The sequence below is a fragment of the Prosopis cineraria genome, unplaced genomic scaffold, assembly GCF_029017545.1.
Source record: "Prosopis cineraria cultivar Desert tree isolate PC_DT_omini unplaced genomic scaffold, ASM2901754v1 PC11, whole genome shotgun sequence".
Classification (NCBI taxonomy): domain Eukaryota; kingdom Viridiplantae; phylum Streptophyta; class Magnoliopsida; order Fabales; family Fabaceae; genus Prosopis; species Prosopis cineraria.
The window spans coordinates 4,307,767-4,374,919 of record NW_026555342.1 but is presented as its reverse complement, the minus strand read 5'-3'; the positions used below and the strand labels follow the sequence as shown (position 1 = coordinate 4,374,919).

The 67,153-nt window shown below is 31.8% G+C and overlaps 6 protein-coding genes and 2 pseudogenes across 9 annotated transcripts; 6 read left to right on the top strand and 2 right to left on the bottom strand.

Annotated features, from left to right (window-relative positions):
* Window positions 1-7,921: 7,921 nt before the first annotated feature.
* LOC129285891 (regulator of nonsense transcripts UPF3-like) lies at window positions 7,922-15,208 on the top strand. 4 transcript variants are annotated; one of them, XM_054921850.1, is made up of 13 exons: window positions 7,926-8,335; window positions 9,133-9,239; window positions 9,662-9,757; window positions 9,873-9,971; window positions 10,060-10,139; window positions 10,264-10,377; window positions 10,868-11,015; window positions 11,612-11,685; window positions 12,669-13,098; window positions 13,308-13,403; window positions 13,532-13,656; window positions 13,760-13,811; window positions 14,393-15,208. In XM_054921850.1, exons 1-12 carry the CDS (start codon window positions 8,190-8,192, stop codon window positions 13,796-13,798), a joined length of 1,554 nt encoding a protein of 517 aa, XP_054777825.1. In that variant the 5' UTR covers window positions 7,926-8,189; the 3' UTR covers window positions 13,799-13,811; window positions 14,393-15,208. The 4 variants fall into 4 exon arrangements, with proteins under 4 accessions (XP_054777826.1, XP_054777827.1, XP_054777824.1 ...); XM_054921852.1 differs by lacking the exon at window positions 13,308-13,403 and having other exon boundaries at window positions 7,924-8,335; XM_054921849.1 differs by lacking the exon at window positions 13,760-13,811 and having other exon boundaries at window positions 7,925-8,335.
* A 3,072-nt stretch (window positions 15,209-18,280) lies between these two features.
* On the top strand, window positions 18,281-24,090 carry LOC129285075 (prolycopene isomerase, chloroplastic). The gene is made up of 9 exons (XM_054920621.1): window positions 18,281-18,515; window positions 19,169-19,392; window positions 19,595-19,705; window positions 20,093-20,146; window positions 20,260-20,547; window positions 21,052-21,243; window positions 21,354-21,512; window positions 21,886-22,122; window positions 23,536-24,090. Exons 1-9 carry the CDS (start codon window positions 18,329-18,331, stop codon window positions 23,848-23,850), a joined length of 1,767 nt encoding a protein of 588 aa, XP_054776596.1. The 5' UTR covers window positions 18,281-18,328; the 3' UTR covers window positions 23,851-24,090.
* Window positions 24,091-29,214: 5,124 nt separating this feature from the next.
* On the top strand, window positions 29,215-30,048 carry LOC129285598 (uncharacterized). Its single transcript, XM_054921349.1, has 2 exons — window positions 29,215-29,528; window positions 29,850-30,048. Exons 1-2 carry the CDS (start codon window positions 29,245-29,247, stop codon window positions 29,992-29,994), a joined length of 429 nt encoding a protein of 142 aa, XP_054777324.1. The 5' UTR covers window positions 29,215-29,244; the 3' UTR covers window positions 29,995-30,048.
* Window positions 30,049-31,150: 1,102 nt separating this feature from the next.
* On the top strand, window positions 31,151-38,281 carry LOC129285599 (shaggy-related protein kinase kappa-like; annotated as a pseudogene).
* A 1,182-nt stretch (window positions 38,282-39,463) lies between these two features.
* On the top strand, window positions 39,464-43,900 carry LOC129285055 (phosphoribosylamine--glycine ligase-like; annotated as a pseudogene).
* Window positions 43,901-46,127: 2,227 nt separating this feature from the next.
* On the top strand, window positions 46,128-49,656 carry LOC129285956 (stromal 70 kDa heat shock-related protein, chloroplastic-like). The gene is given in 10 exon segments (XM_054921952.1): window positions 46,128-46,356; window positions 46,359-46,855; window positions 47,102-47,354; window positions 47,485-47,564; window positions 47,663-47,805; window positions 47,902-48,000; window positions 48,148-48,260; window positions 48,263-48,336; window positions 48,632-49,030; window positions 49,137-49,656. Coding segments are annotated over 10 exon segments (2,112 nt in total). The 5' UTR covers window positions 46,128-46,301; the 3' UTR covers window positions 49,536-49,656.
* Window positions 49,657-50,621: 965 nt separating this feature from the next.
* On the bottom strand, window positions 50,622-53,211 carry LOC129286930 (uncharacterized). Its single transcript, XM_054923034.1, has 3 exons — window positions 53,103-53,211; window positions 52,466-52,773; window positions 50,622-51,591 (listed from the first exon to the last, which is right to left on the bottom strand). The coding sequence occupies exons 2-3, from the start codon at window positions 52,647-52,649 to the stop codon at window positions 50,792-50,794; spliced, it is 984 nt and encodes a 327-aa protein (XP_054779009.1). The 5' UTR covers window positions 52,650-52,773; window positions 53,103-53,211; the 3' UTR covers window positions 50,622-50,791.
* A 10,018-nt stretch (window positions 53,212-63,229) lies between these two features.
* Window positions 63,230-64,185, bottom strand: LOC129286844 (uncharacterized). Its single transcript, XM_054922913.1, has one exon. The coding sequence runs from the start codon at window positions 63,845-63,847 to the stop codon at window positions 63,335-63,337; it is 513 nt and encodes a 170-aa protein (XP_054778888.1). The 5' UTR covers window positions 63,848-64,185; the 3' UTR covers window positions 63,230-63,334.
* Between the last annotated feature and the right edge of the window lie 2,968 nt (window positions 64,186-67,153).

Below are 67,153 nucleotides of genomic sequence, written 5' to 3'. Positions count from 1 at the left end.
TATATATATATATATAACTTTTCTTTTATTATTATATATGCTTTGTCATTTCAACTCATCCAACAAAATTTTTTTATCAAATCAAAAAATAATTTTAAAACTTACTAATTCTATAAAAATCTAATAAGTTATTAATTTTATCCTGTTAAATATATATACTTTAATAATATATTTTTTCTTATCAATATTTAATAGGAATAAAAAAATTATGATAATAATTTAATAACATGACTTTTATAAGACACAAATCCTTTTATCTCTAGCATCTGTCTTATAAATAACATCCGAGGAATATTTGTATAGGAGTTTGCAGAACATGAATTTGGCTGCAACACTAAATTAATAGGTAGGATTATAGTTGCTTGGGCTTGATATATATATATATATATATATATATAGTGCACAGTGAGGGATGGATTTAAGAGGGGCTAGCATAATGTTTTTCTCCTGATAAATGCTTGAAGCTATGTTTTATAAACTGGTTATAAACATTTTATAGCTTAATCTTGTCTTCCATAATCCTAAATCTGTCATTGTGCGCAGTCCTTCTATTTGAAACAATGATATTTAAATTATGATTAGTTACTAAACGCGAGTATTGCTTCCAACAATGTTTAAGATAAGTTTTGAATTTGAACATTAGGTGTGTGCTGTAAATGGTTATTTGATTTAAAAAAAAAAAGATGAATGAATATGGTATATATCATGTTAAAAAAAAACGTATCGGTCCATTATTGTATTATTTTATGACACATATGCTGTATTTTTATTGCAAAATTATTTTACATATATGCTAAAAACTAGATTAGAGGTTTTCCATATGATTTAAAAAAAATTATATACTTGGGCTTATATACTTAAGGTTGTTTGTGATTAAATCAAGACATATAAATCTTTTATAAATTATTTAATCTATAACAAACTCTTGTCATTTATATTATTGATATATTAAAATTTACTTGTCTTGATTTGATTGAATAAAAATATATTAAGTATACAAAACTAAGCACCTAACTTTTATTTAATTTTAAACATATCGACATTTTTTCGGCCACAAAACATATAGACGTTCTCTTGAAGGAGATGTGCTTTGTAATGTATAGTGACGGTTAACTATAGCTCTTTGTATTATAATCAGTTCTAGCTTCGATTTCTACATGTGTAGTTTGAATTTTGAATTTAATAAGTTGTTATATGTCTAAAATAATTCAAAGTCATCTAGTTGATTTGGTTTGATTCCGTTGTGTTCATTTTAATAGAATAAACCCATTGTATTACCAAAAAAAGAAAGAATAAATTTATCATATTAAATTTAATAGAATAAAAGTCTTTGTTGATCCTAACTCCTTCCTCATTTTTCTATTTTTTAATTCATTTTTCAAAAGAAGTGTGTTATATATATAATATAGAATTAATAGTCAATAACAGGGCACAAATGTCCCAAACCGTGTCTATGAAATCTATGAGGTTAGATAATATTTTTACTTTTCAATTATTCGTTCATGAATATTTTGTATCACTTATACATGCGTTGTAATTTTATTTTTTTTTGGTAAATTACATGTATTGTAATCTTTCCTTTCAATATTTAAAAATAATGTACTAGCCACTGATTAAAAAAGTTAATTTTAAAAATTAATTAATGAAAAAAATAAAAAAGAGACTTAAAATTGCAAATACACATCCTATGAAAAAATAGTCAAAATTATAGTTTAACTTTTTGCGTAGATAAAAAATAATATTTGCATTCTTTTATTTACATTTAATTTAGGGGTTTTAATTTTTATTAATTTTTAATAGGGCATTCATATGTAATTTTATTAATCTTTTTTTTTCAGATCATCACATAAAAATTTAAAATATCAAATATTTTTTAGCGGATAATTAATAAGGAAAAATATTTTTTAATCCAAATTTATATTCTGTGAGAATAATATGAATTAGGAAATAAGAGAAGGGGCTGACAGATCAAGGGCCCAATTTTTTTTCCCCCAAAAACCCGTCCCCCTTCTATTAAAAAAAAAAAAAGAGGCTCATCCATCAAGACAATGCTCATTTTGATTTTTTTTAATAGCTTTTTAAAATTATCATATTATGAAAAACTGAGTCATTTTAGCTAATTGAATTGATAAACTATTAAATCAATGCTCAATAAAATATTTTGTTTATAACCAAATTAATTATAGTTCAACTACAGTTTTAATCATTAATCATTTAAATTAATATCTTGATTAATTTAATAATTGATTTGATTTTCAATACTCTAACATTTTGAGGAGGGGGAACAAAATTTTGTACGGAGTGATGAATGTCATGAGGGAACCAACAAATTTATCCATGCATGAATTAATCTAAATATTAATATTAATATCAATAACAAGTGGATATTGAAAGAGAACTTGCGGCAGTGGATGTGTTCCTGAGCTCTCTCATATATTGAAGAAGGCATTAAAGCAGAGTACGTCCTTTGCTAAGGTTAAATTGACAGTCCATGAATTCAAATCCTCCATATCAAACCGCAATTTCTTGCTAACTTCGATATGTTAGTAATGGAGATATACTCTCTCCTCTCTCTCTCTCTCTCTCTCTCTCAAACACACACACACACACACACAGGCCAAGTATGAGCTATGAAGTGCCATGTTATTTTAGTGAAATTATAAGGTAATAAGCATTCTGAAACAAAGTCAAAACTTTAAAATGATGAGTGCTTGGGGCACAAAATTGGGGAAATTTTATTAAAACCCTCCACCAAACTTATTTACAGTCAATCCCTTCAAAATTATGATGATCCCATTTAGACTTAATTGAAATTAAGTTTTTTAGGAAAATGATACAAATAATCCTAATTCTTTCAAATAAAAACAATTGACATAAAGAAAATAAATAACTAAGGTAAGAAAAATTTAAAATTTTCATTAATAATATAACACCATTATAAATAAAGATAAGTAAAATTAAGTGCATGAACAACTCGTGCAAAAAAAAAAATGATTTATGTATGAAAAACGAATGATTAACGTGGGTAAAATTTGCAATTCTCATCAATAACATAACATCATCATGAATACAATATAAATGAAGTTATGCACATGAACAACTCATATATGAAAAATAAATAAGTGCTATACAAAAAATAAACAACTGACATAGAGTATTGGGGTTATTTGTGTCATTTTTTCAAAAACTTAATTTTAATTTTGCCCAAATTGGCACTGGAGCTGAATTGATATTTCAAAATTTTAAGAGTCGACTATGAAAAAAGTTTGGTTGGAAAGTTTAATGAATTTTTTCCTACAAAGTTTAAAGTGAAAAATTCAAGATCTTTATACAGGTACAAAGAAAGATTGTATGATAAATTAAAATTCATTTTCTGATTTTCTCCCACAACATATACATATAGATTGATTTTAAAATTTCACAAGAATTATCTAAATTTCTCATCACTGATCTGTAATATATTGCATAATAAATTGGAAATTGATTTTTGTAAACTTAATTGCTTATTAGCATCCAGGGAGATATTAGGGAAAATAACAAATAATAGGATCTCTGAGTATCACAAATAAATAACCATGACCACAAAATTATGAAACTACATTTCAGGACCATTCTCTTTTTATAGTTCTAAAAATAATAATTTGACTAGAATGCCCTTGTTTGAAATGCTAACTTAAATTTTGATAATGTTAAAATCATTTTAATTGAGTTCAAAACTTGGTTGAAAGCAATTATGAAATTATTTTTTATTTGAGCCGGAGATGTTTCTACTTCCACACTTACAATTGACCAGTTTAAAATTCATTAGTGTTGAAATAAATTTAATTGGAATGAAAATTTAGTTGAAGATGATTATAAAGTCACTTCTTCTAAGTTGAAAATATTTTTATTTCCAACCTTACAATTGACCAACTTAAAATTCACTAGAACTAAAACACTTGTTAAAAAAAAAAAAACACACTCAAATGGAATAACTCATTTCAGAACAATTTGCCATGTTCGGGCTTGATCACAGCGTTGTGTCTCATTGTATCTCATCATCATTCTCTAAGTCTCTTACGGGCTTTTGAATAGCCAGCAAAAACCAAGCAAGAAACAAAACAAAAGAATAAAAACGGAGGCACATGCACGGCCATTTAACATATAAGCCCAGAACATATCTGCAAGCCCCAAACAATGACCAATGACCCAATACACCTTGAACTCTCAACAAGAGAAGAAGAAGAAGAAGGAATTTCAAGTATATTTAGAACTAGATAGATTTTGTCAACATGACTCCTTATACCCACTTATTTTTCAGGAGTATATTTATGCACTTACTTATAATCATGGTTTAAATAGTTTTATTTTGGTGTAAAATCTAGGTTATGACAATAAATCTAGTTTACTGATTGTAAAATGTTTAATTACTTGAATGTATCAACAAAATCATTTGATTATTTTTGTTAATGATTTTAACAAAAATTCATTTTGAGGGTACATTGAGAATTTGTATTCTCAAATAATATCAGAGGGGCTTGCCGTTAGTGTGGAAATTCCATTTTCCCTACAATTAATCTCTTCCTTAGAGAAGGCAAAAATCATAAAATTTTATAATTTATGATCAATTCATTTAATATTTCCTTTTTTTAAGAAAAAATTTTCATATTTAAATTATGTGTTAGATGTACAAATACACTACCCTATCCATCTGAAAATTTTGATTCAAAACCTTTGATAGTGGGTAAAAGATGCCTCCTCCTTTCATTTATTAAGGCTCTTCCTTTATTGTCTTGGAATTTTATTTGAAGACGGTTGTGAAATTTCTTTGTTTGAGTTGAAAAACTGTCTACTTCCACTTCCAAGTTCAATCACCAAATAGGGGCATTTTTGTCAAATTATTATTTTTAAAATTACAAAAAAAGGGCGACACCAGTCCTAGAATGAAATTTCACAATTTTGTGGTCTTGATTGGTTATTTATAATAATTGGAAGTCTTTATTTATGATTTTCCCAAGATATTATTACTACAGATTTTTATTTGGTACGGGATGTCTCTAGTTCCTCTCTTAAGAATTTACCATTTCCAAGCAAGAAGGCGAGAATTACAGGCGAATTAGTTATTTTTTCCCCCATGTTTGATTTGATTTAACTGTATGTGTTATATATATATATATATATATATATATATATATTTTAATGACTGCGCGTGTGAAATAAAACGACAATGATGGAATAAAACTGAGCACAAAGGATTTGACTTCCACGTATAAAACAACCGAATATTCTAATGCGGAGATTCTAATTCCTTTCTCAATTAAAAAAATTAATAATAATTCCCTTCTCATTTTCTATTTTCTCATTTAAAAGGGATGGGATGGTTCTTTTCTTTATTTTTTTGTTAAGTTTAAGGAGTATTTTTGGCTCAAAAAAAAAAGTATAAGGAGTCAGAATTTTTTTTAAAATTTCCTTATAGCACGAAGAATAGGCTTAGCCAATAGCAAAAATTATCTCCCCCAAATATTAAGAGGAAAGAAATAACTCTAATAACTTAAATTTACAAGCAAATCAAACTTGCAACCACTTTTTTAAGAATGAGATTAGATCGGACAATTGTATTGTTAACTAAAGTCATTAATGACTCGATTTGAATAAAAAATTATTTTTATGATTGAATTGAGTTGAATTAGACATTAAAACTATTTTTAAAAAATTGGACACGTTTAAACATACTATAAAAAAGCTATTTTTAAAAAAAATTAGAAAAATTAAAAAAAGGTAAAAACTTACTCCCTTCATTTAAAAATATAAAGTATTTTTTGTGAGGTTGGATATTCAAAAATGTAAGGCATTTTTAATCTTTTGAGGTGTAATAATTACTTTTTTTTAAGTACCCCCATTAATAAATGACTTTATATTTATTGCAAAGTGTTTGATAGGAGTAGATATAAAAATATAAGATTAATTTAAAAGTAGGTAACTACTTTATTAAATGTGAACTTCAATTAAAAATGTTTTATATTTTTTAACAGAAAAAATATATACTTAACCATGATATGTTTAATGTGCCTGTTTCCATTTGAATCAAAACATATAGATTTTTTTATAAATTATTTATTTCATAACAAATTTTTATTATTAATATTATTAATACATTAAAATCCAATTGTCTTACTTTGATTTGTTAAAAGTATATTAAATATATAAGGTTAAGTATATATGTTTTGCCCATTTTTTGGTAAACGTTTATGGTTATAAATGCAAATGTAGATGCTTTTGAGCTCATTCATGTATGATTTAAAAAAATCATCTATAATTAAATGTTATTAATAATTAAGTATATTATTATTTTTATTTAATTATTACATCAAATATTTGGTGTTATATATATATATATATATTATAAGAATTTGGTGTTCTATTTTAACAACGTTAGATCATAAAACTAGAGGCCCGCTAAGCTTTTTGGTTGACCATCTTTCAACTTTTAAAACATTGCTTCTAATTTTTGCTCAAAAAAAAAAAAAAAACATTGCTTCTAACTTTCGACTACATGTGAGGTGTGATAGTATCACTCAAAAATTAAAATTTTTATTTTCATTAAATATTTCAGGATAATAATTTATTTTCTTCACACTCCAAATATTTAAGCTTACATTTCTTTTCGATAGTTATCCTTATTTTCACTAACTTAAAAATAAGGATTTTAGAGATAATACAAATAAATACTACAAAATGTGACAAAATTTACAATTACATTTATATAAAATTTAAGTCAAATGAATCTTATCTTTTACTAAATAAAATTTAAGCTACTGAATTGTCTAGCGTCTTTTTTTTTTTAATTATTTTCACTGTGCATTACACAATTTTTGTCTGATTTAGTAACTTATAAATTCTTGAACACTGAAGTGAATAATTTTTATTTAGTAAAATTATTTCAACAATTCTGATATTTAAAAATCGAGTCTTTGAAAAATTATTGTAATTAAGCATCTCTTTATTATATAATTATGCGAGACAAGAGTGGATGACACACAGAGTAGGCAATACACGCAAAAGTTGTGCCAAGTGATATTCTAATTAGAAGTATTATAATTATAATTATTTTCTTGATTAAAAAATATAAGATATTTTTAATCAAATTTTACTATAATAAAATAGTTACTTATTTTCAAACTAACCCCATCTTTTCATATTTAACCCTATTTAATAGAGTATTTTATCCTAAAATAAATATAAAGTTATTTATTTAATAGAGACATTTTGAAAAAAAATAATTACACTTTAAAAGATTAAAAATATCTTATATTTTTAAATACCCACCTTTCAAAAAATGCCTTACATTTTCAAATGGAGAGAATATTATTTTATTATAGAATTTAGAGGGGGTTATCTCTCTAATAAAGTTTAATTAATTATTAAGAGAGGTGTTTATATTTAATTCTTCTCAAATAGGTAAAAAAGAGTTCAATTTAGTTGGAATTATATAATAATACTGATATTTTTTACTGTCAAATTTAATTTCATTATAATATATTTATATTTTATATTTTGCCAATATTAATATATACTAATCATAAAAGCAATATTAATATTAATATTCATAATAAATTGGTAAGAAAATATTAAAATTAAGTCTGATATAAAATATGAATTTATGTGACTATTTTGGCTCAACACTTTTTTTTAATTCTTTCAATATTTCTTGTACGTATTTATATTGAGTCATGAGTAAATTTCCCTTTCAATTTAATTTTATCAGAATTTAAATTTAAATAAATATTAAAACGTAAATATGACCACTTTTAAAAGTTTTAAGTTAGTAAAAACAGTTTTAAGTCATTTTCTTGACCAGCAAAATTCTTTAGCTATTATTTGTAGTGAAAACACAACACAGGAGTTACGTAGTCTGGTTTGACAAAAAGGCCACCTCGTATGGTCGCATGCAAAACGGAAAGCTCAAAACGCAACCGTATATGCTTTCACTCGCAACTACCCTTTGGCCTGAACTCTCTGTCCTTTCCTCATGGCAATTTGGGGTTTTTCAACCAAATTAGGGCATTGGGACTCCCCTGATTGATGCCTAGAAGCAGCGGAGAAGATGTAATTTCACTGAGGTTTTCGGCTTTTCTTCCCTTTTTCATCGTTTTGGTGACTGTCGACTGCTAGGGTTTTTCGTTTTCGTGGGATTTTTTTTTTGGGTTCGCATGAAGGGTGCGTTGGATCGGACGAAGGTCGTGCTGCGGCACTTGCCTCCGACCATTTCTATGGCTGCGCTGCTGGACCAAATCGATGGCTCCTTCGCTGGGCGCTACAATTGGGTTTCCTTTCGTCCTGGCAAAACCGGGTTTAGGTTTGTGTTTTATTAGCGTTGTAACTTGCAAGGATTTATCTTTTTTTTATGTTTTTATTTATTTCTTCTGGGTTTTATTGAAAATCGAATTTAGGTCTTCACATATTTTTTGAATTGACGTTACTGAATTTGTTATCATCGAATCAGTGAAAGTCTTTGGTGGGTGCAATGCACCTTTTCTTTTTCATTTCTTTTTCTTATAGGTTTATTAGTCTGTGAACTTTGCCACTGATGCTTCATATTATTGAAAGTTGGTTGGTTAAGGGCTATAGCAATGGCTGCCCAAGGTGTTGTGTGGATTTTTTTGGTTAATATTTACGTAGAGTCCAGTGATGATGAAAATAATTGGGTAATTACACTTGGAAATTGTCTTATTGTCTGTCATTTGTCTTTCTTGCATTTTCGGCATAACAGTATGACGGTAACTCTAATGACGAAAGTAAAGTAGATTGCTGGAAACGGATAATGCTGTCTTTGTATGGTTTGTAAAGACATAAAGACAACAATTGATATCGGTTTTACGACCGGAGATATTGTCTTTTTCGTGGTCAGGTGTATTGCGTCTGCTAAATCACCATATATGCCCAAATTCAAGCATTGAAGGAGCTGCACCCACTTTGCTCACAAATAGGGTGGATTATTTACGCCTCTAATTATGGGGCCTTTTTTGCTTTTAAAGGCTCGATGCTGTTATATGAGTAATAATTAATGGATGAAGCCTTACCAATCACATAATTGATTGTTAATAGATGTCAAGGCATTCTTATAACTTTTTTATTTTTTGAGTGAACTTTCAGCCAGAAGAATCTATCTTATTCTAGAGCCTACATTGACTTCAAGAAGCCAGAGGATGTTGTAGAGTTTGCAGAGTTCTTTGATGGGCATATCTTTGTGAATGAGAAGGGTAATTAATCAGATCTTTTGATGAGGCATATTAGGCACATTTACTTTTCTCGCCTAAGTTTCTATCAGGACCATTAGTGCATTTAAAACCTTTATTTTTATGTTTTATTATTTATATAAATTAAAAATCTAAAGCTGGAATAAAATTCCTTTCTTCCACTCCAAAGGGGATGCAATCTGGTAATCCCAGTTTCAATTCTCAGAACGGGGATGCCTCTTGTGTTGTGTTTTAATTTTTTGATGGATCTAGAAAATAACTTCTCCTTGGTTGCTTTGAACTAGAAAAATTTATGTCTATTCAAGACACCAAGTTGGACTTATATTTTTTGTCGTGCATTGTACATTTTCTTGAATGAGAAGCCTTGAAAGTTGAGGCTAGATATTGAATCAGGTTCTCTATAATTCTGGTTTTTTCTGTATCAGGAACTCAGTTCAAAGTCATTGTTGAATATGCTCCTTCTCAACGTGTTCCAAAGCAGGTGTCAAAAAAGGATGGCCGTGAAGGAACCATATACAAAGGTACTGCTGACAAAGAATGAAGTCCTTTACATTGATAGGTGTTCTATAACTTAATTTTTATGAATAGAATCATTTCCTTCTGATAAATAGAAGCGTTTCCATGGTGAAAAATCAGATTCTGAGTATCTGGAGTTTCTTGAAGTTCTTGCCAAGCCCATTGAGAATCTTCCTAGTGCTGAGATACAGTTGGAGAGAAAGGAAGCAGAACGATCTGGTTTGTTTACTAATACAAGTATTTGTGATAGATTTAAAAATAAGAGGATGCATAAACGTTCATCATTTATCTGGTCTCTGTTCGTTAGGAAGTGGTACAAAAGACATTCCTATAGTTACACCATTGATGGACTTTGTGCGTCAGAGAAGAGCTGCCAAGGGATCACGGGTATCTCTGCTCATAAACAAATTTAGGAAGTTTCAAATAAACTTATTTGGTTGTCATTTTGTGTGCAGTTGTGTGACACAGCTCTGTCATTTATGCCCTTTTCGTATGTTTCGTATTTGTCCAGAGATCAGTGTCTAATGGAAAAGTGAGCAGAAGGGTCGGTGCATCATCAAGTGGAAGTCCTAGTTCTGGTTCATTAAGACGAGGCTCTGGGAAGAAAAGGGTTTCCACCACAATGGTATGATGCTTTAAACTTTAATATGTTAAAAAATGCAACAGAAAAATGTCCTTTTCATGCAGAATGTGAAATTTAGTGTTTGGATTCACTAGCTTGGGCAAACTTCAATTAATTATTAGGTTGTGTCAGAGGGCCTGTAGCTTTAGTTGTCAAGTTGTACTGAAACTTCTATCTAGTTTTGTTCAGGCACTGGAATGTTTATCGTGTGGAACTTAAAAGGGATTGGAATACTTTTTGAGTTAGTTTCTCGGTTGTTCTATTCTCCTCCTCCTCCTCCTCCTCTTTTTTTTTTTTTCAGAACTTTTGTGAATGGATGATCTTGTGTGTACTATTTTTTGTTTTATGGTATTATTATTATCAATTATCATCAGTATTTTTTTTTTTTGGGGTAAAGGTCATTAGTAATATTTTTATCCCGAAAGAAATCTTTGCCTTTTTTATACCATGCATGTCCTGTCTCGTCTTAATTTTTTTCTTGTATGATGGACAGTATGTTATAAGAGACCCTGGTAAAAGTGCTACTGTAAAAGACAAATCAACTTACGTTCTTGTTCCAAAGCAAGGTGATCAACATCTTTCTGATAGAATTACAGTTACAGCCACTGGTGATGGAAATCAAGCATTGGAAGATGAGAGTGGTATGGTTGAATCCAAAGTTCCCAAATTGTATCATAATTCAATGGGGCTATTGTTATGTTTTGAGGCTTGTTGGCGAACACATAAGAGTTTCCTTAACAGCTTCCTCTCCCGTTAAGATGTGGGTTACTATGATCATGAGTTTCTAAAGTAGGGAACAATCTGAACTGCGATGGGCTATTAATAATAATAATAATAATAATAATAATAATAACTACCACAGATCATGCCTGTTGCCAACCTTCTCCTTTTCTACTCCTTACTTTTTAAAATTGACCATTATGATAGTCATGTTTTCTGTCATAGTCCTTCTCCTATAATCATTGTCAGATTAACAATGACCATTATAAAGGATTTGATTTGATTATCTTGTCACCTTCAACTCTGCTTGAACTCTTCCATTTTTGAAATTCGTAGTTCTGTTAGCATATGAAACATGGTATTGGAGACTTTAGGAAATACATAAGCAAAATGACCCTGACATAATAATGATTTTTCTCAATATATACATGGAGTTCTTTGTGTGACTTGTCGATTATTTTACTGAAACTTCTGTTACTTTTAATGGAAATTTGTTTCACTTTCTCCTTTTTCTCAGGAGTTGCCGGACCTAATGATTCTGGGAAGAAGAAAATCCTGCTTCTTAAAGGGAAAAAAAGGGAGACAATTACTGTGAGATTCTGAATTACCCTCTTTGTAATCCAATGGCTAGTTCTATGTATTGCTGTACTGGGTGCATCATAAAGGGATTGATTTTAAATCTCTATGCTTAGGTAAACTTAAATGGATACTTGACATGTGAGAAGCTGCAGTATACTTCCATTTTCTTTTGAAAGGCCACATGTAGAAATAGAAAGACATTGGATTGTATTCATTATTTCTATGCTAATTGGAGTGTTATTTTGATTTGTTACTCTTTGGAGAGTGAAGCAAAACTTATTAAGGGACTTCCTTTATCCCTTTTGTTTTTGTCGAAAATCATGCTTCTTTACATTGGTAGCTTTAATGTTGATGTTTAATTACAGACCGTTTAGTTTGCATCAATTGATTGTGTATTCTGCTTTATTTGTTTTCCAGATTGATCACTTTACAATTGGAAAGTTACTTAATTCATATTACGAGTGACGCATTTTTAATCAATTACATGCAATCCTTAAAACCATAAATATTGTTCTCTCTGGTTCACTGTTAGTGGAACTGGTATACACTTTTGTTGAACTTAACCTTACTCTTTTAATAATGACATACTCTGCATTATATGATATTGGTTTCTCGTGTACCATCACATATGAATAGTTGGGAATGACAAAGGTTGTGTTCAATAGAGGAAGTACTTGTAATATTGGTATGTCAGAAGATCTTGTTCTCTATCTTTGATCCAAAATAATTCATGGTGCATAATGAATACACTTTACTAAAGGGACTGTGAGGGTTTAGTTTATGTTGTCTGCTGACTCAATGCTATAGCAATCATGATGAATAGCATCAATGCTTGTATGTTTTCTTAGCGTATATATTTAGATGATATGGTAACCCAGTAATTTATGATTGAGTTTAGGTTTTGCGCTATCCAAAGCTGCCTGATTTTGTGGGATCACTTTTAACTTAAGTCCTGCTCAGAGTCTGATGTTTCTTGTGGTTAACTTATTGTGCAGGTGTCTGATTCCGATAGCATGTCACAGATGCACAATTTAGCTTCAGCTAAGGCAGCTTCTGGCTTAACCACTTCAAAGCAGAACCAGCGCCAGGAAGGTAGTGGAAGAATAATTAGACGCATACTCTCAAACAAGGAATTACGTCAAAGCCAGTCATCCAGGCCCCACTCTGAGCAGCAAATTCCAGCATCCATTTTGGAGAAGGAAAAACGGGCACCTCGTCCCTCACATGTGCAATTGATTACAAAGGGTTCAAATGGGGCTCCAGAAGATAGGATTAGTGCGAATGATATGCATGTTTCTAGTGAGAGGCAGGGGAGTCATTCCAGAAACAAGGACAGGCATGATCGTGGCATATGGTCATCTTTTTCTAATGGAAATGATGACTTCTTGCCATTGTCTGCAACCTCACAAGTAGATTCTACCAAAGGTACCGAGTTTCCTTTGCTTTTGTAAGTGCTTGTGAATTAATCCTGTGAATGTGGAAAGGGGAGGGGGACAAAAAAGTCATTTTAGCTAAAATGTATATCTGCTATATTGATGGCTGAATTGTTCTGGAAAACCTCTTTCTACTTGCTCGTGCGCTTTTCATCCTGATCTGAGGTTTAAAAGTTTATTCATGGATTGCATATGATATAGGAAGTCACACAGAGTCTAAACATGACATGTCAGATGCAAAAAGAGGGGATATAAAAATTCTTGGAAATGCGCGTCCCAGTCAGTCATCAGAAAATGGTTAGTTTCTGGTTTTGGAATGGTAGATCTTTGATGTTGTTTTGCTGACTGACGTCATTCATGCCCATGCTTGCATTTATTTCTTTATATTATGTGTGCCTCAATTTCAATGCTTATTTGACATTCAGGGTTCAGTAAGCATCTTGGTCGCCGTGGACCAACGCATGGGATGAAGGATGCTGATGGCTATTCTAATTCAAGTGAAGGGAAGCATCCTAGAAGAAGCAGTGCGTCTGTTTATGGTTCACATGAGGTATATAAGTTGCATGCATGACACCTTACTCTGCACATTCCTCTTTTGTCTAATAGTTACATCCAAGGTTAATACTGTTTTTATTTTTTAAATAAATTTTCAGAAACAAGTGTGGGTGCAAAAAGCAAGTTCTGGCACATAAAATATCTAGATTGGTAAGACAGATTTCTGAACTGGAAATGGGACGCATATCTCTAAAATATGCTTGTTGATGTGCCAATATTATGACTTAGCTAATTGAACTTCGTGTGAGCTTGTTGAGGCACCGATATTGAGCTCTATAGGTGTTAGTTTTCCTTTTCTTGCCGGAAGCTCTTTCACCTCTTCCTGAGGAAGTTGGCATGACAGTAAAGAAAGGATTGCGTGATCTTGTTAACTGAGTGAAAGTAGGCAAACACAGTGAGATTGCAATAATAGTGCCAAGGACAGAGAAAGTGGGTGTGGTTTTCTAAAGCAAATCATTCTAATGTATTTAATTATCTAATTGATTTACATTTATAATTATATATCTTATATTGATTTCTATTCCACAACCATGCAAGTAGATAAGGACTTTTTGAACCTTTTTTTGGGGGGGGGGGTGTACAGAGTTGGATGAACCTGCTATTGGTTCTATTAATTAAAAGTAGATAAATGGTAAATCTGTGTTATTTTGATAGCTTAACTTTGTGCTTGAGCTTGTCAAGGTCATTGCTTTTGTATTCACTTGTATCAAGGTTTATGATTTTCCTTTCAGAAAAGCATGCTGACTTACATTTTTGGAGCATCTTTAGCTGGTGGCTGGATTCTGTCGCTTTTTTGGTTGACAGATAATTATAAGTAAATGAGTTTGTGGTCAAAAAAGGCTCTTTTTCAATACAACAGAGGAAAGTACAGTTGATCCAAATTGATGCATTTGAGTTACCTACAGCCTTCAAACATAACTTCATTGGAGATGGCCCGGAGTAATGAGAGAAGTGAAACGAGGGTGGTATCACAAATTATGAAATGCCCCTTGTAGTGGATGAGTCGCTGCCTGCTTGGTGACTCATGGATATACATACTTGCCTAGCCTTGAAGTTTGACTGAGTAACGGGTATAGTCAGGTTTTGTAGATGGGTCATCTTCTGCAGTTGAATTGTAAATATAAGAACAGGGCATTGTGTATTGCCTGTTCTTTTTAGTTCTTATATATATACATTAACATTGGTCTGCCAAATACAAAGTGAGTGCCTGCGTATAACCCTGGACAGTTTTGGAAGATATCTACTCAGTACTTGATGAGATGAAACACATAGGGCCATTTTGTAGGCTCTCCTCTAGCCTTGAGGATATGTGAATGGAGTTTCTTGTAGTGGCTAGACATGGGAATTACTATAGGTGGTTGGTTGGTGTGGTAATAAGGATTGATGCGGTGTTGCACAAGTTATTACTGTGTGGATGCTACCTGATTTTGGCTCCAAAAGAATATATATACCCTTTGTACACAGGTTGTGTGGTGTTGGATTTCTCAGCAGAACATAGCTGTGTTACGTGGCTGGTTCATTATATGTTCAATTAATTTGTTTGGGAATATGCATCCTTGCAACAGTCTTTTTTGGTGTTTTGTGCCAATGCATCCTGTGCATAATAGAACTCAAGGTTCAAATTAATGTTTGGTGGTAGAACTAGTCAGGTATGCTAACGCCTGATGTTGTAGTAAACTCAAGCGCGATATTCTGTGTTGTTTTTTTTTTTAAATTTTTAATTTTTTTTGATAAAAAAGGACCAATATGTTAAAAATAAAGAAAGTTTAAGTATAGTAGTCCAAAAATATAAAGGATGAAAAGTAGAAATTAGTTAGTTTAACATTTGTAACTAAAAGGTCGTAAGAGGGAAAATATCTTAGCAAGCCACGGCCGTCAAAAATTAGGGTCGTCTGCCAGATCCAAAGAGGAAGCTTTTGAGTATTTTTCCTGTTGTCTTTTTTAATTAGATTATGACATTTGAATGAAGAAGTAGCCCGTTAAAAAAAAAATATTCAGTAAAAAAAATAATAAATGCCTACTTTACACATCATCTGCATTTCAATTCCCATACAATTTCTTTTGTCGATTTATTGATGATAAAGTTCTAACTTCTAATAAAAACTAATGATGTTTTCCTTAAAATAGTTATTTTTGAACTTCAAAATGGTGTTAGAAAAATTTAATGATCGATAGGATTTTGAAAACATTTTTTCGACGAAAGAAGGGTAAATGAAATTAGTATACCCTTTTTCAACTAATAACATGTATTTTAAATATATGTTTTTGAGAAGTGTTTTATCATAACTATAATATAATTTTTAATCAGCTAGTTTTGTACTTTCCAGCACTAGAGAAAATTTTAAGAACTATCTTCATTAATAATTTTTAGCAAAAGTAAACAAGAAAAAATGTTTAAAAAAAGACTTTCACTAGATATTTATTTGCTCAGAAGGATTTGGAAAAGTTTCTCCAATGAGGTCCTTTAGTGTCATTAATTGGAAGGTGAAAATAATGATTTTACCCTCACCAAATACCTTCCCTTTCCCTTCTTTCTCACTACCCTGCAATTTTTTGTAGCGATATTGACATTGTTTTGGGCAACAAGTCATAATTCTAATGGTGGTGCCAAGTGATTGTGAGTCCAATGGTGATTATGGCAGTGGTGGGTGTCGAGGTCATGGTTTGCAAATGGTGGGAGAGTGAGTAAAGAATGATGCTCTTCTTAGTTTGAACCCTAAGGCTTGTATGTTGTCACTCTCTTCTATGGTCTAGTCAAATAAAAAATTATAAGGCTTTCTTTGAATTGTTTTTTCTCATCCTTCATTTGTTTCAAAATTTTAAAATTTGTTCTATTCTAGGTTTGGATTTAGGAATACACTTTAACATTTATTTTTCTTGATACTTTAAGTTCGTGTTAATAAACTTTACAAATAATAGTAGTGATTATAAATGTTTTCATGAAAAAAAAATCAATAAGTGTTTTCAAAATATCTAGAGGTGTTTTCATAAAAAATGAAAAAAATTTTAAAATATTTATTCATGTTTTTAGAATATATATGGGTATTTTTATAAAAAATGATATAATTTTTAGAATATTCAAACAACATATTTGAATATAAAGTGCATTTCATGTAAAATTTTGACACCAAAGATATTTTTTTTCAAAGTATTCAAAAAGACATATTTGAATATAAAATGTGTTTCATGTAAAATTTTGACACCAAAAATATTTTTTTAAGAATATGCAAAAAGCATATTCGAATATAGCATACATTTCATGTAAAATGAAATATTTAAAAAGTATATTTGAATATAAGGTGCATTTCATGTAAAATGTTGACACCAAGATTTTTTTTTTTTTAGAATATGTAGAAAGTGTATTCAAATATAAGGTGCATTTCATAAAAAACTTTGACACCAAGAATTTTTTTTTCAGAATATGCAAAAAACATTTTTGAATATAAGGTGCATTTTATGTAAAATTTTGATACTAAGACTTTTTTTTTCCCAAAATATGCATAAGTGAGATTCAAATATACAAAAAAAAGTTACATTTTATTGAAAATTAATTGCATATCTTGGAATAAAGGTTGCATATTCTTCCAAAGGTATTCACAAGGAAAATTAACAAAGGATATTTAAATATGCATAAATAATATTGAATATATGAAAAAAAATTGTATTTCATTGAAAATCAGTCACATGTCATAAAAAAAAAGGTTGCACATGAAGGAAATTAATAAGGAATATTCAAATATACATAAGTGATGTTCAAATATATAAAGAAAATTATATTTTGTTAAAAATTAATTGAATGTTGTGAAAAAAATGTTGCATATACTTCCAAAGGTTAAAAAGTAAAATTAACAAAGAATATTCAAAGATACAAAAAAAAAATACATTTTAATGAAGTTCAGCTGCATATTGTAAAAGAAAGGCAGCATCTGCATATCATGGAAGATTATTTATATATCATAAGAGAAATATTACATATAATATATTGACATTAAATGACCTCGTTCTTTAGGGTTTACTAAATTGTCACCGAAAGACTTAATTAAAATATTAACACTAAAAAACCTTATTATATATTATCATTTAATTATTGACAGCCAAGGACTTGTGATGTATTAATAGCGAATGATGTTATATAATATATTGACAGCAAAAACTTTGTTCAATTTTTATTTGTTTATATCATTTAAAGTATTTATGTCGTTTAACCTTCATTAATTATTGAGAGTGAATGACCTTGTTTCCAAAATATTTTCAAATCCTTTTTAGCAATTAAATTTCTGGTCATGGCTTTTTTAGCAATTTTTCCAAATAAATAATATCTTTTGAAGTAATTTAACCTGATTTAAATTAGTCAAGTAAGTGTAACACTAATTTTCTTAAAAAAATAACACCATCAAGCAATATGTCTATAAAAATTATCACAGTTTATAAATTGGGAATAGTCATGAATATATTCCTTGCCCACTTTGATTAATATATTTTATCCAGTAAATAACAGAAAAATGAAAAAGAAAAAGGAAGATATTATGACAAATGAATTTCATAGTGACGTGGCTAATTTCAAGACTACACAGACAGCATGTAATATTATTCACTTCGCCATTAATCTGACTCGCCTCTCAATCTCACCACAAGAGTAAGGGGCCCCAATCTCTGTCTTCAGTGTCATGGCGTTTCAATTTTGTTCTGCCATGGCAGTTGGTGTCTTCCCCAACTTCGTCAAATTTCTGAATCCTCAGAGTCCCGCATTGAGGTTCTCATCGAATAGGAAATCTGTTTTGGCGCGAAGCTCCAACACCCAGGAGCTCTCTTCCGGTGCTTCTCTCTCCCTCAAAGAAAATAACTCCTTCTCAGGTCTCTTACTTTCCTTTATTCCTTTTGTCTTATTTTCATGGTGATTTTGGATAGATGTCTGTGAATTTCCAAATTTTTTGTTTTTGTTTCTTGGGGACTAATGTGCTGTAATTCCCTGCTGACCCAGAAAGGGGAATGATGCATTATTATGTGATACTCATTCAGTGGAAGCGATTTTCTTGTTGTTTTGATTCCTTTTGTATTCTAGAAGAATGAAGACTTTAGCCAGAATGTGTACCTATAGCTGTCCATCATCTCCCTTTAGCTTTTCATGGTTACAAGTGTATTGTCTTTGGAAGTTTTAACATTAATCTCTTTTAAGGGTATTCGTTGAAAATTCTCTCCATGTACATGAAGGGCAAGGCTTAGGTGCATGTGATAATCTGTTCATTACATTATTGTATCTGGTTATTTCTAAGGAACTTGATATTTTAAAGTATGAAGTTTCAACACTCTGCTATGTGTCGTATTTTAAAGTTTGGCAAAATGGGGAGAAATATAATTATTTTTGGCCAGCGATTAATTCTTATTTCAAGAGCAAACGTCAAAGTGTGAACTGCCACCTTTGCTGTTTTCGTTGGCTAAAGCTTCATTTTATTAATAATGGGAACGTGAAAATGGCATTTCTAACGTGAACTTGGGATGGATTTCAGGGAAGCCCGAAGCTGATGTTGTTGTCATTGGCAGTGGTATAGGTGGACTCAGCTGTGCATCACTTTTGGCTAGATACGGACAAGATGTGCTGGTGCTAGAAAGCCATGACCTACCTGGTGGTGCTGCCCATTCTTTCGATATCAAAGGGTATAAGTTTGATTCTGGGCCATCTCTATTCTCTGGGTTGCAATCAAGGGGTCCTCAGGCGAATCCTCTTGCTCAGGTAATTCAATTTTTGTTGCCCCACCCCACCCCATCTTCTTTAAGATTGATGACTGACAACAATACATCTCCAAATTTTCACCTTAATGGTATTTTACTGCATCTGTATTGGTAATTATCCTAGGCTTGAAACATTGATTGGACTTAAAGGTTGTGCTCAATTTCAAGCACCTAAGTTTGAGGTCCCTTCTCTTTATGATTAGGTTCTGGATGCATTGGGTGAGTCTCTTCCATGTGCCACTTATGATTCATGGATGGTTTACATCCCTGAAGGTGAATTCCTGTCACGCATAGGACCTACAGAATTTTTCAAGGTGAATTTTTAATGGTATATGTTTTTCTGCCACTAGTAACCTGTGTTTTTATACGTTCAATGCATGCTTGATTCCTTTTTAGTGTTCTCTTTTCTTCGGTGAAAAAAATATAAAATCTTATTATGCATAACTTTCATCCTTTTGGGCTTGGTTCATATTTTAAATTGGTGGATCTTATACTTCTTGGTATTACTTGTTGAGAATTTACTCTTGTGCCATACCTACCAAGTGAAGCATTTCAAATCTATCAATATTTTTGTTATGTTATACAGAGTAATATAATCATAATTTGGTTATTTATTAATCTTTTCCTTGCCGTTTTTGGTGGTTTATCATAAGTTTTTATGGGCAAACGTAATTTTTATGCATTGTGTGGTTATCTTTCAGGACCTTGAGAGGTATGCAAGTCCCAATGCTGTGAAAGAATGGAAGAAACTTCTTGTTAGTTCTGCTAGTACTCTTCCTACTTCTATGAAGATATCTATTCAAAAGATGAGAAGCTTGAAATCTGTTTTGCTTCATCTCATATGTCAAAATGTAAATATCTTTGACAGGATGCTATACTTCCATTGTCTGCAGCTGCAATGGCTCTTCCTCCTCTATCTATTCGAGGAGATTTGGGTGTTCTTTCCACTGCAGGAGCTAGATATGCTCCTTCTCTCTTAAAATCTATTATTCAGATGGGACCTCAAGGTGCTATTGGTGCAATGAAACTTCTTAGACCATTCTCAGAAATAATTGATTCATTAGAGCTGAAAGACACTTTCATAAGGAACTGGGTTGATCTCTTGTCATTCTTGCTAGCTGGGGTGAAATCTAATGGTATACTCTCAGCAGAGATGGTAACTAAATATAAAATTGCTGAATATCATTTATCTGAAACAACCATTGTAGCTCATGAACATGCTTCTGGTTATATAGTTAAATATGGAAGATATAATGATTTGTTTACGAGCCTCCACTTAATAGCTCAAGCTTTTAACTTGAAGCAGTCTTTAACATGAAATCAAGCCCTCATCATTATGTGATCAAGAATTCCATCATGTCACCCCTCATTCCTTTAATTAAAGTTTAGTTCGTGCACAAGTTATGGTGGGCCTATACTTTGCCCACACATCAAGCCTAAAGTTCTTTGATGTGATATTTAGAGATTACAATAAAACTATCCGTGAACTCACAATTAACAACTTTTGAGTTTTGAGATGAAGTGATCCTTGACAGGATGCACATAGTTGAAGTTGTGCGCATCCTTTAATTATTGAAGTATATATGTTTACTTAGCTTCATAGCATTTGCCTCAGGATTTGTTACTAATGTCCGAACAATTTCTTTCTTTGATTTTCCAGATTTACATGTTCGCAGAATGGTACAAACCAGGATGTTGTCTTGAATATCCAATTGATGGAAGTGCTGCTATTGTAGATGCCCTTGTACGAGGACTTAAGAAGTTTGGTGGAAGGCTTTCTCTTGAAAGTCATGTGGAAAATATTGTAGTTGAGAAGGACAGAGCCATTGGAGTCAAGCTGAGAAGTGGTCAGGTAAGTATGTTTTGGAAGGAAAAAAACATAAAGTAGGGGGGTTAAATCAACTTTCATTTTTTGACATCTATATTTTAGTCTTTATTGATGTGGATATGTGTATTCTACAGTTCATACGTGCTAGAAAGGCTGTGGTCAGCAATGCATCAATGTGGGACACTTTAAAATTGCTGCCTAAGGAAGTTGTTCCTAAGTCATACTCTGACAGGATTAACTCAACTCCTCAATGTGAATCATTCATGCATCTCCATTTAGGATTTGATGCCGAGGTTTGTCATTTTAGAAACTATTATCATAAACTGATTCTTTTATTTTGGGAATAAGCAAATATAATAGAGGAGGGTCCATATGTGCTTAGTGTTTTTATGTGTCTAGTTCGAGGACCATGTGCCTTGTTAATAGTTCTGAAAACTTTAGTTCACTGTAGCTTTTCTTCTCTAGTATATTGGTGTATCTTCACTTCTGTTACACCATAAAGTATTCATATCATATCTTGAAGCTTATAAATCAGCGGTATTGCTTGTGCTAGTTGCAAACTTGCTACTTCAATTTGAAAGCCTAGTTTACTTTTCGTTTCCTTTTTTTCACTATTGAAGCTTTTAAACAAATGGGATAGCATTGTTATGATGTCCTACTGACCAGGGTATACGTAAGGATCTGGGAATTCATCACATAGTTGTAAATGAATGGGAAAGAGGAGTTGATGCTGATCAGAATGTTGTGTTGATCTCGGTACCTAGTGTGCTGAGTCCTAATCTGGCGCCACCAGGGAAACATGTATTGCATGCTTATATGCCTGGAACTGAACCGTTTGCTTTGTGGGAAGGGCTTGATCGCAGGAGTGCTGAATACAGAGATCTCAAAGCTGCAAGGTCAGAGGTATGTGAATATACCTAGTGCCAGTTTGGCCATGAAGAGAAAAGGCTTCATTTTAAGGGGGAAGTGCAGCTTCTTTAATTTTTTTTTAAGAAAAACAAAACAGAGAATCATTTTTAAATGGTAGCACAATTTAAAGAAGAAGCAGGATTAGTAGCATAAATTAATATTTTTAGGTAAAAAATCCTCAAACTGAAATTATAAAATCTGAACATTAATTTACTAAAAACACTTTTTGAAAATTTTAATCAAATGATAAAAAATACTTGAATTTGACTCAATAATATTGGATATTAGATAATTGTATTAAAAAAAATTGTAGTTGCAAAAATGTTTCGCCATGATTAAACAAACCCTTAACAACATGATATTGGCATTCAAGGCTTCAAGCACCTCCTAGATAAACTCTTCTCATTGCTAGTTGAAAATGAGTATACTTAATTTTGGTCATTGATATTGATTAGATATTGACTAGCTTTAGTTATTAAGACTAAGCAGATTGCCAAAACCACGCAGAGCTAAAGAAATACTGAGACCTGTGAAGCTAGGTAACGTGAAACGTGATATGTCTCTATGTGTTTTGCATCGTGAAATCTGGGAAGATTTTCTAGCTTCAAACTTTGTAACTAACTGATGTGAATTCACTAGGCGACTTGCCCTGCTGCCCTAGGAATCCAGAAAATATTATTGGAAGCCAAATCCATGGAATCTAGAACAAGCAATTCAAAAAATTAGAACCCTAAGGGAACTTGTTCTAGGACCCCTAATTATAAGAATGGCACCCATAAGAGGAGATCAATCTCTTGATAAAATGCCTTTTATTCAACCATAAACACAATTCCATAAGTATCTTGCAATGTGTGCCTTTAAATGGGCAAAGGAATCAATTTTCATTTAACTCTCCCTTTCTTTCTAAAATAGTTTACAATATGTGCCTTTAAATGTGTAAAGAATAATCCTAACCTAAGGAAGACTCTTTGAAAACCCTAATTGAGCTAGTTAAGCCCACAAGGCCCACTTAATGGACATCCAACTGAAAAAAGCGAAAATTCATGATAAAATAATTTCCATGAACTAGATCTAGATTCTCTGCATTCAACAGTTATGTAAGGTTTGTATTTGTGGTATTCAGACAAGTAGAAGAAATAGAAATGGGTGAAACGAGAGGAAGTAGGTCCCATACATCCATTTCTTCTTTATCACTCTCTTATATTTACTACTACAAAATATCTTAATCCCCCATGAGCTAGCCTAGACCTAGACCACCTATAATCATCTTCAATTAACCCTGCTTTTATTTGTTTCCATAACTTGATCTTGATTCTAGTGATCTAAAAAAATATCTGCTCTGGATTTTATTTTTCTTATACTTTCAAGCTGTTTTTTTAACTAGCTTGATTCATTCTTATCTGCCAGGTAATGTGGAGAGCTGTGGAACGCGCTCTTGGTCCGGGTTTTAGGCGGGACAAGTGTGAAGTAAAGTTGGTGGGAAGTCCTCTAACACATCGAAGGTTTCTTAGGAGGAACAGAGGGACATATGGACCAGCTATAGAAGCTGGTAAAGGTACCTTTCCTGGACATTCAACCCCTATACCACAGCTTTATTGTTGTGGAGACTCCACCTTTCCTGGCATTGGAGTCCCGGCAGTTGCTGCTAGTGGTGCCATTGTCGCAAATTCGTTGGTCTCGGTGTCTCAACATTCAGAGTTGCTTGATGCAATTGGAATATGAAATCATCTTTGAGCAAAGTTTCAACTCCTTAAGCATTACTTCATCTCAAAATGTTGTATAGGCCAGCAATCATTTGCTCTTACAATCTATCAATGAAGTTTTTTTATTGTGCCATCATTTTCCCTTCTTTTTTCACATGTTGTACTATTGATGTATTTATGTACACCCTATGGGTGCTGCTGTACATTCCTAATTGGCTAAGCTGTCTATAGGAAAGGCCAAAAAGAAAGTTGTTCTCGACTTCTTGCACTGCTGATCAACTCATCCTCTGAAAAACTATGGAAAATTGGTGGCCATTAGTAAGTTATGACTTGATGTATAAACTTAGATGTTTTGGGGACTAAACCTCTCGATTAAAAAAATATATTCATGTCATTGAGTACATAAGCATAAAAAGGGAATGATGATTGTAACTAGAAAATAATAAACAGTATATTTATATTTGCAACGGAAAAAAATAATTTCCACCGACAAAAAATACCAAACAAGAGGCTAAGTTTTCCTTGTGCTGATATCACATCTAATTAGGAGCGTTGGTTGGTTTGGTTGGTTATTGTACCTCAAACAAAATCAAAATGAACCAATGTTCTTTCTAACAAATCTGGACCTACTCACATTGGGACTCAAAACTCAATCAAATCAAGCCATTACTGAAAAACTTGGACCTACCAACTCTCAACTCATATTTTGTAAGTGAATCAAATCAAAACCAAAAGGGTCATCTTGATCTTTTTCAAAAGTAAAATGAGGTGAATCATATGCATGTGAGAGGTGGAATAGGAAGAATAATGAATTGAATGTGTCTGTCTCTATCATTCAAGTTTGCCCCTTTTTTTCCTCTCTTTAGTATTGTGTAGTTGATGTTAAAACAGTACTTTAGTAGTTATATGGTCAGATCACAGGGACCTTTTCTTTGTCCATGCGCGCACATGCATGTCCCCACTCTTTCAAAAATTGAAGACACAGCTCGTACTTGTGGACATCATCATTCAATGGAAAAGTAATTCATGTTAACCTAGTCAAATTGTGTTGGTGAAGTTTTATATATATTTTACGAGTTTTTTCTAACTTCAATAGACATTGTGCTCTTTATTTTCATAATATACAATTTAGTTTAATTTTAAAATTTTGAATTTAAATTCTTTTTGATATAAAAAAAAAAGAGTGCTCTAGATTATAAGGCAGAGAAAGTTTTCCTTTAAGCTATGACATATGTGAAATTTTTTATTTGAAATAATTTTTTCATTCATAAATTTTAAAATTTTGATTTTATTTAGGATAATTGAGTTCATTTCACTTGGTTCATATATCATTGGTAAATACATATAATTAAATCTAGATTCAAGTTTGCTAAGTGCCCCAAATCCTCTCACCCAGTGAGTGTCTCACATGACACTATAAAAATCATTATGCAATCAAATAGTTGTTGGAGATGTTGACATAAAATACAGGGAGAACACAAAATCATAATCTACCTTTTGATATACCATATGCCTTGATCCATGTTCATATAATTGTAGGGAAACAATTGAAATACATTCTCTCATATAATTCCATTTAACTAACCTTTTAATTTATTTTAAGTCAAGTGTAAATTTTCAAGTGCCAATGAATCATATGGTTGTAGCGTGGCCGAGTGAGAGATTTTGGGACATTCTTAGAATCTAGATCCAATCTATAATAAGTTTAAAAGATCCATATAATTTATGCCTGGTAACATCTTCACTAACTTATTTTCATTTAAAGAAGTTAATCATTCGTGCAATATAACATTGTCATTTTACTCTTAATAAAGTAATAGAAAAAAAATAAGGACATCATTTCTATTTAATATTTATAGATGTAATAGTAAAAGGAGTTAAATTACTTCAAGTTTCAACCTGACAATTTGACTTTGTTCTTAATCTAGTGGGCTTAGCGTTTGGATTTAATTTTAATTTATTATATTATTGTGGACAAATAATAGTAATCTCACTCCCCTAATTACTTTTGGTCTCGAGAAGCACACCCTACTTCTTCAAGCGTATTTCATTTCCTTTGCTTTATGTCATGAAGAGACAAAATACACTTGGGGTACTATTTTCAATTTCAATTGAGCTTGTAATTAATTTTAATTTTAATTTTCTTTTGTTCTAATTTTTAAATTTATATTGTGAGGTCAAAGAGAGAATGATTCTACTTGAGAAAAAAATAATGGAATTTTTAATAAAACCTGATCTTTTGTTTGTTTTTACATGATTGTGCTTTGTGTGGCCAATGAGCCATGTGGCTTGCTATAGTGTTGATTATTAAATTATTTTAAAAATAAAAGCATAACAAATAAAAAATTCAAAGACTCAATCATGTAATCTTGACTCATAAAAGACAAATAGATACGAAAACTTTCAGCAGACTTTGGGCCACTAATAAACAATTTTATCAAAATTGAAAAAAAAAAAATCCACTAACCTAAAGCTATTTTACTCTTAAAATTTTTTTTCCCATGTATATTATCTTTGATATCATTGTCTCACGTTCTTTTCTTGTAAAGCCGTGGAAGTAATGAAATTGATAATAAATGGGAGTTTATCAACTTCGATCATTGCATGCAATTGTATTATTTATATTAAAGGTTAACATGTTATATATTATATTTTAAATATAGTTGTTAAACTCTTGAGTTCACTCTTTAAATTTAATGTTTTTATATTTTTAATTTATAAAATTGTGTTAATTCACTCATAAATTTGAACTTGAAACAAGTTTTGTTAAACTCATGAGTTTATTGCCGAATTTCCATTTTTATGTTTTTAGCTTATAAAATCATGTCAACTAACTCATAAACTCATATTAGATGTAAGCTTATTAAGCTCATTCTTTTTTTTTTTAAGTTGAATAAGTTAAGTATACAAAAATTTAGTTCATAAAAGTTATAGAATCAGGTTCAAAGAAAAAACAACTTAAAAGATAAAAACTAATATTAATAAAAAACATAAAATATTAAAATAAGTTTCTCTATTTTAAATTTTTTATGTTTTGTATAATAATTTATCAACGTAGATATATTTAATTTTAATAATTTATATTTTAAATATATTTAAATTAAATTATGGTAATATTTAATACTCTAATTATTTGATAATAAATTTTTGATTATTATTTATTAATAGAGGTAAATTTCACAAATTTATAATTTAAGTTTATATTTTTATCATAAATTTATTTAAATCCGTGAGTTTAACACTGTTGATTTTGAGAATTAAGTTGGACCAAATTGGTTGATGAGAATGGAAACTAATCTCAAGTTCAATTTGACCACGAAGCAATCTAAAATCAGTTTCGAATCAGTCAAACTAGTTATTGAACCAGTTACATTTATTTTTGTTCATTTTTAAATTTTTAATCAAAATTTCTAAAACTATTATATATATTGAACAAGCATTGAAAATAAAAAATGATCAAATATGCAAGATACGCGCGCGCGTTTAAAGTTATGAATTGTAAAATCAGTATAATATTTTGAATGAAGCCAGTGGAATATTGATGAATATTAACTTTTTCATAAAATCAGTATATATACTTTTTTAAAATTAGTTATACAAAATTGTTTTGCAATGCAATAATAAAAGATATTATGTTGTTTATGACAAAAAGGATCCTTTCTTTATTTTTTTTAATCTAGTTATCATATACTCATCATGATTTTTATTACAAGACACCTTTCAGAAAAAAAATTAATGGTTCTTTATGTAGGATATCTGATGAGGTATTAGCCAATTTATTTTTTTTAATGTTATTCTCATTTAAATTCATTAATTGTAATAGAAAATGTAATGTAAATTTAAAAATTTTTATTTAAATATGAATAAAATAGGAAATTTATTATTTTTTTTGGACAAAGTTAATGTCTTAATGATTTAACCATCTTTCCTTAATTTCAATAAAATAGTTGGAGGTGTCTCATAATAAAAATCGAAAGGAGTATTATAATTTAGTTTTTTACAAGTCATAACGTGATCAATTAAAACTTAAATCATTATTAAGAGATGTGTTTATAATTAATATCTAATCATACGTCAAACACTTTTACTTTAACTTTGCACAATAAAAAAAAAATGCTTTAGGTACATTTATAAATAGTACAAAGGAAGGATTTCAACTAAGGACTAGAAATACAATTTAACTACTAATGGGCCCAAAAAAATTTAAAATTGTAATTTAGTCCAAGAAGACTAAAGTAAAAATAATTTTAATGGTAAAAAAATAAAAGTACCCTTTACTTATTACATAGAATCATTAATTATTAATTTTATTGCTTCACTTGTTAATTTTATAAATATAAGTTGTAAATTACATCAATTTCTCAAATAAGTAGCAACATTAGTTGTTAATTTGCTAACTTTACTTGTTAATTTAATTAGTAAATTAACAAATAAAATTACTAATTTAATAATTGATGTTGCTACTTGTAATTGAGCAACTAATGCCAAGTCTTGTATAATTATTAATATATCAATTCATGTAATTTACAACTCATATTGATAAATTAATAAGTGAAGTAAGAAAATTAACAATTAATGATTCTGCATGACAAGGAAAGGGTACTTTGATCTTTTTATTATTGAAATTATTTTTATTTTACTCCCCCCGAATTGAATTGACTTTCAAATTTTTTAAGACCTATTAGTAATTAAATTACATCTTGATCCTAGTTAAAATTTTTCCATAATTTTTTATTACACATTGTTATATAAGTAGGAGCAGAGTCAAGATTTAAAAATAAAGAAGGCCAAGATTATAAAATGTATATATTATAAATTTTTATAAATTTTAGGGAGCCCAAAGTATATAATACTTACTCCCTTTATTAAAAAATGTAAAATATTTTTTGAGGAGCTGGATATTAAAAAATATAAAAATTTTTAATCTTTTAAGATGTAATCATTGTCTTTTTTTTAAAAGTATTCCTATTGATAATAACTTTATATTTATTGTAAGGTGTTTAATAAGAATAAATATAAAAATATAGGATTAGTAAAAAATAAATAATTATTTTATTGGAGTGAAATTTAAATAAAAATATCATATTTTTTAATAAAAAATATATAATATAAAAAAATTTAAAAAAATTAGGGAGGCCACGGCGCTCTTGCTTGCCTGCCTCTCCTCCTTCCACTTAATATAAATATTATTTTTATTGATGATAATTTTATTGACACGCGTAAGTTATTTTATACCAGAAGTGTTGTCCGATTGTATTATTTTACTGGTGCAAGGCGGGGGACTCCTGTCTTGAAATAAATTAGCTCTAGTGTTCGTACCAAAATCTTAATAATAATAATAATAATAATAATACAGTGTCCTGTGTCCACATGCTCCAATACGTGTAGTTGGTATGAGAGAATCGAAGACGGAATGGATTGTATCAGAACGATAATCATAAAAGAAACACAACAGAAAAAGCTCACAGGGAAACTGTTCGTAGAGAAACAGGGTGTCGCTCCCAAAAGCTCTGGCCTAGGAACAAAAAAAATTGTAAAGAAAAATCTAACGGTTCATAGGATCGCGAGCAAGCAGGTCACTCTCTTCGATCGGCTCTCTGTTTTTGTTTCAAGGCAAAAAAAGATATTCATATTTTGGAAACTGGAGCTTTGTAAAATGCAAGAGCGTGGTTCGATATTGATCAGGAAAGCTTGCAGGTGAGTTGTGCTTCCTTAGATAGATATTATTTGTGAATTTTTGGAAATTTGGGTTTTTCTTGATTGAATTTAGTCTAATCTATGCTTGATGATTGATTGTAAGTGGGGTTGATTTGAGGTTTGAATGTTTAAAAGGTTAGATCTGATAAATCTCGAAAAAGCTGCTCTTTTGAAATTTATTTAATATTCCTTTATTGCATGCTTTTGTGTTTTTATATCAACTTTTCGGGGCGTTTTCCCTTGTATTTTAAACTTTCATGGACATCACAGTTTGTGTTTTCACCTCGTCATTTTGAGTGGCTTATTAATAAATTTTTGTAGGTTGGCAGTGTCTTGGTGGAATTTGGTAGCACCGGAGCAGAATATTCGGAAAGTAGCAAATAGTGACATTTGGAATAGTTGCGTAAGTCAGCCATGGCGTCTGCAAGCCTTGGAAATGGAGGGGTCGGCAGTTCCAGGTCTCTAATGGTTTCAGAGAGTCATCTAGTTCGGTGATTGGCTTGGGAGAGAGATGCTGAGATGAGGTGAGGGACAAGGTGGACCAGGATGAGGACAGAGTGATAGCTTTCAACTTGGCTCTTATTCAATTTTTTGTTCTTCTTCAAATTTCTATCAAGTATCTCAACTCAAAAAATGAGTTTGGGTCCCCCTCCCAAATGGCTATTTGATATTGTGTGATTGATCTCTTGCTGGTTAAAAAAATTAGGGAGGCCACGGCGCTCTTGCTTGCCTGCCTCTCCTCTTCCACTTAATATAAATATTATTTTTATTGATGATAATTTATTTGACACGCGTAAGTTTATTTTATACCAGAAGTGTTGTCCGATTGTATTATTTTAACTGGTGCAAGGCGGGGGACTCCTGTCTTGAAATAAATTAGCTCTAGTGTTCGTACCAAACTTCTTAATAATAATAAATAATAATAATAATAATAATACAGTGTCCTGTGTCCACATGTCCAATACGTGTAGTTGGTATGAGAGAATCGAAGACGGAATGGATATGTATCAGAACGATAATCATAAAAGAAACACAAACAGAAAGCTCACGGGAAACTGTTCGTAGAGAAACAGGTTGTCGCTCCCAAAAGCTCTGGCCTAGGAACAAAAAAAATTGTAAAGAAATATCTAACGGTTCATAGGATCGCGAGCAAGCAGTTTCACTCTCTTCGATCGGCTCTCTGTTTTTGTTTCAGGCACAAAAAAGATATTCATATTTTGGAAACTGGAAGCTTTGGTAAAATGCAAGAGCGGTGGTTCGATATTGAATCAGGAAAGCTTGCAGGTGAGTTTGTGCTTCCTTAGAATAGATATTATTTGTGAATTTTTTGAATTTTGGGTTTCCTTGATTGAATTTAGTCTAATCTATGCTTTGATTGATGTTAAGTGGGGTTGATTTGAGGTTTGAATGTTTAAAAGGTTAGATCTGATAATCTCGAAAAAAGCTGCTCTTTTTTGAAATTTTATTTAATATTCCTTTATTGCTGCTTTTGTGTTTTTATATCAACTTTTTCGGGGCGTTTTTTCCCTTGTATTTTAAACTTTCATGGACATCACAGTTTGTTTTTCACCTCGTCATTTGAGTGGCTTATTAATAAATTTTTGTAGGTTGGCAGTGTGTCTTGGTGGAATTTGGTAGCACCGGAGCAGAATATTCGGAAGTAGCAAATAGTGACATTTGGAATAGTTGCGTAAGTCAGCCATGGCGTCTGCAAGCCTTGGAAATGGAGGGGTCGGCAGTTCCAGGTCTGCTAAGGTTTCAGAGAGTCATCTAGTTCGGTGGATTGGGCTTGGGAGAGAGATGCTTGAGATGAGGTTGAGGGACAAGGTGGACCATGATGAGGACAGAGTGAGTAGCTTTCAACTTGGCTCTTATTCAATTTTTGTTTCTTCAAATTTTCTATCAAGTATCTCAACTCAAAAATGAGTTTGGGTCCCCTCCCAAATGGCTATTTGATATTGTGTGATTGATCTCTTGCTGGCATTAGAGAGGTTTTTCTAGTCATGTACAGTGAGGACACCTGATTCGAAAGCACACTAAAGTTGAAATTCACTGCCTTTTATTTAAACTTCAATTTTTTGAGCAGCTCATGTTTTTTGCTTCACTTTCGAGCTGTAACTATTTTCTGTTTTTGTTGCAGGATAGTGAGCCTGACGTAATTGATGGTGTGGGTGCTGAAACAGGACAAGTGATTAGAACCAGCGTTGGTGGTCGAAATGGCCAATCCAAGCAGGTAAAAAGAGGGGGGGGGGGAGAAGGAGAAGGAGAAGCCTTTTTGGTTCTTTGGTTACTGGAAACTCTTTGCGGTTATGCAAATCAGTTCAACCCATAATAACTTCCCTAAAATTGTTTTGTTTAAGTTCACAGAATGTCAATTATATTCCGGAGCACGTGATTGGAACAGGCTCTTTTGGTGTTGTTTTCCAAGTGAGGCAGAGCACATGGTTTTCCCTCCCTCAGTATTTTTGAAAATGCATGATTTTAATTTACCATGTTCTGATTTTGCTTTTTTCTTTGTAATAATGCTTCTATCAGGCAAAATGCAGAGAAACTGGAGAGATTGTGGCCATTAAAAAGGTCTTCAGGACAAGCGCTACAAAAATAGGGAGTTGCAGATTATGCAAATGCTTGATCATCCAAATGGGTTGTTGCCCTCAAGCATTATTTCTTTTCAACGACTGACAAGAAGAGCTTTACTTGAATCTTGTTCTTGAATATGTTCCTGACTGTAAATCGTATTGCAAGGAATTATAGCAGGATGAACCAGAGAATGCCTTTAATACATGTTAAGCTTTACACTTACCAGGTATGTAGGCTTTAGCTTTTTATAGAGGTAAGTCAGGAAAGACACTACCGCTCCCCAAAGTATCTAGTTGCAAACGCCCTATAAGAGTATATTGTTGCAATATATATAATCAGTCCCTTAAAGGCATCTAATATCTTCTGAGCCCTATCTTTTTATTTATCATCGTGTTTCTTAGCCGTAGATGGCCTCATTTGAACAACTCTCATGACATTTTTTATAGGAGAATCCGTATAGTGATAATTGATGTCAGTGGAAGGATGTAGAATTTTTTTTTTCTTTTTGGTTTTAAGAGAGAGAGAGAGAGAGAGAGAGAGAGGTTTATGAAAAATGGAAAAATATAGTTGAAGATGCAGTTGTTTGCATTTGGAAAATATTTTCACAGAGCGGAATCAAAAATTTAATAATCAATAATGTATTCTGCACAGTTTCAAATCTAGTTATTTTTTTTCTTGCTTATTCATGATATGTTTTTCCCGAACTTGGCTGCAGATTTGCAGGCACTTGCATATATACATAATGCATTGGAATTTGCCATCGTGACATCAAACCCTCAGAATCTACTTGTGAGACATCCATTTGAATCTTTGTCATTTATGTTGAAATGTTTTGGCTTTACTGCATCCTCATATATGTGCAGGAACTAATTGATTTCTTTTGTCTTTAAAGATTTTTGCAATTAGATTTCATCATTTGGTGATGTCTTTGAACTTTTTTCTGAAGTGTATCTTATCTTATAATGAATGGTTTCATAGATCCGGGTTTACATTTTATAGCCATTTTGATTACCATTTCACATTTTTATGAGCACCGCTAATCTTGTTTCACATTTTTCAGATTTTAAGTTATGGAGGCTGGTGTTGTTTGAATTTTCTACATTTGCCTTTAACTCTTCCTGCTCTGGCAGTTTTGTTTTAGGGTCCTTCTTATTGAGACTGATACATGGGATTTTCCTTTAAACTTGTACCATATTTAGGAAAGTATTGGGTTCTTAAAGCAGTCATTCTGAGGATTGCTCATTGTCAATCCCTTTAACAACTGAATTTAGTGGGGCTAATGGCTGAGGGATGTCTCTATTTTTTTTCTGTTTGTATCTCTGCCATGCTAATATAAGTGATTGAAGGAGAGGAACAGTGCTAAGAATGTCCTGGGCATTACCACTATACAACTCTGCTCTGTTGAATTTATGGTATTTCTGATGTAATTAAATATGCCGTGTTCTTCCATCACCCACATGTTAGAACCTAGTAGAAAATTTATTCCTCTGTTGCTTTGTTAGTGATTGGAGGAGAGGATAAGATGGAGCTTTACTTAAAAGGGGTATCCTTTTGGTATGTTGTTTAGGAGCCTTCTCCTCATTGTGTTCTTGAAATGATTGTGAATTTATGTTGTGTCATCTAGAGAAAAGATAGTTGGAATTGTGCATATATGCAACTTTTAATGCTTGTGCTTGCAGCATCCCCCCCCCCCTCACGAACTCCTAATCAAATGCATGTCACTCATATCAGGTGAATCCTCATACACATCAGCTGAAAAATTTGTGATTTTGGAAGTGCAAAAGTGCTGGTAAGATATTAAGCCTGCCTGTTGATGGATGATGGAAGTTTTTGTTTTCTCAGCTTAAATTTTATCCATATTTTTTTTTTCATCAGGTGAAAGGAGAACCAAATGTTTCTTATATCTGTTCAAGATATTATCGTGCTCCGGAACTTATTTTTAATTTGATAAGGACTATTCGAAAATAATTTGGAAGTAAAATTGGGAGATCAATTATACCTCAAGTGGAAAAATTTTAGATATTTGGGGAGCCATTATCCAAAATGATGGCGAAATCAGTGGAGATATTTCACATAGAATTCAAGCTGGGTGGTTTAATTGGAGAAAAGCTAAAGGAGTTATTTGTGACGTAAGGTGCCTAATAAACTTAAAGGAAATTTTTACCGTACTGCTATCAGACCGGCAATGTTATATAGTAGTGAATGCTGGGCTCTAACGGGACAGCAAGAGCATAAAGTTGGAGTAGCAGAGATGAGAATGTTACGATGGATGTGCGGACATACACGTAAAGATAAAATGCGAAATGAGCACATACGTGAAAAGTGAGGGTGGCACCTATTGAGGAAAAATGGTAAAAATCGGTTGAGATGGTTTGGGCATGTACAAAGAAGACCAAGGAGGCACCAGTGAGAAGAGTGGAACATATAACTTAGTCCGATTAAGGAGGTAAGGAAGGCCTAAGAGAACACTCTTGGAAGTTGTTGAACTGATCTCTAATTAATAATATTTCTAAAAGCTTAATAAATGATAGAGCACAATGGCGTCTTGCAATCCTGTAGCCGACCCCACCTAGTGGGATAAAGGCTTGTTGTTGTTGTTGTATCTCGTGCCATGCTAATATAAGTGATTGAAGGAGAGGAACAGTGCTAAGAATGTCCTGGGCATTACCACTATACAACTCTGCTCTGTTGAATTTATGGTATTTCTGATGTAATTAAATATGCCGTGTTCTTCCATCACCCACATGTTAGAACCTAGTAGAAAATTTATTCCTCTGTTGCTTTGTTAGTGATTGGAGGAGAGGATAAGATGGAGCTTTACTTAAAAGGGGTATCCTTTTGGTATGTTGTTTAGGAGCCTTCTCCTCATTGTGTTCTTGAAATGATTGTGAATTTATGTTGTGTCATCTAGAGAAAAGATAGTTGGAATTGTGCATATATGCAACTTTTAATGCTTGTGCTTGCAGCATCCCCCCCCCCCTCACGAACTCCTAATCAAATGCTGTCACTCATATCAGGTGAATCCTCATACACATCAGCTGAAAATTTGTGATTTTGGAAGTGCAAAAGTGCTGGTAAGATATTAAGCCTGCCTGTTGATGGATGATGGAAGTTTTTGTTTTCTCAGCTTAAATTTTATCCATATTTTTTTTTTCATCAGGTGAAAGGAGAACCAAATGTTTCTTATATCTGTTCAAGATATTATCGTGCTCCGGAACTTATTTTTGGTGCCACTGAGTATACAACTGCTATAGATATATGGTCAACTGGATGTGTAATGGCTGAATTACTTCTTGGACAGGTAACTTGATAAGCAAATGAAAATGTGTGTGTGTGTGTGTGTATTTCCATTTGATCTTTTGGCCTTGTCCTTTTCCCTAAAATTCAAATTGTTTTCCAGCCTTTGTTTCCTGGAGAAAGTGGAGTTGACCAACTTGTTGAAATCATCAAGGTGAGGGTTATTCTTTCTTTAATTAACCATATGAAAGAGATGGATTTGACCATCCTGTAAATGTGTAATATTTGAATCAATAAAATTTTAATTATCTATATCTTAGACTCTTAAGTATAGTAAATTTAGTTTGAGATATCAGGAGGTTCTAGGGATCTTGATGTTTTCTCTACATGAAAGTTGGAAAGGAGAATTTTGTCTTGTTTGCTTTTAATTTATTTCCAATGTTGTATCTGAAGAGGCATTTGGGTTCTTGGTTTGTTATTGTTCTTCTGGTATTAGCGATTATGAAGTTCACCATAGCTCAAAGTTGCCCCTAAAAATGATAATTTAACTGGATAATTCCTTTCAGGTTTTGGGAACTCCAACCAGGGAAGAGATAAAGTGCATGAACCCAAATTATACTGAATTTAAGTTTCCGCAGATTAAACCTCATCCATGGCACAAGGTATTATCTCCCTCTTCTTCCCCGTTTTTTTTTTTCTACATCCTATAATTTTGTTTTCTGGCCAGTACATCCTATAATTTACTCTCTGCATTGAATATTCAATATTTAAATAAAAACTCCACGTGTTAATTCTTTGCCTAGATGAGCTGAATATTATCTGAGCTTGTACTTTGTAGCTTTTTAGAATACTTATTTTTTGGTGTGTTTCATTTGATGGCATCATGCTTGCTTTTCCTGTTAAATGATGCATGCTTGAAGAGGATTAAGCTAATATGGCTAAGCTATAATGGCATCTCATATTGGGGAACAAGGTCAGTAAACAGGATCAAGGAGTAAGCTGATATCCTTGTTGGGTATGCGTTGTCTTCCAAACAGCAGATTTACATGATTGGCATGGGATTGAATTAGTATTGAATCTTTATCAAAGTGGGCTCATAACCAGATTAGTATAGATATTGTCTTAAAGACACTTCCCACTCCAAATATGTAAAAATGGAACACCGAACACTTTGTGTTTAGTTGATAGACGTGTTAGAGGTTGCTTTGTTGTAAAGTGATTGCAGTTGCACAATGGTTGTGTCAATATTGTCGTCAATTACTCTCTTTGATGTATATACATTACAATCTATCTTTATTGAGCGTGTGCAAGTCTTCCCCAACATTTTATGCATGTCTTAATATACATTGCTTTAAAGGGGAGTCGTCTGGATGAGGAATTTACTCTGATATCTTCCTAACTTGACAGGTCTTTCAGAAGCGGTTACCCCCTGAAGCAGTGGACCTTGTGTGTAGGTTCTTCCAGTATTCTCCCAATTTGCGGTGCACTGCTGTAAGTTTTGCCTTTCCATTTTGTTATCCTCTTCTCTGCTGTGGCCCTGGAACTAGAATATTATCATTATAGTTGATGCTCAACATTGTTGTATTGTATTGCAGTTGGAAGCTTGCATTCATCCTTTCTTTGATGAATTGAGGGACCCAAATACCCGCCTTCCTAATGGCCGTCCACTTCCTCCTCTTTTCAATTTTAAAGCTGCAGGTAAGCCCAAACACTTCCTGATTGATCATCACAGTCTGATATTGAACTTGTAGTTCTTGGAAAGAATTATGCAGAATGACAATGTTAAAAGTTGCTTGCACCATTCACACGAGTTGTCAATAGACTATGATCCGATAAATAGGAAAGAGGAAAGTAAAAGGAAAAGGTTCCTATCGCAAAGTTTTATAAATTTTATAAATTAACTTTATAAACGAAATATAAACAAAATATAATCTCAACAGAACAGAAACTCTAGAACATAACAGGTTTGCCAATCTTTCGAGAGGATTGGCTCTCTCCCTCCAGAGCTTAAGCTTGACTCAAAGTTCTCTCTCCGAGTCCCTTCATCGTTCCCGACTCCTCTCTTTCTATGCCCCCGCTCCACTTTCTGAATGCTTCTCTTGCTTTTGTTTTCATCATGACTGCCTAGTTTTACCTCAACTGGTTCTGACCCTTTGTATTTTCTTCTAAACCAGTAGTCCCATATTTTCTGCCCTTTTGCCATTCTTTTTTATGTCTCCTTCTCTGAGCTTTGACAGTGACAGCTAACCTATAATACTATCAAAGGTGAGGCTTATATGGATGCAAGGCATCTTAGAACAGTGGTGCTTGAGGTTGTCTCCATTGACCTCATGAGAGAGTTCATTCATTTACCTTAACACCTTCCATCTGTTCTCCGTCATGTTAGAAAAATTATGTTTTAAGAACCACCAAGAAACGAGCTCAATGGAGCAATTAATTAGGTTTATGGAAAGTGAAATTAATCTATTATTGTATGAATATATGCATTTTTTTTTCCATGTTCTTCATTTGTTGTTTGTGCTGGCAGAGCTCTCCGGTATACCGCAAGACGTCATCAATCGGCTTATTCCAGAGCATGCTCGCAAGCAGAATTTATTTATGGCTTTGCACACCTAGCAACTTCAGTCATTCCTTCCCTCCCTTCCACGTGGCAATTGTTAGCAGGCTGTAAAATATCCAGTGCATCTGTGAAAATGCCACATAAAAAGTTCCTGGGTATAATATGGAAAATTGCAGTTTTCGAATTCATTGGCCATGGGGATGGGTCTTGTTCTCTATTCTTGCTCAAGAGACCATGTTTTCTTGTATATTTTTCACACACTTTAATGATGATTTTAGTAGTATAGCAGACATAAGGATTTATATAGTAACACACTTCTGTTCCTGTTTTCTGGTTTTCTCCCGTGGTTTTGGGCAACTGATGAACGTTTTGAAGATGTGACCCATTCTTTGTCTTCAGAATTGCCTTGCTATCTTAACTTTTTTTTTTTTGGGTATTGGATTGATTGTTATTGTACCATAAAACATTAAAATTGGTAAAGCCAGATAACTCAGTGAATTTCAAATCCTTATATAATATGAGCTGTATAATTTTCTTTCACTTTTTTCTCCCCCTTTCCAGGACGATCAAGTAGAGAAATTGCTTTGGTTGATTGTCTTGTTACATTCTTCCGAGTTTAGGGTTTGCTTTGTTAAACTTTTCAAAAGTAATGAAAAGAAACTCCCCTCATTTTTTATTAAAAAAATATTACCTTCTCAACAAATTAGCCCTTGCATTTATTGCCTTACAGCCATTGTAATAAAAGCGAAAGAAAGAAAGAAAGAAAGAAAGTTCGTTCCGAACCAATGTCTATACTCTATGGCAGGCAGGGTGTGTCGTGTCACGTGTGTATATGGGCGAAGGGTATGTGTCCCCTTGTCTATGTGGAAGGATGAAAAATTTTATGGAGAAAAAATAAAAAAGGTTCCCAAAGACAAAGAGAAGGCTTGCTGAGAGCATGAGAGTTAGATTACCAATGACTTATAATTCTTATCATGAATACTATTTATATAAGGCAAATACTGTTTATATAGGGCATGAATATAATTAAAAAGGTATAAAAAATTTAAGAAATTAAAGTTTCAATTAATATTTTTTTAGAACCATAAATTTATTATCCATGCCTTATATTTTGGTTCGAAGGAAGTAATGATTATAATTGGCTAATACTCTCTTCATTTAAAAATATAAGATATTTTTAATTAAATTTTATTTTAATAAAATAATTATTTATTTTTAAATTAACTTTATCTTTTCATATTTTACCCCTATAAAATAAAGTATTTTATCTTAAAATAAATATTAAATAATTTATTTAATTGGGATAATTTAAAAAAGCCATGATTATACATTAAAAAATTTTAAAATTATATTTTAAAACATTTAATTTTTAAAAATATGTTTTACATTTTTCAACAGCAGTAGTAAGGTTATTCATGTTATTTTCTGTTGTTTTCCATTGGGTTTGTCGCTTCTCTTTCTCTTAACTCTTAAGCTTGACATCGAATATTCTGTTTCCTAATTGTCATTAATGCGTGTTTATTGCCAATTACTTTCCCATGGATCATTTCCATTTTATAACCGCTTTTTGTTCCACGAAACAATTGATTTTTTCTTTTTTTGTTGGTAATCTGAAAGGAATAGATTATGATTCCCGCCTTTTGATACGTAAATCAAGCACCGAATCCCCACGCGTCTCCTTTTCTCAACATTTCACTCAAAACCAGTGGCGATTTGTGAGCTTTTACAGTGTGCGTGAGTTCCCTTATAAGCAGATTCCGTTTTGACCTGCTAATAACTGCACTAAAGTTCCCTTCTCTCCGTCGTCTCAGTGGCGGCGCCGTCGCCGGTCTCAGCCACCCGCTGTCGCTTTGTTTGAACAAGTATGTTCTTTTCCTTTCTTTTTCTAAGTGATTTTGAACTGAATGGTGTACCGGTTTGGCTTGCTTTAGGTATTCTGAAATTTGTGAATGAATGAATTACACAACAGTCTTGATTACTGAGAATACATAATGATCCTTGTATAGCTTTATACTCGCTCACAAAGGAATGTACTTTCCTATGCTTTCTGCCAAAGTTGTTTGTTAAATTGACTGGACGAATCTTCATAGTGCTTGCTGCTAGCATGACTGTAACTCTATGAGGTGGTTATTTGAAATTTTATGTTTTAATTGTTTCTGGGTCCGTGTGTTGTGTAGGAGTAGCCATTTAGGTTTATGATAAATCTGTTAATTCAAAAACGTGCAATTTTGGAACAGGGAGTAGAATGTCTTGCACTGTCTTCAATGTCGGGGCTTCTTTTAATCTTCATGGACGCACTCTTTATGGAGTGTCTAAGCCATTTGGGTTCAGACAAGCCTTTATTCTTCAGAAGTCCTCAGCTTCGGCTCTCTTTGTTGAGCCCTTGAGTTTTAACTTTACCGATGGCAATCTTTTTTGGGATAAACGTCATAGAAGTGGCTTTCAGTCATTTCATAGTGTTTGCAATTGTGCTGCTAATACATCAGAACCATCAGATTTCGTTGGCGTTGATAGTAAAAGTGATTCTGGTAAGCTTTGCAGTAACTCAATCATTTAATACTTGACAAGGAGTGAATTTGAAAGTGGTCAGTGGAGTCCTTCCTTTTCTGCTGTTTTACCCGTTACAGTCTAAGGCAGATTACTGGTTGAAGTTTGCATTAATCAACTGAGTTTATTGTTGTGCATGGTGGTTTCTGACTGCTCCATGCACAAATTGATGGGACACATAAAATTCCATCTTTTTTATCATATAGGATCTCAGTTCCTACTAGATTAGAACTAGGAGATGATTGAGAGCAAAAATACATTTGCATTCTCTTTAATGGTCCTCAGGCTGCATTGTGAATGGATCCTTGCAGGCCGTCTTCCTACTGCCAGTAAAAGCACATGCATTTTTTATAATTGAGATCTTCTTTTCTTTTTGTTCTTTGTTTATGATGTAAGATTACCATTATATGTATTGCCTCCTCACTTCTGTCACTACTGATTTATCTTATTTTGTTCATACCAAAGAGGAAAGGGTTATTGCTCTGGTCATTGGTGGAGGCGGACGTGAACACGCACTCTGCTATGCCTTGCAAAGATCAACATCCTGTGATGGAGTATTTTGTGCCCCAGGCAATGCAGGAATTTCCAATTCAGGGAATGCCACTTGTATTTCAGACCTTGATATTCATAATGCAGCGGCAGTAGTCTCATTCTGCCGTGAATGGGGTGTAGGACTTGTTGTTGTGGGACCTGAAGCTCCACTTGTTTCAGGTCTTGTGAACGATCTGGTTAAGGCGGGAATCCCAACTTTTGGCCCATCCTCTGAGGCTGCTGCTTTGGAAGGTTCAAAGAATTTCATGAAGCATTTGTGTGACAAGTATAAAATTCCAACTGCCAAGGTTTGAATACTCATTCAGAATCTCATCAATTAGATAGATAATTAGTCCTTCTTGTGCCCTTTTTTCTCTTGAACTAAACATCCGCCCTTGTCCTATTTGAATATATCTTTGTGCATTAATCTTAAGCCTAGTTGTATGTCATCTTGAAGAAAGTTATCACTTCTGACTAATTCTGAATTAATTAATGCAGTACAAAACATTTACAGACCCCTCTGCTGCTAAGCAATATATTCAAGAGCAAGGAGCACCCATTGTTGTTAAAGCAGATGGACTTGCTGCTGGAAAAGGAGTTACAGTTGCCATGACACTGGAAGAAGCATATGAAGCTGTTGATTCAATGCTGGTGAATGGTACCTTCGGTTCTGCTGGTTGTCGTGTCATTATTGAGGAATTTCTGAAGGAGAAGAGGTCTCATTTTTTGCATTGGTTGATGGAGAAAATGCAATCCCGTTGGAATCTGCTCAAGACCATAAGCGAGTTGGTGATGGTGACACTGGACCTAACACTGGTGGCATGGGGGCATACTCTCCCGCTCCTATGCTAACCAAAGAACTTCAGTCCATAGTAATGGATTCTATTATTATGCCCACTGTAAAAGGAATGGCAGCAGAAGGTTGCAAGTTTGTTGGGGTTTTGTATGCTGGGCTTATGATTGAAAAAAAGTCTGGCTTGCCTAAGCTAATAGAATATAATGTGCGCTTTGGTGACCCAGAGTGCCAGGTCAGTTGACTGATACTTGATTGCACTTTGCAGCATTTCATTTTCTATTTATCACAATCACAATACTTAAAGGTATACCATAGCAGGCAATTGGCAAATCATTGCAAACCGATTTCATGTTTGCGCAGTTGATAATTTAGATTGTATGGTTCATCATGCTCATGTTATTTTATAACTACAAACTCCTCATGCACTTTCCTAACAGATTGCATTGCTATTCATCTTTGATACTTATGCTTGGTGAGATCTTGATCATATGCTTTCAAATCTTGATTTTTCTAATGTTTCTTTTCGGTTTATTGGTATCTCGTCTGATCTTATATGAGGTGATACCAAAGACGCACACATCTGACAGTTTTTTAGGTTACTCTATGGATTACACTATCATAAATGTTTGGTTTGGATGGAGGGAAAAACGGGAAGAAAATAGGAAGGAGAGAAAACTAGACAGATAAATTTCTAAAAATAGTACTCCTCTCCTATTTATTAGGGCAGAGAGAAAGAGAGAGAGTATTTGTTTAGGTTCTATTTATAGAGTACGTCAATTATTATTGTGTTCATCTTTACCTTTTGCCTCTATTAAATGTTGGAAAGGTTATTAAATGTTAGAGTATTTTATTTTTAAAGTATATTTACTTAATAACGTTAAAGTTGGAAACTTGTTAAATTTTTACACAGAGTTAATGATGTTTAAGATTCTTCTTGGTTATGATAAAAATGTTGAAGTGACATGTAAATAGAATCAAAATGAATTTTTTTTAATTATTTTTAAGGATTTTTTTTCCTAGTTTTCCTTCCTCCCTATTTTTCTCCCCCATCCAAAGGGAAAAAGTCATTAGTTTGAGGTGAAAAGTAAACACAATCTCATATCTAGTATTACCAACTAAATTAAATGTGCTTGTTGGAAGTTCCTAAATGGAGATAGTTTTCCGAGCATGATTTTTTTTTTTTTTAAACAAAACTTGAACCTAACACTTGTGTAATGATAATAAATTTCATTTCACTTGATCCAACCACCATTGGTATATTGTGAAGTCATTTTGCTAATTGAGTTTTCATTTCTCCTTTTTCCCTTGTTGCAACTCTGAACAGGTGTTGATGGTCAGGTTGGAGTCTGATTTAGCACAAGTTCTGCTTGCAGCTAGCAGAGGAGAGCTAAGTGGTGTTTCATTGAACTGGTCTCCAGGATCTGCCATGGTTGTGGTAATGGCAAGCAAGGGTTATCCCGGACCATATGAGAAAGGAACTCTGATTCAAAACCTCGAAGAAGCTGATCTTGTCGATCCTCAGGTTAAGATATTTCACGCCGGAACCACTTATGATTCGGAGGGCAGATTTATCGCCACTGGCGGCCGTGTTCTTGGTGTCACAGCCAAAGGAACTGATCTCCAGGAAGCTTGTGATCGCGCTTACCGAGCTGTTGAGCAGATTAATTGGCCAGAAGGCTTCTACCGCCATGATATCGGTTGGAGAGCCCTTCCTCAGAAAGAATCTGCCGCAAAAATATGAACCGCGATGAGAAAGTGATTGAGAAACTCTTAGGTGAGCTTGATATGCAGAGAAAATTGTAGGTCAAGCTAATTATGAACATTCATATGAACAATGCATATTACAGGTAGATCTAAGTGACTACACACAATGCTACCAACACTCCACTACCATTGGATCCACTACCTGGAGATGCTTAGATGTGATTTGTATGGTTGAATATCATGTAATTTTTCAGATGAACTTAGTCCTTGTGAGATCTCTGTCATTCTCTCCATTTATAACAAAGTGAGATAGCTATAGAGCACTTATGTAAATATTGGATGGAATATATTATAGGGAGGAGAGGTGACCAAGGTCATACCTTCTTAGTAGGTTTTTTAAAATGCTTCCTTAATTAATTCTCAAATTGTATTTTATAATAGCTTGAACCCATTCTATTTTAATTTTTTTTGGGCCAATGTTCTATTTCGAAAATTATATATCTTAGTTTGATACTCTGTGTGTTTGGTTTTTAATTAACTAAAAGTTTATAATAAAATTCAGTTTAGTAAAAGTTAATTATTGTGAGAAAATTTATATTTGGATATATTTATTTTTTTAAAATTTGTTTAATAAATTAAAAGTTGTTTGAATTATATATAATAAAAAGTGTTTTTGAATGTACAATTATAAAAAAGGATATTAATTTATAATAATTTGTAATTTTTGTTATATAAATTTAATATATTAGATATTTTTAAAAATGTAATAAAAATTTTAAATAACAAAAAATTTGACATATTAAATAATAAGAATAAAAAAAAATAAAGTTAGATATATTGAAAAAATTATTATTATTTTATAACCATATTTGAAATTCATCACAAAAATTTTGCCAATTAATTTTTATATGAAGAAGTAATTTTTATAAATTTTCTTAGTCAAATTTTTAAAAAAGTTGGTAATTCAGAGCATCTCTTCATGATCCAGAATTATTCTTCTTTCAAAAAAAATAATAATTCCCTGTGACATAACATTATTATTTTTTTTTGAAATCACATAACATTTTTAAATGTAATTTGCATTTAAGAAATAAGATTATAAAATAAAGTTGACAGGGGGTTTATGGAAAATTGACTAATACAATGTGAACTTGTTATCCACCCATCATACGCCACATGTATTATTCCATTAACATTCTAAAAGCTGCTTGGCAGCAAGTTTTTAAATTCACTTTCAATGAATTCTTGAATGTATACTAAAAAAATTAGTTTAATCATTGTGAAACCTTTCTATTATTCTTTCTTATATATGAGCATTTTTTTAACTATTTTACAAAAATTAAAAGGAGGTTAAGTTATTATTTTGTGTAAAAACATTCTAAATTATTCATTATAAAGTACCTCTTTAAAAACATGTTTCTTTTTATATTCAATCTCTTTATTTACAAAAAAGGTTAAAATAGGAATAAAGTATCAATAGTCATTTTTTTAATACAAAGCCACCTATAAAAATAGTTACCAATTTCTTAAAGCTTATATGTGCGTGTACGCAAAATTACTAACTTAGAAGGTTACTTGTGTTTGATTAATTTTGTTCTTTCCAAATTTTCCTCTAACTAAATAATCTTTTATAATGATAAAATTATTTATTAGAATATTTTTAAAAGATATATTTATGCAAGAGACAGAGAAGTATAATTTATTTATTCAAATTTAAGATTTAAAATATCAGTAAAATCACATAATGACATAATAAGGATTTTATATAAAAAATTTAAGATGGGCTTCTATGTAAAAAATTTAAGATTATGTTTTTTTTTATTTTCATGAGATTATATATTTTATTCGTTAAGATATGAATCTACTCCTCCTGATCCCATTTATAAATCATATTTTAAAAAATTTATTTGATCTCATTTATAAATTACGATGTGCTTTTTAGATAATATAATATTTTTAAAATTATCTTTATGAGAAAAAAATAACATAAAATTAATTTTTAAATTCGTTATGTAGGTGTATATTTAGAATTACCCTTCATGAGAAAAAAATAACATAACATTACTTTTTAAATTGTTATGTAGGTGTATATTTAGAATTCTATGTACTTTTATTTCTTATATTTTTTTAACATTGATATTAATGATATTAATAAAAATGACTTAAAAAAGGAGCGAAAGATTTTTTTTTTTTTTACAAACAAGGAAGAGTATTTAGTTAAAAATAGTCAAGATTTTAGATTATGTTTATATTTAATATTTATTTTTAAAATTTTAAATTTAAGAATAAAATTTTAAATTGATATTAATTAAAGGGAATTTGATCTTATTCTCACACAAAAAAGTGTGATATAAAAAATGTGTATTTTAATTTACCATTACATATTTTTTTAATTTAAAATTTTAGAATTTTAAGATTTTTAAGATTTCGCAGCCTAGGTCCAAGTTCCTGGAGGCTGCAATGTAGCTAAATAGTTACCTCTATTTTTTCGTCAGCCACCACCGCCCACCGGCATGCTTCAATCCAACGGCGAGAAATCAAGACAGATTCTGGCCTCCAATCTAACGGTAACTCGAAGATCATTCTAGAACCTTCCACGTGTCACCGCATAAAACCGCCTTCCAAGTCCTATCTTCTTCTCTATCCCTTCTCTTCTCGTTCTCCTCGGATTAGGGTTTTTCCGTCCTCTCATATCCCTACCTTTCTCCCTGCAACTCTTCACCGTTGGTCCCAATTTATAGCTCTGCCTCTTTTGCATTTAACTATTAGGTTCCTCAAATTCTTTCAGATATTACTTGAATTCAATCACTAATTCACTATGGCTTGTTCTAGTGCTCAAATACACGGTCTTGGTACTCCATCATTTGCCGGTTCACTGAAGAAGCCAATTCTGCTCATTCCAGAACAGTATTTTTGGGGCAGAGGGTAGGTAGTTCATCTTATTTAGAGTTCCCTCGTTCTGCATTTCTGAAGCTAAAGACCAGGAGGAGGTATAGTGTGGGACCAGTGAGAGTTGTGAATGAGAAAGTTGTGGGTATTGATTTGGGGACGACTAACTCAGCCGTCGCTGCTATGGAAGGCGGAAAACCCACAATTATCACCAACGCCGAGGGTCAAAGAACGACGCCGTCTGTGGTGGCGTATACCAAGAACGGAGACAGGCTTGTGGGTCAGATTGCCAAGCGCCAGGCGGTGGTGAATCCAGAGAACACTTTCTTCTCGGTGAAGAGGTTCATCGGTAGGAAGATGTCTGAAGTGGACGAAGAGTCAAAGCAGGTTTCATACAGAGTAATGAGAGATGACAACGGAAATGTGAAGCTTGAGTGCCCAGCTATTGGAAAGCAGTTCGCAGCTGAAGAAATCTCCGCTCAGGTATAAGCCTTATTGTATGATAGGGCTTATGGCTTGTGGGCTTTTTCTTGTTTCCGTTCTGTATGCGTGGCGGTTATGTTTCCTGAATAGTTGAATTTATTGACTTTTTATTAGTTATACTGAGCTGTTGAACTTCCCTGTGCTCATTAAACGGTCTGGTCTGATAATATTATCTTGGTGGTTCGTTTCGAATATGATAGTTGTACACAAGCTGTGTTTATAATAATATCTTCGCTTCTAATATAGGTTTTGAGAAAGCTTGTGGATGATGCTTCTAAGTTTTTGAATGACAAAGTGACTAAAGCCGTGGTAACGGTGCCTGCATACTTCAATGATTCCCAAAGGACTGCAACAAAGGATGCTGGTCGTATTGCGGGATTAGAAGTCCTTCGTATCATCAACGAGCCAACTGCAGCTTCTTTGGCATATGGGTTTGAGAGGAAGAACAACGAGACAATCTTGGTATTTGACCTTGGAGGTGGTACTTTTGATGTCTCAGGTAGTATGAGCATGTCCACCTACCCTTATCCATGTTGAAAGATTGTTTTCTCTCTGTGTGTGTGTGTGTGTGTGTACTCTTTTCTGCATTTTTCATTTGGACTTATTATGTTTATTTGACTTCATATTAGTACTTGAGGTTGGCGATGGAGTGTTTGAGGTTCTTTCTACCTCTGGAGATACGCATTTGGGTGGTGATGACTTTGATAAGGTGGGATTCCTTTCTTGTTCTTTCTATTGTTAGTGGGGCCTGACTGGTCTTTGGATGTCTTAACTGACTGTTCTCCTATTTTCACATGTTGATTGTAGAGAATTGTCGATTGGCTGGCTTCAGACTTCAAGAGAGACGAAGGAATAGATCTTTTGAAAGACAAACAAGCTCTTCAGCGTCTCACTGAGACTGCTGAGAAAGCAAAAATGGAGCTGTCGTCATTGACTCAAACAAATATCAGGTATGGATTCTTCAACTGAGATTTATAACATCAGGAGTATTGGGTGTGTGCTTGTGAAGCTTTATCCAAATGACGGTGATTGTGTGTTTTTGTCAGTTTGCCATTCATAACTGCCACAGCTGAAGGACCTAAGCATATTGAGACCACCCTCGCAAGGGCTAAATTTGAGGAATTATGTTCAGATCTTCTTGATAGGTAATGAACACTGGAATTCATTCTTCTGTTTTTCCCTTATAATTGGTGTTTTTTGAGTTTTAAAAGAATACAAATGGTTTTTAAGCTGACAAAATCTTGCATTAAAAGAACTTATCAGGTGTAATTCTTGGATCAATTATATTTCAGGCTCAACACACCGGTTGAAAATTCATTGAGGGATGCAAAACTCTCATTCAAGGATATTGATGAGGTGATATTGGTGGGGGGTTCAACACGTATACCTGCTGTTCAAGAGCTTGTAAAAAGATGACTGGCAAGGACCCAAATGTCTCTGTCAACCCTGATGAAGTGGTTGCTCTTGGAGCTGCAGTTCAGGTGGGTTTTAGCTTCTTCAATAGCTAATTAGTAATTATTCAATTCTTCTTTTATTTTTTATTTCATAAGAATGCACTGGTGATCTTTAGATTTCATTGAGTGTCTCTGGCTGTCTGCTTCCTTCTCGACAAGTTAAGCATCATGCCTGGAGCTTAATGATGCAATTGAATTGTGTGTTACTTATTGGCTAATGTTACTCTCCCTTGGGATCTAAAGTCAAAATTGATCAGTGCTTTTGTTGACGGTGCATTATATTTATTGACTAACGTGTTGTTATCTTTTGGATTTATTTTAGGCTGGTGTCTTGGCTGGAGATGTCAGTGACATTGTGCTATTGGATGTTACTCCATTGTCCTTGGGTCTGGAAACTCTAGGTGGTGTGATGACAAAAATTATCCCTCGAAACACTACTCTTCCTACCTCAAAGTCAGAGGTCTTCTCAACAGCTGCTGATGGACAAACAAGTGTAGAGATCAATGTTCTGCAGGGTGAGAGAGAATTTGTTAGGGACAACAAATCTCTTGGTAGCTTCCGGTTGGATGGTATCCCTCCTGCACCTCGTGGGGTTCCTCAGATTGAGGTGAAATTCGACATTGATGCTAACGGCATTCTCTCAGTTGCTGCCGTGGACAAGGGCACAGGGAAGAAACAAGATATTACCATCACTGGTGCTAGCACCTTGCCTAATGACGAGGTAGCTGAAAATGATTATCACGGACTTTTATTTAACACACTATTTATGTTTGAATATTTTAAATGGAGATTTAATGATGTTTAATGATCTTGTAAATGAATTACAGGTGGATAGGATGGTGAAGGAGGCAGAGAGGTTTGCAAAGGAGGACAAAGAGAAGAGGGATGCTATTGACACCAAGAACCAGGCAGATTCTGTGGTCTACCAGACTGAGAAGCAGTTGAATGAGTTAGGAGACAAGGTTCCAGGTGCGGTGAAAGAGAAGGTTGAAGCTAAACTCGGGGAGCTTAAAGATGCAATTTCGGGTGGTTCGACCCAAGCCATGAAGGACGCCATGGCTGCCCTCAATCAAGAAGTTATGCAACTTGGTCAATCCCTGTACAACCAGCCTGGAGCTGCAGGAGGAGCAGGGCCTTCACCCCCTGGTGGCGAGTCTGGACCTTCAGAACCAAAAGGCAAGGGACCCGAGGGGGATGTTATTGATGCAGACTTTACCGACTCTTAAATGGGTTTGGAGAGATTTTCCGAAGCTTCTTTTTTCAATGTTAAATGATGTCAGTTTTTTTTATATAAAAAATATTTATTAGTAGTGATTTTTTGTCAATGAAGAGTGGATGAATGTGTTACACAGGGATTTTTTTAGATGGTCATGGAAGCGTCGGTAGTGGGGAAATCATCTAAAATCATAAATATGATGAACATCAATTTTTGATACACAATTCGGACTTGAGAAGTAGTAAATATGAAAGGGGGTGGAAGTTAGGTGATGCATCGGCTGTCATGGGAGAATTAACAGCTCAAGATGTAGTTTTAATTTTTATTTGAATAAATATTGGATCAGGATGAGCTAATTTGTGGTGCCTTGTGTTCATTAGTTACAATTGCTTTGATAGGATTGATTCTCCTTCCTACCTTCATAAGTTTGGGATATTTTTGTCTCGTGTCCCGCTAAAAAAAAAAAAAGGGGGACTGAATTGAATTTTTATTTTGTATCTTGTTTGTTAGAAATTGGAAGGAATCAAGATGTCTGGTTGTTTTGATAAATCGGTATTAGATAATAATATTTATTAAAATTTTAAATTATATAATTTATTAACTTTAAAATTAAAAAATCATTTTTATTTTATCAATAATTTATTTTATATTAATTTTTGCTTGTGAATAATTTTTTTTAAGGTGTTTTTAAATGTGATTCTTCCTAAATCTTAAGTCATGTTAAAAATTAACAAACTTTGTACCCTAGAGGTGAGAAGTCCAAAATAGCGATATTGTGGGAGTTTTGAGACACTTGATCAATTAATCAGTTTGCATGCTTATTAAAATATTTAAAAATATAATTGAAGGTAGCAATTCAATTTTGTGTGATGAGATATTTGTTATATACAAATTCACATGTGGAATTAGCATAATTGGAAAAAAAAAAAACCAAAACCAAGAATCTACAAACAGTTTGAAATTAAAACCCACATAATGAATTAGCATAATTGGAGAAAAACCAAAACCAAAAAAGATCACAAAACTTACAATTTTTCACGCTGCAATACTTTTAGAAGCCATTCTAATTATAATGTTTCATGTAAGCAAAGAATTGGCTTAAGTACAACCTTCTGTCTTCGAAAACCTCATTCCAAAATATATATATATATATATATATATCAATCAATGAATACGGACACCATATAAAATCTTTACATAAAGTGCTATACAAAAATAAAAAATAAAAAAATACAATCCAGTTTCATGCAGAAACTTCACATTTCACTATTCCCATATAGGACTTGGGGCGCGAGGAGCACTATTGGATCTCTCAAACCTAAGATGTCCAGGTGTATAAGATTCATCAAGATGTCCTCCTCCACTTTTGGGGAGGCCTGAATTCCCTTTGTTACTGTTGCTTCTGTTAGGGGCGTAATACTGGTTAAAACCATTACCCCTACCACTATCTTGCCTCGTCAATGACAAAATTGATGAGGGCCTTCCAAACCAAAACACTGCTTGTGGATCTGATGACAGTCTAACAAAAGGATGGCCATGAGGGTGGTGCTGGTGGTGCTGGTGATAACAACTGCGTTCATACTTAGTACTATGGAGGTTGCCTTGGAGGTTGGTAAGGCTGCTGAAGCTGGGAGAACTTCGCACTCTGTGCATCGATGACCTTGGGTTGCTGATAAAGAATGATGATTCAGGGGTTACATCTACAGAATGGCCATCTGGGGAATCTGATTTTTTTGGGGAAGAACAAGCTGAGGAGACAACTCTGATAGAACAAGGTCTTCCCCTGGGGTTAATGTGGATGATGCCATTGATGGCATCGATGTAGCGCTGCTCTGATGGGTGCGGTTCAGTGAAAGATGACTGGTTCTCCAGTACAAGTGGTTTGGAAGGAAACAGGAAAGCTCGAAGCATTGGAGCTCCTATTCCATGGCGATCATGCTCATCAAACATGTGCTGGAGATCTGCATCCGACCTAACTGTGACCAAGGCATCTAGATCTTCAGGGACAAGTTGGTACTTGAGGACCATTTCACCATCCGTCAGAGCAGTGACTTTCTTCATAAAGTCTGAAATATTGACAACACAATGCATAAGCAATTACATCCTATTAGGTTCAGGTTTCCTGAACCTTGGAGATAGTGATGATTTTCATATTAGTACTGCAAGTAGTATGAACAAATTTAACTTTAACATGATTATGGCATTCCTCTCAAGTGGTTCAATGAATCATCCAATCACCCTCCAATAACAGTGATGTTTTCAGTTCTGACTTTTAAAAAATAATCATGTGAAGTGAAAAGGGTAAATATTATTTCATTGCTGAAACTTTCATCATGATCTTTTAAGAATATCATTAAAACTGACATTTAAAGATTTAAATGATCCATAATGCCAAAAATATCCTCATATTACCATAAAATGTTCAAGTCTTCAAGATAACAAGCGAACCAACTTTTTAGCAATGATGAGCACACACTTTAACAATCGCAGGATAAAAAGTAGTAACTCTGGGTCAAAATGTCAAATAATGACTGATGCTGCACGTTATCCTGATTTTCATAAATCCCTTTTATCATTGACACTAATAATAACTAGTTGTGAGGTCAATTCTAAAGCTATCATGGGACGTAGAAATCTCCATTTTTAATGGTGATAAATTAACTTTAAATTTAAATTATAGTGATAATGGTAATGACATTAAAAAATAGTACAAAAAAATTCATAAACAATCTTACTCTTATGTCCTTCTAGTTCTTATGCAAAGTATGAAAGAGATCAAATAAACCACTACTATTTTCGTGCTAATTATTATTGGATGCTTAGAAAATTTCTAGCCATTGATCGTGAAGCTTATGAAATGGCAATCAATTGGGGATAAAGGCAATTATGATTTGTCACGAGGATAATTTCAAGGGAACAAACAGGATCAACAATGAATACCTGAGAAAGTGCTGTCACGAGGCACTGCAATGACACGTGTCTCGCCGCCCACATACTTCAGCACGCCGTCGCCGGGTCTAGGAAGAATCTTCCCGCCATGGCTGCATAAGAACTTAATTTTATTCTTCGGGGACGATGTTCCCGAGTCATCCCCAGAACCAACACCGCCACTCTCTCCGGCCATTTTACCCGAATACGATTTCAAAAACCCAGAACACGATTCCCAAACGCCGGGTTTGCAATGAGAAAAAGCTTCAGACTTTCACCGAGCTCGTCAAACACCTAAATTTCTGTCAGAAGATAACCATCTACGAAAAGGGTTTCTAATCAATTCAAATTCCGAAATCGACAAGCAAAAGTTGCCAGAAATTGAAATTCGATCCTCAATGTCTTCCTTCCACTCCGATTATCCGACTCTATACAAATGCTACCACAACCCGAAAATGAACATTCAAAATTGAAAATAAACGGAACGCTGACATTGAAGAAATGATAATTCAGGAGAGAGAGAAGGGGAAAAAACGATATAACAGGAGGGAAAACAAACGATTTGGTACAAAGTATACAGGGAAGAATAAGGATTCCGGCTTGAAAAAAGAAGAGCGAGAATTAGCAAGAGGACATAGATTGATTATACCCCAAATTCGGAGATGAAAATAGGTTTAGGGTTTGAAGGCAGGCTCCAGCCACAGGTTTCTCTGCCGGGCATTCGCTGCTTTATAGCCTTTCTTCGTTTTCGATTCAAGTCTTATACTTTTCCCACCAAAATCTCTCTCATCCCCCCCCCCTTTTTCAGTTTTCCCTGTATTTCCGCGTACGTGCATTGGATATATTCCGATGTAACTTTTTTATTAAAATATTGTCAAGTAATGTATCTAAATGAGAATTTATTTATATCAAAGCAACTTAAATTTCTGAAATTAATCCAAGAGCAAGATTCTCCTATGCATTTAAAAATGTTGAAAAAAAAATCAACGTTTTGGATTTAATAAAATGAGCTAATTTTTCATAAAGCATCAAACTAATGTTTGAAATCCTATGAAAAATTCTTGCACGTATGAGAAATATCATTTATGGTATGAAAATTTAGGTTAATTTATTCAGTTGAACAAATAAATTGTTAAACCAATGTTTTAATCTGTTTAATCAAGTTCAACTACAATTTTGATTATTAATTCTTGAATAAGTTCTTTAACCTGTTCAATGATCATCCCTTTTTTTAGATTTTTGGTATCATTTTATCCATATTTTATTCAATAAAATTAAATCAGTTCAGTTAAATAAAATTTTATGTGTTATTATTCTTAATAACTTTATTTTTAAAATAAAGTGACTATTTAATTTTTAGTCTTTCTCTCAATTATCATCAATGGCATAAATTAATTCATGGTTACTATCATTTCGTATAGCATGTTTTCATTAGATAATATATAAATGACGTGAGCCCATGCAAGTTTTTATCGACTCCTGTTAGTAGAAGTACTTGTATTTAGTATCCAAATATGTCTTAAATATGAAACACTTATATGCAATCAAAAAATAAAATAAATCGAAATGACTAAATTTTCTTTATTAAGTGATAAATTATTATAATAGTAATTGTTAATGTAAGTTTTTTGAGTTGTAAAATTAAATATTTTGGCAACAAAAAAACAGTTGTAAAATTAAATAGTAAATACTTGTACTTGAATTTGCTAATTGTTAATTCATACTATTCTCTTAATGCCAAATTCTATAAATTTTATGTCAGGTATGGTTGACAATAAAAAACATGAATTTGAACATTTAAATATGAGTATTTAGCATTACGAGAATGGAAAAAATTTATATACTTAACTTTAAATACTCAAGGTACTTGTTTATAATTAAATTACGACATGTGTATCTATTATAAATTTTTTATGTTATAATAAATTTTGTTATTAATATTATTAACATATTAAAATTTATATGTCTTGATTTGATTGGATGAAAGTGTGTTTAATATATAAGGTAAATATATAAGTCTTGCCCTACGAAAATACAAAATTATAATTATAAATACCAATGTACTAGTACCAGAATTTATGACATCTAAATTTAATAGTAAAGACAATATTTTGTTGCCTTATAATTTTATATGATTTTGAATTAAATATTTATATTTTATTTTATTTTAATCAAATCAGCTTAAATATGTTAGTCCTAGATTGTTAAAATCCTTTAATTTTCTATTTTTAAAAATAAAATTAATGACTTTTCTATGTTTATTAAAAGATTATATAATTTTAGGATTAATTTCACGATTTTTATAATTTAAAGTTTATCTAATTAGGTTATGGTTTCTAAATAAATTTTATATATATAAAATTTTTATAAAAATTAATAAAATGTAATTGTTGTATTAAATCAAAACTTTTTGGCTCAAAGTATTAGATCAAATTTTCTATAAATTTTAAAAGTCTTTTTGTTTTAAAAAATTCAATATTTCTTAGTAATTTTAACTTTCAAGTACTAGTATATTTAATTAATCCAATTATAGGGGTTTGATTAAAATAAAATAAAGTATAGGTGTTGCACCCGAAAAAATGCAGCGCGAACGGTGCTCAGAGGTCCCGGCCTTCGGGCGAGAATCGGTTGGAATGAGGAGTCGCCACCAAGATTTTGAGATAAATTTCGAAAACCGATCAATGGAGGATAAAGATAGTCTGTGAAATCAAAAAATAGATTCGGGAATTAGTTGAGTGTGGGGAAGGTGTTAGATATCCCACAACACCCGTTTGTCAGAACAGTTACCTAAAGTTTGCTGTGCTCTATTAATATTATTTTATAATCATTTTAGTTATCCTTTTTACATTCATGTGTTTTAAAAAATGATAAGAATTAAGTGAAAAATATTTATTTATTTATGACGGAGGACTTGACTCAGAATTTGACTCTGAGACCTATATATCCTGTGATGGGGATCAAAGTTCATGTAGTTCGGGTTTAAAAGTTGTTAATGAAAATATTTTTTTAAAGAGAAATTAATTAAAAATAATTCATCATTTTGCAAACAAAACAATTTCTAAAAATTTTGATATGTGTGTTTTAAATTGAAAAAAGTAATTTAATTTTAACTATTTTCTCAATTTTTAAATTTTTTGGAATAAAGAAAAAGAAAAGAGTTTAAGAATTATTTTTATTTTTATTTTTATATTTTATGATCAAAAATTTAATCGCAATACCTACAAAGGCTTATTGGCTCATATGATAATATAATTATTCTAAATATTTGCAGAGATTTTGAAATCTCACACGATAAAAAAATTTAACAATTTAATTTATTTATTTATATTCTTATGTATATTTTTAAATGTTAGTAATAATTTTTTTAAGTATGTATGTATGTGTTTTAAAGATTGTTAATCAACATACCTGCAAAGTCTTATTGACTTATATGATAATATAATTATCCTAAATATCTGTAGAGATTCCAAAATATCACGCAATAAGGAAATTAAATTTAAATACATCTTTAATTTAATTAATTATATATATATATATATATATATATATTTTAAAAATTTAATCTTTATATCTACAAAGTCTTATTGACTCACACAATAATACGATAATCTTAGAAGTCTATAGAGATTCAAAAATCTCACATAACTAAATGATATAATTGGTAAATATGATTATAATTTAAATGCATTAATTTGATTAATTAATTTTTTAAATTGTGTAGTATATCATTGTTTACAAAAAATCATTTATTTATTATAAAAATTAAAAATCACTACATCTGCGAGGACTCATTATCCCACACGATGATGTAATTAATTTAAATCTTTACAAAGATTTTTAAAATCTCACATGGGACTTAAATAAATTATTAATTTGAATTATATATAAAAAGAGAGAGTTAATTTTAATAATGAGCTTTTGGAACCCATATTAAAATATAAATTTTATTTTCATATTTGTGAAACCTTATTGATTTACACAATATGAGATTATCCTAATTATCCGCAGAGATTCAAAATCTCATACAACAAAAGGACTAAATAATATTCACTTTAAATATATTTTAATACGTAATTATATAACGCATATTTTTTAATATAAAAATCTTAATTGTTATATTTGTGAAGTCTTATTGACTCACCCGGTAGTACGATTATCCTAAAGGTCTACGGAGTTTTAAAAATCTCATATGACCAAAATATTTAATTAAAAAATGTGATTATAATTCAAATTTATTAATTTAATTAAAATCATAAAAACATTTATTATTATTTATTTACCATGTAAATTGTAAATCACGATATTTGCAAGAATTCATTATCCTACACGATTAATTTAAGTTTCTATAAAGATTCTTGAAGTCTTACATGAGACTTAAATATTTATTATAAAGAGAGAATTAATTTTAATAATGGGTCTTTGAAACCCATATAAATACATACAAGATTGATCCTCATACCTGCAAAATTTTATTGATTTACACGATATGAAATCATTCTAAGTGCCTACGGAGATTCTTAATATCTCACCCGACAAATAAGCCATAAATATGTGTGTGTATATGTGTATATATATATCTCTCTCTCTCTTTTTCTTTTTATACTTTAGCCTCTTATAAGAAAATCATGACAGCATATGGAAATAAAAAACACTATGAAGTATTACGCATGAATAAATTTTTACAAATGAACAAAGATTAATATAAAGATCAACTCATGCCATCACACATTACATTTTTCTAAAACATAGTAATTAAAAGATTGAAAGGCAATTTGAGAATTAACCATGTAAAACTAAACGTACCTAGATTAGACACATTGAATATCTTATAATACAAACCATTACAAGTCTATTTTGCAGACACCAACATCACAAGATGAAGAACTTGTCAAATTTTCAAAATTAGTAGACAAACTTGGTGATTAATTTTCAAATATCAAGTTATAACTATGCCCTTGAACCATTAAAAGATGCAAGATTATACATGATATTTTATAAATAGCTAGTTAATGACTCATGTAAACTTATGCCCACCATAAAATCTTGAAAAGAAAAGGAGAAAAGAGAACAATATTATTCAAGCCATAGTCTTTACCTTTTAACAGTTATCTCCAATCAGCTTTTTCTCTCTTCATCTTCTTCTCCCTCTTGTGCTTGTAATCCAGCAACATGTCTGGCATTTTTTCTAGGGCTTGGAGAGAGGCTAGAGGTAGAGAGTATGGCGACAATGGAAGCCACCGAGGGCAACGACCACTGCACACCACAGCTGGTGTTAGCCTAATGTTTGGTGCAGATCAGCTCCCAAAGCTGCACATTTAGCATCGTCTTGTGCCACTGCTTGCTCACACAAGCCGCCATGACCAGCGTGCTTCAACACCTCAAACAGCAGATTATCGTCGAAATACACAAAAGCACTAGAGTTCCCAACTGCCCAATAGTCAGCCCGCTCATTGACATCCACCATCTTCAGCTTTTCATCTTGTCATCATTATAGGCATACAGACGCTTCATCTCTAAGCCTGCTCTCACTTGTTTTTTGAAGACAACATAATGAGAAATGAATGCACTTCGATCCTTTTCTCCGATTGACGATTTTGTCCTGGCCCTTACTTTCTCCAGTTTTCCTCTTGCTTGGTTTTTCTGTTGATTTTCTCGTATCTCCCCTCCAGTTTTTTTTCTTCTTCCTCTAGTTTTCTGCATCTACCGTAACATCTTGGTGCTCTTTTTTTCTTCTGTCCTCCTTCCTTTTCCTTCTCTCTCAAACTCACTCCGTTTATTGTTTCTGGCTCTCTTTTTTTCAATTTTGGGTGCTCCCTCCCTTTCTCTCTTCTCTTCCTCTCCTTTTCTACTGTCATCTAGTTTTTCTGCTCCTTCTCCATGCTCTGTTTTTCGTTTTATCATCCCCGTGCTCTCTCTTTCATTCAATTTTTCTTTCCTCCATCTCCTCCCCCTTTTTTTCAGTTTCAGATCCCTTTTAAAGCAGAAACAGGGAAGAGCTTGCGTGTGAGGAGAGAGTTTACGTGCTTTTTCGCTCTGCTTTGCTGTGTGCATGCATCTGAATTTTCTTTTGCATTTTTCTATGCTCATTTTCAGCTAGTGTATGGGTGCTGTATTTCTGCTTTGTTTCTTCTCACTTTTTCCTTGCTGTTCTGTCTGCTTTCTCTTGCTTCTTCTGCGCCTGGCCGAAAGTGTGTGTGTGTACATGTGTTGTGTGTTTTGATGCTGCATGTATCTGTTTCTTTCTTTTTTTTAGCCATTCTTTAATTCCTTTTTTATTAATTAGATTGAGCGAGAGAAAGAAAAGTCTAATTTTAAAACATATATTTTTTAATAAAAAATAAAAAATTTGAGAGAAATTAAAAAAATAGTTGAGTCTCAAAAAAATTGATTCCCAATATCTTTGAATGGTTGGGATAATTTGGGAGAGATTTTAAAAAAATTTAAGCAAGATTTTTGATTTTGTTAAATTTTTTAAAAATATAATCCTAAAAAAATTTTTTATATTTTTTATATTTTTATTATTAAATTTAAAAAATGTTCAAAAAAAAATACGGTGTTCACAATAGAAACCTAATTCAAAATTAAAAAAATTAGAACAACGTGTCGATTAATTTTTCTTATTTTTTTGTGAAAGGGAAAAGAACAGTAAAGGCAATTTAGTTATCACATATCACACTTTTTTTCTCTGCAAGCAAGTAGGAGAATTTTGAACTTCAGAAAATTTTTAAAAATTCACATTTTTCAATATAAATAACTTTTATTTTGATTCTTTTGGATAATTTTCCAATTTTTCATTATCCTACCCTTGGAAATTTTTTAAGAACGTAATTAACATTTTTATTCTTAAATATTATAAAATTTGTGAAAAAACAAGTACGTAAAAAATTACTTTGTTTACTTCAAAAAAATTAATGAAAAAACCACTTCAAATTTAATAATAAAAACCACTACACGTATTGTTTCATTAAGACACCTATGTCTTTTTGCAAAGACTGCAGAAGCCACATCGTCTTACTAAATCCAGCTATAAAGTTAATATAAAATAATTTATATAGATGGAGTCCTATAATAATACTAAAACTTAAATGATAACCAAGATGTTCTTGTAGAAAAAGGAAAGTCCTTTGAAAACACTTCATTAGAGTTGAAGTTTTCCAATTTTTGCAAATGAGAATTGTCTCCAAAAGTGAATAATTGATCCTTTCTAGGAAATAATTATTTATAAAGATTTTTGAGATCTAACTTCTTAAAATTTTTAAACTTTAAAAATCAACTTCGTTAAAATCTCTTCAAAAAGAAAAGTTTATTCATTGTTTGAACAAGAAGTTGTGACCAAACTTGTGATTTTGATATGCCTGATATGTAAATATTGATCTTTAAAAATTCAACTGCTCTTGATGTTGCCTGATTGAAGACATCCTAAGGACTAAAAGATTTACCTACAAAATATTTTTAGTTTTGAAAAAGACCAAATTGTGTCTAATATATAAAAAGGTAATATATGAGACACCAATGAATTATCTTTATAAGCATGAAAACACCAATGAATTATCTTTATAAGCATGAAAAAGTAGCTAGGCTTTCAACCAATTGAGCAAGTCTCAAGAAGGTTGGCAATCAATTCTAAAATTTAGAAGACTTTCAAACCAACAAGCTTGAGAAAAACTACATTTGCATGAAAAGATGTTCTAAACTCTCATCATTTTGATTATAAAAAAATACAAACTTCATCAATTAAAAAATAATAAGAATTTAAGAAAGATGAAGTTGGAAGATGTTTTCATGCAACTTTTCAAAGAAATACCTTAGTTCCTTAGTTCTCAGTTACATTTTTAAAGACTAAATAAGAGACCAGTCTATAAAAAGGTGTGGATCACACATAACAGATTGATGACCAGTGGCGAAGCTAGGGCCTCAGTTCAAGGGGTGCAATATAATTAAAAACAAATAGTTATAAAAAAATAATAATTAAAAATTTAAATTTATATATTATAATTATGATTTCATTTTTAAAATACATTGAATATGAAATAAAAATAAATAATTTTTAAAAATGTGTTGTGAAAAAATTGGATTTGATATGTGAAAATGAAAAAAAGGGATGTTCAATATTAGTGAGTTTACAATTTATGTTTAAAGTTTACAATTTATATATAAAAAACTATTTACATAAAATATATTTAGATATAAATCAAAAGTAGGCGGCTTTAAATAATAAGTGTAAGGTGTATAAAATATCAAGGATACAGGAGATGTAAAAGATTAAATCTTACACAATCTATTTGTAAAATGACGTATTTCCATTATTTAATGTAAAATAAAAAGTATTTTATTGAATGAATATAAAGCATTAATAGTCCATGAGACTTTTATGTGTTTTTAATTTCTCATCCCTATTTGACAAGACTTTTAACATTCAATTTTTTCAAATTTCTCTCTCCCTTTTATCACACAATGTTCTAGGTTTTATGATTAAATGGTGTAAAGCATTAACACCTCATTACTCACATTGAATTACACCTAAATTAGGGGGTGCATTTGCCTCCGACTTCAATGTGGCTTTGTTACTGTTGATGGCAAATCTTATAATTATCTTTAATAATCATTTAAAATTTTTTTAACTCTTAAATACAATTAAGTGATTATTAAAAGGAATTGATGTTTTTAAAATAGATGAAATAGTAGTAGATGAATATAACTAATTAAACAAAGATATATTCCAACAAAGAAAAGAGCACAGAATAAGATTAGATACATTTCTTGAATGTATATCACCTGACTATTGCAAGGCTACCAATGCCTATTTTTCAAAGAAATTATCTCACTATTTCCAAGATTTCAATAAAGATTATTAGTAATGATATTACTATATTTCACAATATCTTTTTAAATAGGTGAAGCACATGATTTTTGAAATGAGAGTAAAAGGATATGTATGCCTAGCACTTTACTAAAGATAGTTTTACTGCTACTAATAATTCCCCAGACATGCTTTGTTAATAAAGCACAGTTGAAAGCTTCAATGTTTTTAACATAAATATAACTATATTGCAATTTCTAACTATAAATGATTGACTTGCTAGTGCAATGCATGTAGTTATAAGAATGGGGGCTTACAGTGAGTGAACATGCCGTGGGAGACGCATGTGATTTGTTTATCAGAAATGATTATACGGAACTTTAGTCACGTGTCTTTGATTTCTATTTGCTGTTCTAGTCCTCCGTCTGTGATATTCTATCGGAATCTAAAAAAATTTTAAAACTTTTTCAAATCTTGTCTCAAACTAAAATGTATTTTTAACATTATTCTTATTAAATATACATTCCTTAAAAATACAACACTCTAACATTTAATAAAAATAAGTACAATAATTATTGAGATACCTTATAAATAAAATTAAAATAAATATTTTCTCAATCTTATAAATAAAACCATCAAGTACATTTTAACATTGTTTTGCTCTATATTTGATTATTGGTAGCTATTGCCCATAGGGAGACATAGGATAGAAATTTAGGTCAGTATGTTGATTGAATTAGTAAACCATTAAACTTGTATCTTAAGTGGTTAAATAAAATATTTTGTTTATAATTAATTTGATTACAGTTCAACTATAGTTTTGACTAACAATTCTTAAATCAATGCTTTAATTGGTTCAATAATCAGCTTTATTTTAATACATAATTAGAAAGTCAACTTGCAAATCACATAATTAGAACACGATTTTTTTCCCTTATTAGATATAGGTGTTCTCTTATAAAAAATACTCTTATTTGAAACATAATCACTAGAATTCAAATGTTAATTCTTGATATTATAAAACACTGGCTCAATATGCTAGAATTTCTCTCAATTTCAATCTTGGCACAATACTTAAAGCTTGCTTTAACCAAAAAAAAATCTTAATAATCAGAATGTCATGATGTAAATACATTTGTTAGTATATTACTCAAAAATGAAGAAATAAATTATAGGGGTACACATGGGGTAGGTCGGGCCGACTCCATCCTAACATATTGCTCGACTCCATATGCATATTCAAGCATTGAGCCGCCTGAATATTTGGGCCGGTCTATCAAAACAAATCATGCTTATCAATTAGAGATTGGTTAATTTTTTGTTTTTTGTCAATCATGATATGATTATAATACTTCAAATCTTTTATAGTGTCATTTCTAGCAGTGAAAAGCATGAAACCTTGCATCATCTATGTTTAAAATTCTCCAAATTTGTGTCTATTTTTTTTATATATACTAAAATGAAGACATGCTTTTAAATTCAAAGAATATTGATAAAGTTATTTACAATAACAAAATACTCACATTGATAATAAAATTTGATCCAATAATATTGTAGATTATAAGTCAAATTCTTACCTAATAGATCAATATTTGTTGTCAATACGTGCTTAATTTTATCCATAGCTATATGGCTGATTACAATTTATATCAGCACATTTTCATTTAATGGAATAGTGTTTCTTCATGTTCATGTATTCTTGGAGATCAGAGATAACTTTTTTTTAGCCCGACAGAGATAACTCGAACTTAGTAACTACAAATAAAAAATGATGATTTGCTGCATAGACTCGAAACTTTATATTGATCAAAAGATCAAAGATGATAGCTCCAGTGTCTCTTTCTTTTAGCCTTTTTTTCTGTTTTCTTAAATAGTTTTAGGCTTTTAGCCTCAGTTATATTATATTGAACATTGAACAAACGAAAATATTACCTATCTCTTTCAATTAAACAGTCAATCAGATTCCATTCACTGGGTAAAAGAGGGTTCATTATCCCTAAAAACGCTTATGACATTTTTATTCTTCAAAATCCACAAAAATTTCTCAATAAAATTCCACAATACCTAATCCAAAACGTAATTTAAAATCCAAGAAGGCGCTTACAGGCTCTCAGGATCTTGCCTCCTCCACCAGTCTGCTTCTTCTTCTTCTTCGTCACCGATCTTCTTCCTCCGTTTGATTCTCCTTCACCGTCCTCTCCAATCGACGGACCCAATGCCACGTACTGGTCATGGATCCTGCAATACCTCTCTGACACCGACGACGATCTTCTCATTGAGAACGCCCTCTTCATCGTACCCTGAAGCCCGGTCGCCGATGAAGACACCGACGCGCTCCGACCCAGAACCACGCCGAATATCTCTCCATCTGGATGCTCGCCCACAGCTTCTCCATCGTCATCTTCTTCTGCTCCCCCAGGTGAGGATTTCTCCGCCTTGTCCTTCTCGATCTGGTTTGGCTCCTCTGTTCTGGTGATTTTACTGGCGTTTCTGGTCAGTTTTGGGGTTTCAATGAAGGAGAAGAAATCGGGAAAATCTATGGATCTTGACTTGGGAGTGTTGCCACTAGGATTGATCTTGGAATACCCGTTCATCTTGAAATTACATATATAATCAATGAGGAGTAGATATGATAGACAGACAGACAGGGGGGGGGGTGAAGTATGCGAAGGGGCAGAAGAAGCTGTGTAAGTATATATGTATGTGCACAAGAGGACAATCAATGCAGGTGAAGTGTTTGACTGAATGTGTTTGAGAGAGGAAGAAGGTGATAAGGATGTGTGTGTGGTTGAGAATTGAAAAAGTAGATTTGACTGATTTGTAGTTGAAGCTGTGAAAGCTGAGAAACTGTAATTGGTATTATCTGTGTCGTGTGGTTGAATTTGGTAATCTGAAGACTGAAACTGAAAAGAGTGAACTTGCTTGGAAGTGAGGGAGAGAGACAGGGGGACAAATTAAGATAAGGCGATCGGGCAATAGAAAAATTTCTATTTAGAAAATTAAATTAAACTAGATTATAATATGTTCTTGGCATGAATCCACAATGAGTCATGTGGTATATAGCTCATAAATAATGCAACATTTTATACTGCTCGAGATTTATGACTTTCTGCGAGAAATGTGTTTTCTATGTTATAGTGTTAATTCTAACATGATAATTTAAGAAATTGAAAATTTGATGATAAATTCTTGAAATTTAATAATAATAATAATTTATTATGGTGATTATTTGATTAATTTTTTTCAAGGAAGGAACAAGTTCCAAGGGGTTCTTGTGGGCGCGTGTGATGGGCGATTTGGGCATTTGGCATAAATGGTCGAAGTCAATTATTGAAGACAGGTTGCCCTTTTGTACATTTTTTTTCTCTCACCCACATATGACATGTCTCAATGAATTTTGGCGATGTCTTTTTTTTTTTTAATTCGAATTTTATCAATTGTCAATATCATAAGCCAAAATATCTCAATATTAGACTTCTTTCCTTTTTAAATTATAAAATATTTTTAAATATTTGGATGGAGGCTCCCCACTTTTTGTTTGGATGGTAAAAATAACCCTCCCCTCCAAAATAAGGGATAAGGAGGAGAGATGCATAATTTTGTTATATTAGAACTATTATATTTCTATTATAATTTGATAATATAAAAATGTCCCTCCTTTACTTCTTCCACCTAATACTGTCACTGTTTCTCCTTCCATTCAAGTCATTGTCTGTGTTGTAGATTAGGTTTTTTTGCTGAGGCTCCCTTCTTTCATTTTATTTTTGTTATTTTTCTATTATATGTTAATAAATTTACTACTTGTTCATACCTTTATTTTATGAACTATGAATAAACTATTATTGAATGTATTATTTGCAATATATATTCGCCCTCCATTTTTATATATAAAAAGTTTTTTGAAATTTTTTTGTCCCTAAATATAAGAGGTTGTTAGTATTTTTTAATGAATGGACCATTATATCCTTATTAAATTTAAAAAAAGATAAGTACTCTCATTAATTTACTTAAAAAAAAGATATTCCTTTTTTACTTACAATAATTAAAAGCAAAATTAGGATGTTATTATGCTTTTAATTAAATAACTAGCTTTTATTGATTTGCGAGATTTGGTTAAAAACATATTATATATAGGGACGGAGAGAGTATGAATTATGGATAATTATATGCTTATAATTATATATTAAAAACATTAACCACTATATTTTATAAGGAAAAAAAACTTATTAGGATAAGGGTAAAATTGTTTATAAATATTTATTTTTCCTCCCCTCCCCTCCTAAATCAAATAAGGTATCACCCCCCTCTATTAATTGAAACCCCTTCCCTCCATTAAAATATCTCTCTTCCCCTCCCCCCTCGAATAAACAGATCTTTAAACAAAATCACATATACTAATAAAATTTATTAAATACACTCTTATTTTTTAAAATATAAATATAAATTTTCAAAAATTCCTATAATTTAATATTCCATGTGTTAAAAAATATTAAAGAGAGAATATATGAGAACAATAATATTAGAAAAACATTATTAATGAAATTTTATTTTTGATGAAATATCTTATAATTTTGGATACTAAATTTGTATTAAAAATGTTTTATAATTTGGGAGGGAGGGAGTATTATTTTATTCAAATACTAATATCATTTTTTGGGTGATCAAAATATTAATATCTTTCCCTGTATTATTATCTGCATGCTATGCAGATTATCTGGTTTGTTTTGGACTGAAATATCTAGGGGTTTAGATATATAGATTGTTATTAAATTACTTGAATTTGATTTATTAAAATTTCCAATGTACTTAAACTTTATTTATTAAATAAAATAGTGTATCCAGTATCAAGGTTGTTTAATTGAATTATACATTAAAATTTAATTGTCAGTTCATTGATATTTCAAAAATTCATTCAATCAGTAATCAAATATAACCGATTTATCAATATAAAAAAATATAAAACTGAGAATTCATAACAAATCACACTATTGGTAAATTATGAATAATAAGAGTTATTCATTGTATTACACGGAATAATTTTTTTAGCAAATATCAATTATTATTAAAGTAAAACAATTACATGAACCCCCTCCAAAAAAAAAAAGCTAGGTAAGTAACAGTTTTTGGGCCAAGAAAAATGAAAAAGTAAAAAGCAGCAAAAACGGACACGACTAAAATATTAGAGTGAAAACATATGAAATAATAGTAATAAATTATAAAATGTGAGGACATGTTTGGTCTTTGTTTTCGAAAATTGTTTTCTGTTTTTTTTAAAATAAAAAACTTATTTGAGTAAGTGTTTTGAATTTAATTGTCTTTAAAACTGTCCTCATTTATTATTTTTTTAAAAAGTAAAAACATCATAAAATTATTTTTATTTTTAAAATACACTACCTTTAATTATTGAAAAATATGATTAGCTTATTTAATTTCTATTATAAACCATTACCATTAATTATGTATAATCATCACAATCAACCTATTTTTTAATTTTAAATTTACGTAACCAAATAGGTTTTCATTTTATTTTTTTAAATAATTCTAAAAACTATATTATAAAACAGTTTTCTAAAACAAAAAATAAGGGGAAAAAAACCAGATAGGCCCTTAGTATCCTTTATAATGTGTGTAAATGTATGTGCGTAATTGTGTATATACATGATCATTACAATAAAAATAATATTAAGTGGAAAGAACATAATGCCCTTTGAACATTATTAAGTATTCGGATATGTACCAAAAAAAATTTCTATTCGGATCCTTGTGAGAAATACTCACAATTAATCATAATAATACTCAGATCTAATTAGTAATATATGATGAATATCATGTAGTTATGTGAGAAAATAATATCAATATTAAATAAAAATAAATATCAATAAATAATAAAATATAAAAAA

Coding starts and splice junctions, on each gene's coding strand:
- LOC129285891 (XM_054921849.1), top strand. CDS start 8,190: ATGAAGGGTGCGTTGGATCGGACGAAGGTCGTGCTGCGGCACTTGCCT. Junction 8,336..9,132: donor CCTGGCAAAACCGGGTTTAG/GTTTGTGTTTTA, acceptor GTGAACTTTCAG/CCAGAAGAATCTATCTTATT. Junction 9,758..9,872: donor TGAAGGAACCATATACAAAG/GTACTGCTGACA, acceptor GTGAAAAATCAG/ATTCTGAGTATCTGGAGTTT.
- LOC129285075 (XM_054920621.1), top strand. CDS start 18,329: ATGGCGTTTCAATTTTGTTCTGCCATGGCAGTTGGTGTCTTCCCCAAC. Junction 18,516..19,168: donor AGAAAATAACTCCTTCTCAG/GTCTCTTACTTT, acceptor GATGGATTTCAG/GGAAGCCCGAAGCTGATGTT. Junction 20,548..21,051: donor GTATACTCTCAGCAGAGATG/GTAACTAAATAT, acceptor TTGATTTTCCAG/ATTTACATGTTCGCAGAATG.
- LOC129285598 (XM_054921349.1), top strand. CDS start 29,245: ATGGATTGTATCAGAACGATAATCATAAAAGAAACACAACAGAAAAAG. Junction 29,529..29,849: donor TTGATCAGGAAAGCTTGCAG/GTGAGTTGTGCT, acceptor AAATTTTTGTAG/GTTGGCAGTGTCTTGGTGGA.
- LOC129286930 (XM_054923034.1), bottom strand. CDS start 52,649: ATGGCCGGAGAGAGTGGCGGTGTTGGTTCTGGGGATGACTCGGGAACA. Junction 51,592..52,465: donor TCGTGACAGCACTTTCTCAG/GTATTCATTGTT, acceptor TCAATATTTCAG/ACTTTATGAAGAAAGTCACT.
- LOC129286844 (XM_054922913.1), bottom strand. CDS start 63,847: ATGAACGGGTATTCCAAGATCAATCCTAGTGGCAACACTCCCAAGTCA.